The sequence below is a fragment of the Lissotriton helveticus genome, chromosome 7 (genome assembly GCF_964261635.1).
Source record: "Lissotriton helveticus chromosome 7, aLisHel1.1, whole genome shotgun sequence".
Classification (NCBI taxonomy): Eukaryota; Metazoa; Chordata; class Amphibia; order Caudata; family Salamandridae; genus Lissotriton; species Lissotriton helveticus.
The window spans coordinates 964,854,967-964,927,055 of NC_136068.1; positions in this window are offsets into that span (position 1 = coordinate 964,854,967).

Consider the following 72,089-nt stretch of genomic DNA (forward strand, 5'->3'; position numbering starts at 1 on the left):
TAGATTGGTGGCTTGTTGCTGGGGTAGAGGACGATCTCTGAATTATAAGCACTGGATCAACACGCTAATATATTGCAATGAACAATTAAGTTTGTACGCTTCAATGCTTTCCTAGTAGTCGAAGCCTAAGAATATTTGGGAACATCTAAAAGCTTTCCTATTGACTGCATCTGACTAACATACTGGGATCCAGAGGCGAGGTTCTGAGATGAACTAATGTTCGCTGGGCTGTTTGGGCCTCGTGGTGGGTCGAGACTGGATGAATGCAGCTGGCTGGCTGCCCAGAAGGACTAAGTAGTGAAGAGTCTTGGTAGGCTCTCAACTCATTTTCTTGATGTAGAAGGATGTCAACTCTTGGTTATTGCTGATCATGTGCAGCGGCCCTCACTGTATGCCTTGTTGTAGGTGGTATCGTCAATTTCTGTTTATTACTGATCGTTTGTTTATCAATAACATAATACAATTTAAAAAAAAGGGTTCTCACATGTAGACCATGGTGCCAGGATTTTTGCATGAGTAAGGTGCTTGAAGCATGTCATACACTTATGTAGGACGGGAGGCCAAAATTATTGTGGGCACTTATTGGTTTCCCACCCGAATTGTATAATGAATTAAACAAGTACACTCATGAAAGTGGAAACATAGTATTTGGTGCCACCTAATGATGGTGCAGCTTTATCTGCATCACAATGTCAATAGGTGTAAAACATGAACGCCCCACCCCCATTGGAAGTAGATGAAGAAGGGTGCGATGAAGTCTGTGATGTTGCTGGTGAAATTAGTGCGTGGTGGTGAAGGTCTGTATAAAAGGGTTCCATGAAGGTTGAAGTTTGTTGGGATTTGTGGTTTGAAAATTAAGTGTTCCATGTAACTTGTGGACGTGTCCGTGACAATGGTGCAGTTGATGGTGTCCTCGAATATGATGGTGACTCTGAGCTCGTGCTGGCAGTCCTGCTTGGCAGTCTTGTATCTGGCAGGGATGACTGTAGCGATATCTGTTCCTGAGGTTGGTTTTAGCCATGTTTCCATGAGGAAGAGCATATCTGGGTCATGGTCGTGTAGCAGGTCTCAGATTTCCATGGTGTGTTTGGTGAGTGACCGGGTGTGCAGGAGAACACGGAGAGCTGTGTGGGTGATGATTTGTCTCTGTGGTGGGTGATGTGGGAGCAGGAGGGCGGAGTGGCTTGTGGGGAAGAGATCTTACAAGAGGCTCGAGTGACTGCTCCATCAGTGCTGTGTTGTACATTGTGGCAACAGCCTGGCGAGCAGCAGCTGGGGTTGAGAGCTAGAAGGCTTGTGGCTGAGTAGCAGAGAGTGGAACATGGGCCAGGGCCAGGGTCTTGGCGCTTGGCACAGCCCAGGTATGGGTGCGTCCAGACAGACTTGCATTGGTGCACTGCTATGCAACCACAGCGCACAGCCACCAATAAATATGCCCTGGGAGGGGGCAGTGGTCAGGACTGACAGGGCGCAGGAAGCAGAGAGCAGTAGAGCGTTAACAAAGTAAAGAGCGCTGAGGGTAGGAAAAAACAGGAAAGCAAAAGCACAAGATCACAGACAAAGCAGGGAAAAGAGGTACAAAAGCAGACCAAAGAGGCACAAAAAATGGAAACATTGAAAAAACAAAGCAGAAAAGAGGCACTAAACAGGGTAAAACAGCAAAAGAAGCACAAAACAAGTGTAAAACTGAACAGGAAAAAGGCATAAACAAGTGTGAAGCAGAGCAGAGTACAGAACAGAAGAGACACAATTTAGAGCATAGAACAGAGCACAGAGGGACAAAACACGCATGAAACAGACCAGAGAATGCAGCAAAGTAGGCATAAATAACAGCAAAGAACAGAACAGAAAAGGCACAAAACAAGGGTAAAAAAAAGTGTAAAGAAATGGAAGACACAGAGAGAGAGAAATCGAGAGAGAAGGAGAAAGAGCAAAAGGGAAAAGAGTAAGACAGGAGCCTCAAGCGCAGGAGCTGGGTCCGAAATAGTCTTGAAACACACAGTAATAGTGGCGTGCTTCATCATAGGGCTACTACTTCACCCCCTGTGTCACCAACACCAGGGATAGATTTTCGTAGCGTGCACTGCATCGCATTTTGCGATGCAGGGTGCGCTACGAAATTCGTTTTATTTATTAAATGGTTTACTTACCTCCAATTATCCATATTCCGGTTTTTAGCAACCCCCACCCCGCCTTCCTGCCCCACCGTAACTCCCTCCACGGGCCGCGGCTGTCATTCTCTGCCGCAGCAGTGGAACCACCGGCACCCTTCGAGTCCTGTGTAAGAAGTGCACAGGAGCGGTAGCTGGGGACGGCGGCTGGAATGAGTGAGCACACGGGCTGAGATCCGACTCCTTCTAGCTGGGGCGTGCTGGCTAGGTGTGCGGCTGGTTCTCCCGGGGTGACCTCTGGGGCCTCTCTGCCTTGGGATCCTTTCTACTAGAGGTCTCTAGCCAGATAGCTATGTGAAAAGCACACCAGCGCTCTAGGGGCACAACAATAAGCCCGATCGCCCCCTGGTTTCCCTTTGCCTGCACCTTCCCGCTTTGCACCAGGGGCCCACGCGGATTGCTGAGCTGTAACCAAAAAGTGAATCGGAGCATCCCGAACGTATGAGCACGCCTTCCGGACCCCGCGGCTGGTACAAGAAGCCGGAGTGATATTCAACAGCTCGCGCACTGGGAGTTAACGGAGAAGAGGGCTGTGGGCCCCATCCCTCCCCCCTCCCACGTGCTAAGCAGAGACTCACCTGACCTTAATATGGCAGCCGGCGTGACCAAAATGGAGGCCTTTTCAAAGTGAACCAAGTACACTGGGGAGAGGGGCGGAGCAGCAGCCAGAGATGAACAGACAAAGCACACCAGCCCGACCCCCCCACTCCAGGCAAAATTGTGAACAACATCAGCACTGCAACAAAAGACTGCTGCTGGGAATGTGGAAGATCTTCGGACTTTGGAACTGTCCCTTCCACCTCTCCTCTCTCCACTCATGACCTGGGGGCGAGCTGGATGATGAGGCGGACAGCGTTTACCAGCAACACCGTGACTGGTGCTCTTGATGCAGTGCTTAATTTGTAAAAAATGAAGTGCAGGTGCTCAAATGTTTGTCAGAGGCCACACCTACTTTCTCTGGCTCCGCCCACTTCATCCACTGGCTCCACCCACTTACTATATTGGCTCCACCCACATTTTCAACTGGCTCTGCTAAAAGTTAGAGGTAATATATATATCTGGCTGATCCGAAATTTCAGCAAGGGAGCCTTCCTCATAGTAAGGTTTTGATAGGAGGGTCCCTTGCCTTGTGAACATTTTGAAAAAGATTAACTCAAAAGTGCATTTAAAGCACAATGTTGTAATAAATTAGCTAAAATCACTAATGCATTGAAAAGGGACCATTTCAGTGCTGTATGTGCTGATTTGGTGAGAAAGGAGTACAATACTGGGGTAGGGTATGCCATTTTTAACAGTCTATGAATTCTAAGGTACAACTTTTACATAGCTTATGTGCCAAAATGAACCAAAATGTTGTTAAAACACTCTAAACGGAGAAAGTGAATAACATCATGCAATGTACTTGAATTAGTCAGTCATCATGGCACTTCCAGTGGCCGAAGGGGTATGTGATTATTCAGTACACTAGAGTATTTTGTTAGAGAAACAATTGAAAAAAGAGGATTACCAAGTGGGCTTGTTACTATAGCTTAGGCCTCACCTGCGCAGATTTATTATCCATTGCTATTTGCTTCAAAAAAAAAAAAAAAAAACAGCCCTTAATGTAGTAGTGTAACTTAAGTCAGTCAGAACATTTGCGCATGTTGCAGCTTGCCTGGCACAGCCCCAGGCCGAACCCCCACAGATTTTATGATATTTGAAAAGGAAGCCGAATCCTGCCCTGGGCCTGTAACCTGTACTGATTTCACCCAGGCAGCCCGCAACTGCGCAACAAATAGCCAGTGAGTGCACACACAACAAACCTGATCGTGCATCGAATCGATTCGTGATGATTAAACAACTAGCCTATGCCAGGCAGGGCATTAGAAACAACAACATTTAAGCAGTGTGTGACGTGACGTCCGAACATAAAAAACTTAATCTGCAGGCCTCACCTGCGCAGATTTATTATCCAGATTGCTTAAAACCAGCCCTTTAATGTAGTGTAACTGACTGCAACAACTAACAAGTAAGAGGTAGAAGATTTGCGCACCACACGCTGCAGCTTGCCTGGCACAGCCAAGCCCCAACCCGAACCCCCACAATTTTATGAGCGTGCCCGGCCTGAAAACGAAACCGAATCCTGCCCTGGGCCTGCATCTCATCCTCTACTGCTTACAGGCAGCCCACGGCACAACTGCGTAACAAATAGCCAGGCAGACTTGACTGAGTGCACAGTTGCACACTAAACATGATCGTGGTGGTAAGTGGTCCGTGGGCTACAGAGGTGATGCGCTGGAGTTAGGGTGGGGACGTGGTATCTATGTCGGGTGAGATAGGAGGATGCGCAGACTTGGGCAGGGTGGGTGAGGTTTCACCTGGAGGATGGCGTTTGAAGGCAGAGCCTTTGAGGTGATGGTCAGTGGACAGGGTGGGGTGGGTGGGGTGTAGATGGTGAATGTTGAGACAGCCTTTGACATGCTGGACTGTGAGTAGGGTGGGTGTGGTGGGGAGTGGCTCTGCTGGGTGTGTGGGAATGCCGCCTTCGAGATGCTGGACTGACTGTGAGATTGGCTAAAGAGCTGGGGGGGGGTCTGTGCGCCTCTGAGGTGCTGGTCTGTGGTCAAGGTGGCGTAGATGATGGTCTATGTAGTGGGGTGGGCTGTGGTGCTGAGGGCACAGTCCTTAAGATGGTGGTCTGTAGACTGGGTGGGTTCAGAAAACGTGCACACTGACTGGAGGCGTGGGACCGCACCTTTGAGAAGTTGATCTGTGGGCAGGGTGGCTGCGGGGAATGGTCTGTGGGGAAGGTGAGCTATGAAGCTCTGAACTGCGGGGCGATCTGATAGGGTGTGCATGGCCTCTGTGTGAGACATCATGCATTCGGTCAGCCTTAGGTGCAAAGGGTGTCTGTGAGAGGGGGGGCGGTCTTCAAGATTCGGGGGTGTGTAGCTGCGCTGTGCTGCCAGGGTGGACTCCCGTTTGGTGCCGGTGTGATGGCTTGAGTGCCCTGCTCTGACGCGGGTTTGCTGGGGGTGGTGGGGGGAGGATGGGGTGGGGCTGTTCGGGGCACTGATGTACAATGTGTGCTGGTAACGCGCCTCGTGATGGAGGGGGCACTGCCTTAGGGTTGGGTTGGTTGGCTGACCTCCTTCGGGGGCATTCGCGGACATTCACTCATTGAGAGTGGCACACGGACGGAACATCTTTGTGTGCGTGCGTTGGGAATTAGAAGGTGTGTGTGGGGATGTGCAGAAGGAGGGACGTGCAGGGGGGGTCTATGACTCAGACAGGAAGGCATGGGGAGGGCCGTGGAGCCAGGGTCTGAGGCGTTGTGCCAGCCCATGCCAGCACACCCGGTTCACCGCTGCCCACCTTCCTCCTTCTCTGCCACTTCAGGCAGTATCTGTCTATCCTCACCCCACCCCTGTGGGTTCGGTAATCAGAGCCTGGTGATACCACCTCAGAATGGAAGGGTGGGGTGTTGGAATCTGCGACCAACTCTTCCCGCCACCGGGCAGTGCCCGCGCCCTCCACACCCCCAGAAGGCACAGCAGGCACAAAGTGTTGCCAGGACAGGAGCCAAAGTATTGTGCCAAGCAACGAGTACAAAAGATGGGGCACTCCCCCCGCCCAACCCCGTTTGGTAACCAGTGCCCGCCGCCCGGTCAGACTCTAGGCAGAGCAGGCCAATCATCTACTTCTTCATGTGATAATGTTGTGTAATCAATCATGTAATGATAACATGTTACATAACGGTAACCCTACCCTCCCAATCCCAACCACAATGATAATTAAAAAAAAACGTAATCCTTCCTGCGCGCCTGCGGCCCCCGGCCCCGCCGCCCCAGCCCAGGCCCTGCCCAGCCCTGCCTCGCCTCGCCTCACCTCACCTGCCTGAGCTGCCTGCTGCCTTATTTCGGAAATTCGGCCGGCGCCGCCGGCCTACCCCCAGCCAGGCCATCTTGTCCCTGCCTGAGGCGCTGCTGTAGCAGTGGTACTAGGTAGACGGTTGGGTCGAACAATAAGTATTAAAACCCTGGCTGACTCACTGGTCTGGCCACCACCAGTAAATTAATGATAATTTAAAAAAAAAAACGTAATCCTGCGCCTGCGGCCCCCGCCGCCCCCAGGCCCTGCCTCGCCTCGCCTCACCTCACCTCACTCACCTGCAGTGCCGCCTCAGCTGCTGCCCTGCCTGCCTTATTTCAAATTCGGCCGGCGCCGGCCTACCCCCAGGGCCAGGCCCCACCGCCCCAGGCCATCTTGTCCCTGCCTCCAGGGCAGCGCTGCTGTAGCAGCAGTGGTAGGTAGAGTCGGTCGGTCGGTCGGGTCGACCAATCACCAATCACACACAGTGTTAAAAAACCCGACTCAAGTCACTGGTCTTCTGGCCACCACCACCAGTAAATTAATCACGCTCACTCACTTCACGCCACGGTTCATTGTTCATTCAATCAAAATTTATTTCTCACCCCACTGCCAGCAGGCCTCTGGCCCCCGCCCTGCCCTGCCTCGCTCGCCTCGCACCCAGGTCCGGTCGCCCTCACCTGCTTAGCAGTGACGGTGAGCACTCGCAGTCGCCGGCCGCTCCCAACTCCGAGTCGAGTCTCAGTCCCCCGACTGACTCCCCCACCAGCAACTTTGGAGTTTGGGCGGGCGAGGGTCGGGAAGAGGTGCGGAGTGCGGACGTGCGGTTATGCAGGGGCGGGCAGAGAGAAAATGCGCGTGCAATGCATTTGCATGCAATCATCTGCGCACGCGTCACTTCCTCTGGCGCGCACAGCCCCAACCCCCGCAGCAAAGCCCTGCCCAGTGCCTGCCCCTGGCCCCTGCAAGGCTGCAAAAAGTAACAAAGTTACAATTTCCAACGGCAAGTCCCGGACTCTCCCGCCCAGGTGGCGCCGACTGGGGCCCTGATCCGCGCCGCGCCTGGGGAAGTGGAATTCATTTGAGTTGACTTCTTCTGTCTTCTTTAAACTAAGTAACTCCAGTCAGTGCCACTGCCTGCCTGACAGTAATAGTAATACACAGCAGCGCCACACTCTCTGTGCCTGCCAGAGAGTCATCACCACGCACCAGTCAGTGCGCACGCAAACAGAGACACGCACGAGTCTAAAAAATGAAAATGAGGCAGAGAACAGGTGCACTTTAATGCCGAGTGATAGACCCGGCCCCCATAATTAAGTGCCGGTGCTGAGCACCGGCAAGCTCCGGCTCAAATTAAGCCCTGTCTTGATGGAACTTTAACGATGCCCCCTGGATGGAAACCAAAACTGTCTGTATTTACAGCGGTGCACAAGCAACTTTGGCTGATGCCAGGTGGAGCTGTCATATGCAGTTATAGAGGAGTTTGGCTCTGGTTCACCCCTCGGCTAGCACCTACCCAGCCTGACATCGGGCATTGTTTTCCTCGCCTCCGCGCTGTTTTCCTACCTGCATTCCCTACCCCCGTTTACCATTCCCCCTCTCCCTCTTCACTCACCATAAAACGTGTGTATGCGCTAATAATCTCACATTATTGTGTAATCTCATGGTTTTTTTCTTTTCTCTTATGTCTATACTTGTCTAAGTAATTATGGAAACTGTAACTCACTGATCCTCATGTAAAGCACTCTGATACCTCAGGGTCTAGCCAGCTCTATATAAAACTTTACAAATAAATAAAATAAATAAATAAATAGTTTTAGCTCTAAAAGACGAGCAGTATGTTAGACTCTATAATTTCACTGACGTTTGTCTTGCTCCAAGTGCCTGATGGCTTTTTGTCATGCATAATAGTGCTGCTGCTATTGAGGCCACCAGTCCTCCACCCTGGATTCAGTTTGCTATACTTGCGCTGCTCCGACAAATCAAGATAAGGGTACAGCTTAATTTCTAGCTTCCAGTTTCAAATTCCTTAAATTTACCTAGTGTTTTAAAACTTTCAATTTTCAGTAGGCGCTGCGGGTCCCCAAGGGTCTGCGGGCCACAGGTTAAAATCACTGGAATAATGTGCATATTGTGCAAGAGTATATTTATCCAGATTGCCCTTTAAAATTGTTGTGTTCAGATCTGCCCTGAACATAGTATCCAGTGCTGGCCAGGGTAGTTTCTCCACCCGGCCCTGATAGTTCCTGCCAGCAAGCACCTCCAGTCTAGGGCTTCAGACTAGATGTGGTATAGAGGCCGCACCAATATTTTCCTCAAATTAAGGGGAGGCACCTCCAAGTTCCTGCCAGCAAGCACCTCCAGTCTAGGGCTTCAGACTAGATGTGGTATAGAGGCCGCACCAATATTTTCCTCAAATTAAGGGGAGGCACCTCCAGTCTGGGGCTTCAGAGATGTGGTATAGAGGCAGCACAAATATTTTACAACAAATTAAGCGGAGGCCCCTCCAGTCAGCCGCGTAACTGTCAGCGGCGTCAGAGGTGTGGAGTAAATAGAGGCCACACAAATATTTTGCATCAAATTGAGGGGAACTCCATCGATCCAAATGGGTCTAAGTGAGTGATATTTACAAGCTGCTGACTCCACCAATTGGATGTGGTAAATTTCAGATCTGTGGGATTACCGATGGCAGAACGACTGCCATAGGATTGTACTATGGCAGTATTCCTTCCACCCGAAGTCAGGATCGTCACTTCCGCCAGGGAGTTGCTTGTGTTATTATGCCTAGTACGCACACGCGTCAGTTTAAAGGTCACTGAGCTAAAACGGTGTGCATGCTTCACCTCCCCGTGGCTTTTAGGCTCGACTCCAGGTAGGAAAGGACGAATGGACTTCATCAAAAGAGACCCTCTCCACCCCCCTCTCCCGCCCACGCGGCCCCCACCCGGCCCGTGCGTGCTGCCGCACGCTGCAGGAAGAGGACGCATCGGTGTTTGTTTGTTTTTAGCTAGTCTGTTATTTTCCTGCAGAGACACAGCCTATTGTCTTCCCCCCAGGCCCAGATGTCAACAGGATGTCCGCTCCGGAGCGAGGCATAAAGGTAGGTAAGAATGCAGCAATGACACGTGCTGCAAACTGGGTTCTCGGAGCGGACAGAGGCCTTGTACCCTCGGACGAAACCCCTTGTACCAGACCAATGCTCCCCTGCAGTCCATGTTTTTTTTTTATAGCGCACAATCACCCGTTAGGGTCTCTAGGCGCTGGGGGCCGTCGGGAAGATTAAGCAAGCTATTGCCCAGAGTCGCATGGTGCTGGGCTAACCTGCCGCCGGCACCGGGGATCGAACCGTGATCCCCAGATTCCAGCGTCAGTCGCCCTGGCCGCGGGGTGAGATGGCATTCCAAAGACTGGGGGGGGGGGGCGGAGGGGGGGGGAGGCTGTTGCATGACACGTTTACCGCATTGCAGCACACATGCATGAACGGTTGCAGCCGGAAATGACCACCACATGCCAGCTGACCCGATTCAAACGGGACACTCCCGATTCCTGAAGCTAAAAAATATGCTTCCTTTTGTCTGTCTCCCTCCTGAAATTGTCTCTGCCTTAAACTGAGTCGATGGGGGAACACTCTCCCCCTTTCTTTTTTAAACACCTGCTTTCTGCTTCTAAAATGTTAGCATGTGCACTAAATTCCCGTTAACCCAAAGGCTGTTACACAACACAAAGCTCTCCCACGCCCCCTGCCTTTCAACATCACCACTGGTGTCCACTCGGTTTTAAAATGTTCCAAAATGTCCCCACCACTCCTCTTAGTATGTGGGTGCCCGTGATGGGTCCCTGCATTTTCCTTTTTTTTTTTTTTTTTTTTATTATTTTTATTTATTTTCACCTGGTATAAAGTTACAAGAACATTCGATATTATTTCAAATTAAGCAGATTCATAATATACATACATAGTCTGTTCTCATCTCATAAAATAACAGTACCCAACATAAATCGAAACTAAATGCCAGTACAGTTCAATTCTAATTTCCCCCAGATTTTCTCATATTTCTGCAATGATTTGACCCCTCTGAGTTCTGCTAACGCACATTCCATAGTTTTGATTTCGTTAACCAGATACCACCATTCCAAAGCGTTGGGTGGGTTTGGGCTGACCCAGGCTCTAGCTAGAGTCAATTTAGCACAGGAAAGTAAAATAGATAGCAATACAGAGTGTGGTTGGTTAGTAGTATGTAGGCCTAATATAACCATAGGGGCTGTTATTGGAGTGCTGGAAACCTTTTTTATAACTAATATTTTCCCCACTTCTTCCCAGAACTTCTCAAGTTTTGGGCATGTGAACAGCATATGTATAAGATCTGCTGCATACTCATCGCATTTTGGGCACTTGGTTTTCTCTCCCAAATTGTTATTGGGGGCCCATTTAGAAATCCTTTCTGGTGTATAGTATAGCATATATATGGTTCTATATTGCTGTAAACGTAAACTAGAAGATCTTACATGATAATGAATGTTAGTGTACGAGTTGCTTATTTGTTTTCCTGTTACGTTGATTCCCAGTTTTACATTCCATTTATTAGCTATTATTTCATTATCGTCCGTTCTTAAGTCTGTAAAGATCTTGTATGTCAAACTAATTATTGATTTCTCCTTTTTTGAATTTAAGATATCCCAGATGCCCCCGCTCGATAAGGCTTTAATGCAGTTCTTCCGCACTAAAAAATCGTATATTTGCCTATATTTAAACTCGTGTATGTCGGACAGTCCATATATTTGTTTTAAAGTACGGAAATCCATTATACCTTGAGAAGTATATAAGTCGCCTAGTACCTTGATACCTTTCGATTGCCACCTTCGGGATTCCCCATCACTAAATATGTTAGGTAGTCCAGGATTATCCCATAAAGTTAATTGGGTATGATATATGTTGCTTTTACAGTAGATAAGTATCTCTTTCCAGATCTTTGCTAAATCCCGTGCGGTCTTAAATTTAACCCTTTTATAGAAGTTGGGGTCGGTGATACGAAGTAAAAATTGTTTGGAATCTCCTTTTAAGAGTAAATGGTGGTAGAAAAGCAGATTCTCTGAGTCTAATACAGATCTGATACGTCTTATAAATGAGGCCCAAAAGTAAAGTTTCAGATCAGGGAAATTGAGACCGCCTGATCCGATTTGATTTTTTAACATCTTTAGTGATCTCCTGGCTTTCTTATATCCCCAAATAAAGTTACAAAAAGCGCTATCTAGTTGTTTGAAAAAAAGCTTATTTTGTGCCAACGGGATTGATCTGAATAAATATAAATATTTGGGTATGATTTTCATTTTTATTAAATTTATTCTGCCAATTAAATTTAATGGAAGTCGGTGCCATTTTTTTAAATTCACAATGGTGGTTTTCATAAGTTTATTGTAGTTGATCTTGTTTAGCTCTTTAATATTTGAGGTGATTTGTACTCCTAAATAAGTCGCAGTCTTACAAATTTCAGGCATTGGTTGGAGAGGGACAAAATTAGCTATTATTTGGGTTTTGTGAGTGTTTAATTTATAACCAGATACATTGCCAAATTTGGATGCCTCTAAAATAATTACTTTCAGGGAGTCGGTAGCCTCAGTCGCATAAATGGCAATGTCATCCGCGTATGCGGTTATTTTTAGGCTCTGCCCGCTGGTTTTAAAGGGAGTTATTTCTGGTTGATTATCCAATGCCTTTAAAAACGGTTCTAATGATAAGGCGAATAATAAAGGGGATAAGGGGCACCCTTGACGTGTGCCTCTCCTGATTGCAAAATAGTTTGACATAAGACCGCAATAACTAATGCATGCGGTTGGATTGTCATAAAGGGCGCGGATCCCATTTAGAAAGTTTCCGCTGAACCCCATATGTCCCATTATGTGCCATAGATAGTCCCATCCCACCCGATCGAATGCTTTTTCAGCATCAAGCATTATCATTGCTAAGGGAGTAGACTCTACCTCAGCTATGTCGAAAGCTGTTATTGCTGTGTTTACATGGGCAGATGTGTCCCTCCCCACCACAAACCTGTGTTGTGTGTACTTACTATTTTAGGCAATAACGGTGCGAGTCTTCTGGCTAAGCATTTTGCAAATATCTTAGCGTCGGCATTGATTAAGGAGATAGGTCTATATGAGCCCATCTCCTCTTTGGGTTTACCCTTTTTGTGAAAGAATACAATTTTCGCCTTATTCCAAGAGTGCGGAGCGGACCCTGTTCTACTTATATGGTTTACTACTTCTAGAAGAAGGGGTGTTAATTCTTCCATACATGATTTATACAGTTCCAAAGGGATGGTGTCTTCCCCAGCCGCTTTACCTAGTGGTAACGTTTTTATAGCTTCGTTCAATTCTTCTCTAGTTATTTCTAAAGCCAAGGTTTCTGCTTCAGAGATGGTTATTTTGTTCGTAGGATTCTCTTTTAGGTAGTTATCAATTGTATTGCCATTAGGAGTGTTTTCCGGCGTATATAAAGTTTCATAGTATTTGGCAAATTGTTGTATTATATTGTCTGTCTGGTTATATCTCTTATTGTCAACTCCTATGATTTGTGAGACCGTAGATTCTGCTCTATCTTCTGCTACTTTAAATGCTAAAATTTTGCCAATTTTGTCACCTCCTTCATATTGTGTGAATTTATATTTGTGGATCTGTGCACTCCTTTTTCTTAACAAGTTTTCTTTGGTCTTGCATTTTAGCCGACTAAGGTTTGTATTAATAGCCAAAGTTGGCTGATTTCCTCTTAGCGCCTCTACTAGTTTAACCTCTTCTGCAGCGATATCCGAAGTCAGGGTTAAATTGCGCTTGCATTTTTCTTGATTTTGTTTTAGGATATACGTCTGTACAAACCCTCTAATACTAGCTTTGCATGTGTCCCAAACTGTTAGGCAAGAAGCAGTATTTCTATTAAAGATCAAAAATTCTATAATGTGTTGTTTCAGTTGTGTAATGAAAATCATATTCGACATTAAATTCCTTGGAAACGTAAAGGCTCTAGGGGGATTGCGTTTTTGAGAAGTAATTAGTTCAACCATAATAGGGTTATGATCAGATGTGATGCGTGGGTATATAACCATTGTTGAGATAGAGCTCATCAACGAATCTGATATTAAAGCCATATCTAAGCGTGAACATAGTTTGTGAGGAGCGGAATAGTATGTATAACCGGGAATATTCGGATATAATGAGCTCCAAACATCTCTAACATTATGCAGCTTACATAAATTAAAAATAGACGTTCTAGTTCTAGGCATTCGGACATGATTACCAGGGCGTGTTGTATCTGTCTGACAATTCATAATGCAATTAAAATCACCCATAATTATGACTTCTCCTTCCCATCCTAATAAGGCTATACTTAGTTGTTCATATATTCTTGGATCTTCTCTATTTGGTCCATATACAACACATGCCACGAGCTTCACATTGTTATGACATAGTTGAGTAATTGCCCACCTCCCCCATTTGTCAGATTGCGTCCTAGTTATTTCTACATTGAATCTTTTGTCTTTTAATATAGCCACACCCTGACATGAGAAGCAGCTGCTGAGTAGGTTATCATCTCAAAACCCAGTTGGTTCAGTAGCTTCTTATCACTATCTATGATATGAGTTTCTGACAGAAAAACTAGATGGGGATTATACAAGTTTAATTCTTCAGTGACTAAATGTCTCTTACGCTTATTGTTTAGCCCAGAGACGTTCCATGCTATACATCTAATCCTTTGCATCTTTAAAGTAGTAAATATAGTCAGTGGTGCCTATTAACAGCATAGTTTGATGTTCTTCAACATGTGAGAAAAAGTGCTTTACAAACATAAATCTCTCCTCGAGTCTTTCTACCAGATTGAAAATATTTTTTTCTTCCCCCCTTTTCGCCCCGCCCTCCAACCACCCTTCCACCCTACACACCCCCCCCCCGAACTGCGAAGACCTACCCTCCCCCTCCCCCCCCTGCATTTTCCATCTCTTCTGGAAGTTTACTTCCTTATGTTACGAGTGAGCCCTGCCCCTTAAAATCATGACTGCTTGTTTAGATAGAAACGCACCCCTCTTAGGGGCCGATTCACAGAACTAATCTGAAAAAAAATCCTAAATGTATTACCTTTGCTATTCACAGAAGGCATATAGTAGTAGCAAAGCTAGGAGTCCTAACTTTACTACTACTAAATCCCTTCTGTGAATACCAGAAGTAGTAAGTTTAGGATTTTATCTCGGATTAGTTCTGCGAATCGGCCCCTTAGTGTATATATATTTGCTCACCTGTGTTTATGCCACTTAAGTGTTTAGATGCCTCTATGATATCTTCCCTCTTCCATTGCTGAGCCTGACATTTGACTGATTGGACCCCAGCCCGATAAGCTTTTCAAATGCACACGTCTGTAGGGGATTATCAAGGCTGCTTCTGCATTTGCTTGTTATTTTATGTGGGCAATTCTACAAGTACAAGGGACAAAATGTGAATGTTTGTCCACGAACTACTACAATTCTGGACCACACTACTTTTCCACCTGCCCAAGTCAACCAGGACATTACCACTTTTTAGACGCTCAAGTGATAATGTTTTGAATACAAAGCCTGTATCCTGTGCTTCATTGAGGGGCGTGGTCTACGAAGAATGACTGAGAACCTTCCACAAGAAGCATGGTTTATGTTGTAGCATTCTGTGCTTGATAAATTCATAGTCTTACTCTCGACAAAGAATTAGCAAAATCTGTGCGCAACAGTTTATAAAGTGCCAGTATCCTGGACCGTAATTAATAAAAGACTTGACAAAGCAAAGCATCCTTTACTTTGTGGCATCAAATGATAACTTGGTTATTCATTTGGAATGAAATAGTATCTTATACTTGAAGAGTAACCAGCAGGCGTAAGACTGACGCAAGCCCTTTCACATGGGGCTTTCCCCATGTGAAAGGGCGCATTGCTGGATTTGCGTCACTTTTGTGACACACCCCAGCAATGCGTGACTTTTGCGCTTACAGATACGTCAGAAATACTGACGGATCTGTAACTCCTTGCGACATGATGCGTCATACTGTAAATATGACGCATCATTGGTGTCGCAAGGAGGACGCAGTGAAAAGTGACGCATCGCTGTTTTCACACAGCGATGCGTCACTTTTCATAAATGAGGCCCATGGTGATTTCAAATCCAACAGCAGATTCGCCATAGACGATTCTTCGTAAGCTCGCTACTTGAACGCATGATGTGAACATTTGGAAATTTGGCAGTGTGAGAAGCTCGATTCCCTCATGACATGCGGATGCACTTGGACGGGAATCGCTAATGATACGCCTCAATTATACCATAAAAAACTCTGTTTCCCAGTACCTTTCATTAGTTGTTAACCAGTGTCCCGGGGTTTATTAGCTTTCCGTAACAAGTGAAGGTTTCCTCTGTTTACCCCAGTCCTGAAGAGGCCCTAATTATTCGGGCTGAAACGCATTGGCATACATTTTGGAGAAGCCCCAAAAATTAGAATTATATGTTAAAAAGAATTGTTCAGCACAACCTAAAAAGTGAAGAGGGGCCAGGAACTTCCCCATCTGTTGTGTGTATGTAGATGGGCTATCTTCACCAATTTGGATTGCAAGAGTTAATTATTGTGTTTCAAAAATGGTATTTTACATTCACAATAACAGTTAGGGCAAATAGGAACTGTAAATATCTATGTACAGATGCACTTGTGATTGTTTTTTGTCTTTTGTTTTGTATATTGAATTGTGTGTATATATATATATGTCGTATATTGACTCTTCTTAAAAAATATTTGGATATAAATAGAACTTTGGACAACATACTGGTATATGGTTTTTTGAATGTATAAATAAATCTTGTTGGATATATACTCTAGGTAAAGGATTAATTTAATTGTCCTTCTGACAAATAAGATTATCAGATCTATTCCGCTGGATCATTTTTTCTATATTCTAGTGATACATAGGAATGTGTGATGAAAGTCAGAAGAGAGGTGAATTGTAAGAGTCATGTGGCTATCCCAGTACTGGGTTTGCTAGGTTGCACTGTGAATCAGAGTAAAGGTGCACTGTGAGGGCTCTGAACGACTCAGGATGGTTTTGCAAATGCACACAACAGGTACTGGTAGCTATAAATCTGACAAGAACACAGAGTCCACTGAAACACACACTCCTGCCTGAATGGACAGCAACATCTCTTGGATGGAAGGACAATTATGGGACTCTTAGAATAAACATCTGTAACTTTTGCAGATTTGTTGGATTTCCTCATGGATTTTCAGTTTCCACACAGAGGAAGAACTTCACTCCCATTTAAAACTGGTCTGGATACTTTGAACCTCTGCGAGTGTTAGAGGAAAGCTATGTCTACTGTGCAGTGTTACCAGCTAACCCAGCAATATTCACATTCAATTACAATGTCCCCTTCCTAGGCAGGTCCAGCTCATGTGCATAACTGTGAGATGGTTGCGTTTCATGACTTTGATAGAGTTATCGGTCAACAGTGGCTGCTCTAGACAAAGCATTCAGAAGAAATTACTACAGTGTTCTTAGTGGGAACAATTGCACACAACCCTATTGTAGGTAATTCTTCAAGGCTATGTATGCTTCCTTTCTGCATACATCCACACCTTCCCTTTAATTAGTTTTCTTTTCACTTGCAGTGCTTTGAAGCACTGTTAAGGCAACCTGACCAAAGCCAACATGACATTTGAATCAGAAAGAAAATCAACTTTATTTGTTTACCTTTATAAGGCAGGATCCTCAGAAAGTCTGTAGAGGGTCCTTGTTGACTGCCTGAAAAAAGGACGACTCCACCCAGTAGCCACAGTGTTAACCTGCATTTAATAGTACACCTGAAGAGTGTCAAGTATCTCCTTAAGAAGACTTGAGTTAGGAGGAAAAAAACACAAAGGGTAAAAAAAACTCATTGGCAATATTGTAGTTCTTGATTGAAGATGAAGATTAATACAGAAGTTAATAGCATGACGCTATACTTCCCCATGCATCAGGTAAGGGGATAGAAAGGACATCCAGCAATAGATCCAGTAGAAGTTCCAAATTCAAGAAGATACAATTAGAGACAATAATAGTGCACTAAAAAATAATGGAACAAATGCTCTGCAATCCATCCAGTACTTGGAAATGCCCCATCCTGAAACTCATAGCATCTGTTCCGCACACAAACAAGACCCATTTTGATGTTTGACTCCTCAAGACCTGGCTCTTCGATCAGTAGCAGCACCCCCTCCACTCAGCGCCTTGAGACCCTCACGGGTATGTAGCGCGCGCTACAAGTACTATGATTGATTGATTGATTGATTGATTGACATATTTTGCCCAGTGCTGAACACTGCTGTCCCAACACTGCCCTTCTTGTCCCATATTTCAATGACTCCACTGAGTGATACTTGAAAACGCTAGTGCAAGGACACTTAACCACTTGCTGCTGAGTGTGACATTCATAAACATGATGCCTGTTTGCATGATGAACACACTATCTTCTTCTGAACACTTTCAACATATGTCACTAGTATTATTATATTATATATCAGTCAGTATATATGTAAGAATATATACCAAAAGCAAGCAGTGGTTTGCCATGGGCAGCATAAAAGTCACTTGATCCTCATTTTTGACCCTCATTGTGTATTGGTTCTTGAGTAACAAGCAACCAATTTTCAGCCTAGTCCCTTCAATATGTGCAGTGGTAATTTAAGGCATTGGCCCTCACTTCACCACAGTGTGGCTCTCACCACTACTTTAAAACATGTCCATAGGGATGCATTTTTAAGATGGCGACTAAGTAGGAATGTTCCAGTGCAGCTCATCTGCCTGACTGCCCTGCAATGCAGTCTTAACTAATCACCACGAGTGCCCCCACTGAAAACCAGCAGGGGCAGAGCCTGGTGCGGTATGGAACTCATCTGCATCCCCCAATGGACGCGGACTGTGGCAGATTGGAATCTTCTGCTTTGTGGGTGTACAGGACCACCACATGGCGTCCACTGCAAACCCCTGAAAGTTGTGACTCGGCCTGATGCCACGTTGCGCTATAACTTTAGCCGCCCAGCCTGCACTCTAGGGCAGCCGACTGGAAGGCTGCAATAGCCACGCTTCCAGACCATAGCTCCATGACCCAGATACAGCCTGCACCCAAGACTGGCTCCTCAACTGGCAGACAGCGTGGCCTTCCAATGCACAACCGCTAAGTGTGGGAAATAAACCCCGCTTCACCAGTAGAATAAGCAGTTTGCCCACTCTGCGCTCTGCTTGGAGCACAGAGTTTGGCAAAAACTCTGCAGCGTGGCAGAGTTTGTTGGCTCAGCAGCGCCCATTGTGTTTCATTATTGCCCATCTTAAAGCATTTTCATGAGTTAGTGTTGGACATGTTTTAGTAGAACGTGGACATGTTTTGGGCTTCTTTTAAAGGGGGATTGTGCTTGTTTTGGATCCGAGACTTGGTAACTCTTGCGCTGGTAGGGGTTACTTGTCGCGTTCCATCTCACGTTGTTGTCAATGGTGGCTGGAACGCGCAGGCCAGCGGAAGAGAACCATCTAAGGGAAACAGCGGTCAAGTAAGAGCATTCATTTGTCTTTCGGGATCCAGTAACTGCTTTCAGTTTTCAGGCTCATGTAACTGCCACACGATCCAGGGAAATGGTGGGATAGCAAGTTCCCTTTTGATCTAATCTCCCTGTCCGATTAGGGGGTTGTGGGCTCTATTGCTCACCCTCTGTATGTGCTGCGAGTAGTTGGACCTGTAGTGGTTGCTTCAGGCCGTTACACTTTCATTCCGCCATGTCAGGCTAAAGCAATTGGCTTGGGTCAGGAGTTTATATTTCCCTTTAGTTTACATTGGATGCAGAAAGAGGGCATAGAAGGCTCCAGCGCCTAATAGTTCTGCACATGGAAAAAATAAGCCTTCTTCTTTCACTGGGCACGATAAAAATGAGAATACTGAAGCAGCATGTTCTTACTTTAAACACACAAAGCCTACTCCTGTGTATCGGAGTATAGGCCTTTGAGGCCCAGCAGGTGGTGACTCACAAGAGTGCGGCTCCGTCATCGTGTGGCAACTGCATGTTCATCAAATCTTCCGCTCACTAAATGGCACGCGTGACTCTCTAGACCTCGTGTTTCACGTCTGCAAATGTTTTTAGTGACAGTGTTAGTAACTCCTGTTGTGTTAATGCTTGTGCGCTTGCATGTGTGTTAGTGTGTGCCGTCTGCCGGGGGCTGTGTGTGTGTGCGTGTGTAAGGGAGATGGAGAAACAGAGCGGTTATGTTTCTTCACTTCATCCGACATTACCGTAACTCACAAGAAGGCCCTGGCCACTGCAGGATTTTGGGAGTCCCAGTGTGTGTGAGTGTCAAAGTGGGGGTCGTGTTTGTTAATGAGGTGCACTTCCACCATCCTGGAAACAAGTGCTGACTCTGAGCTTGCCCTGCTTTGATGCCCAAAGACATTTTATGAAGTTTTCATAATATTTTTCTGACATCAAAGGCAGCGTTGTTAGGGAAGGGCAGAACTGTGCGGGTGGAATCTCACAGAGTTTTTATATAACTGCAGAATTCCACCCACCCCTAACGACCTATGACCTGCGAATGGTCTGGCTCACCACCTGGAATGAAAGGGACACACCACAATGGTGGAGGAGACCACACCACCTAAATGACCTCAGCGAACCTTCCTTCAGTCAAACCCTAGCCTTGGTGCAGCCTAGCGGCACCCGCATGGTGCAACCCAACCTATGACCCTGACAGCCCGAGCGCCCATCTACAGCCAGTGAGAGGCCAACATTGGCCTACGCATCCTGCACTGAACACACATACCCGCACCATGGGAGCTGATCAACAGGATCATTCTGGGGGGAGGGCTTTGGATAAATGCAGACCACACTGTGGGGGAGCGAAGGGCTGAGGAGGCCACGGACACCGTGCCATGAATGGCGAGCACCTCTGGATAGCTAGGGGCACCATCAGCCCCCCTGTGGCTGGTAGAGGTGCACACCAACTGCCCATCTGATGCACAGGCCCTCCCAGTGCAACACAGACTCAACAGCCTACTCGGCCTGTCTAGGAGCAAATAGAGCAGCACAAGTAACCCCTGATAGACCATGGACTCCCGGGATGCGGGACCACCTCCGCCCACCCACTTATGGACATTCCAAGAGCCGCCAACTTGTCCCTGCAATGTTGGTGCTCAGATCCATAAAAGACCCCTTACTGAAAGGCATGCTCCTTAAAGCTTCCTCCAAAAAACCAGACCAGCATGGAGAAACACCGTTCTGAGAGTCATCAAAGGCGGGTACCGGATGCATGGCCATTGACCAGACTGAAGCTCCCATTACCCGCTCATACATTAAAGTACTGTTTGGTGGGCTCAAAGAAGACATTGCAGCGCTACAGACTGACATCGCCACAAAATTGAAGGAGGTGAAATGCGAGGTGGTGGAACTAGGCCAACGGGTGCATACCGTGGAATAAAGCAATGATGCCAAGAAGGAATAACTAGATACTATCTGCCACGAACTGCTGGAGAGGCAAACATACAACACAGATCTGCAGTTCCATGTCAAATACCTGGAAAACACCCATCACTCGAATATTAAGATTAGGTGTGTTCCCCTGTTGGTGGATCCTGGAGACCTAGAAGGGTAAGTCATCCGCCTCTTTCATCACATACTGCCTGCTCCGGCTGACAAAGACATTACACTGGATCATACTTATTGAGTTGGCTGACCATCCAGTACCACCGCAGCTGTACAAGACATATTTATTTGCATTCAGCACTTTTGGCAGAAGGAAGCAATCATGGCAGCGGTCTGCGACTAAGGCCCCATCCTCTTTGAAGGTGCAATGGTGTGGCTTTACCAAGACTTTTTGCCTCTTACCCTCCAGAGACACAGTGCACTTAAACCAGCAACCACCTTCTTTCTGCAATAAGGGAGTTTAATACAAATTAGGCCACCCATTCCGCCTCACCTTTGCATAGTACCCGAAGCCCACGTAGTGTGCACTATGGAGAAAAATCGTTCAGACCTAAGGCTTGGGGAACTCTCGGGAGAATGTCCGGTGGCGCAGCCTCGACAGTAGCATGTGCCGCAGTTTACCAGCAGGAGATACCACAGGGCCTCAAAACGGAATACCCACCAACCATCAGCAGACGAGAGTGCCGGAGTGTGCAACAACACACAGAACTGTTCTGACATGCAACACAACAGAACTACCTAGTACCAAGCCCTATCTTGCTATCAACTCAGGAAGACCGGCACTGGAGGATGCCTACAGAGACAATAACATCCGAACATGGCTCCCACAGCTGCAATCCCCTACGTCTGGGGCCGCAGGTACATGCTATCTTTGGTTAGCATCGGGATGGCAGAAGGCGCATATCCCCCCGATATTTGACTCACTATGATGCTCGCCACTCCCACACAAGTAGTGTTTAGAGCTCCCATGGAGTCAGCAGTTATACCCCCACTTGGTACCCCGCCCGCCCCACCCATGCCCCTTGCCTCGGTCAACAGCTCCATCAGGGAGCCCGAGACCTCCAACACGGCATCCACACGTAATTCCACTCCACACCCAAATATGGCCACCCCTACCCAATACACATGGTTAAGGCCCTGAGCTTCAATATTCACAGTCTGAAAGAACCCACGAGACGGTTAGCACTCCTGTCTCTGCTCAGAGACTCAGACTGAGATAATTGCCTTTTGCAGGAGACACATCTCCTGAAGGACTGGAGGAGGATGAGATCCCGCTTATTTGACAGGCAATTTTTCTAATCCTGGCGCACAAAATGAGCATGTGTGGCAATCCAGTTGGCCACTAATTTCCAATGACATATTCTGCAGACCCAGGTGGAGCTTCCCGGGAGACTACTTTCCCTACAGATTTCGGTACACAGCTTCATATTCACTTTTGCCACCTTATATGCATGAATGAAGACCAGTAGCAGTATACCCTATCGCTTTCTCATCTGACACAGATATCGTAATAAGAGGGACAGATCTCTTCAGGGAGTGGGACAAACGAGTGCCCTCATGCCAATACACATATCAGGGGCATCACTATCGGCAGGAAGGAACACAAGATAGCGCTGTACGTATATGACATCATGGTCGCTCTGTCGCAACCCCTCTAATCCTTGCCCGCAATACTTCAGGAGTGTGGGAGTTTTTGGCAGTGTTGTCAGCTTTAAAGTGAATTTACAGAAATCACAGGCGCTTAGCCTTACAATACCTTTGATAAGCTACTCCTAGATCAACAGTTTCCCTTCCCATGGGCGGATTACTGGGTTCCCTACCTGAGACTTACAACCTGCTCCAAACTCGGGAAAACACTGGAGTGTAAGTACACAGACATTTTAACCAAAGCACTCTCAGATCTACAATCCTGGTCTGGCAAGGGCCTGTCTTGGTTGGTGCGCAATGCTGCTGTAAAAATGAACTTCCAAGATATTGTATGCTACACAGACACTCCCCCTGCGACCACCTCCACAAGCCCTTCACAAATTACAGCAATTGATGGGGGCTTTTTTCTAGGGGTTTTTTTAAAAAACCTGGTATGGCCTGAAAGCAGACATAATCATCATTAGCAGAGGGCATGCCCAGTCTCAACCACTATTACCTTGCAGCCCAACTGCGTTACATGGTAGTAGAGTGGAACAGATCACTCATGGAAAAACACTGGGGCTTCAAGGATCAATGTAGAGCTGGGATGCATGTCTGGAAATCACCTGTCTCTAAACGAAACACCACTCCCCAGGGAACTATATCTCACTTGTCACCCGCACTACAGTAAAAACATGGGACAGAGTTATGACACTTAAGGGCCTGTCAACACACATCTCTTCCCTCACTCCAATTATAGGCAACCCTAAATTCACCCCGCTGTGATGGGGAAGGCATACCAATCCTGGCAAACAGCTAACTGTAAGCAAAGAGGCGACCTGTTTAATCACACAAGCCTCATGTATAACCCTAAAATCCAAACTGGTTTGGAGGTCCCCGCCGAGGAAATCTGGCACTCCACAGTTATTAAACATTGGGTCTCCCAGCCCTTGACTCGCCCCCTAGTAGGTAGACCCCTCAAGAAATTTGAGAAATAGCTGATTAATGGACATGACGACAAGGGCCTTCTCTCAGACATCTACGCATTTCTTAATAAATCTACAGCTTTCACCAAAGCCCCTGCACATGTGGAGTAAACACTCCCGCCTAGAGAGTGGACTGATAAACTGCACAGAGTCTGCACTTCATCCCATAGCACACCGGGACAGAAAGCAAGGCTTAAGGTTACCTGTTGTTGGTACTACACCCCTACAGGAGTGGACAAGTGGAATGTCGGCAGCTCGGATGCCAGCTGGTGCCACTATGGACACTCCGTCACAACAAGGACAAGGAGACCCTACTCACTAAAGAACCAGGGTATACACAAAATATCAAAAACAATGGTTCTTGTGGCACATAAGTTTTATGATTCATAAGTATATTAACCGTTAGTCAATAACATATATGGAAAGGGTATTTAAAAGGATGTCCAAAAGCGAAAAAGAACTCTACACAGTAAGATTTTGCATCATCATTTATATTTCATTTTTCATTTTTTTGTTTTTAAACCATCATTTGAATTGCTGGGGGTGCATGGCCGTTCTTAGTTGGTGGAGCGATTTGTCTGGTTAATTCCGATAACGAACGAGACTCCTCCATGCTAACTAGTTACGCGACCCCCAGCAATTCAAATGATGGTTTAAAAACAAAAAAATGAAATATAAATGATGATGCAAAATCTTACTGTGTAGAGTTCTTTTTCGCTTTTGGACATCCTTTTAAATACCCTTTCCATATATGTTATTGACTAACGGTTAATATACTTATGAATCATAAAACTTATGTGCCACAAGAACCATTGTTTTTGATATACTATGGACACTCCGGCAAGCTATTTCATCTTCTTTAGCAATGCACTAGATTTTAAAGATACTGGGGAAGCGTGCTCAAAGACATCAATAAGATTTTTAGTATAGACATCCCCAACCTGCCCAGCTATGTGCTACAGGGTTGTAGAATGCACCGACCTACGCACTATACTCAAGAAAAGGGAAAGTTGTCACGACTGCGCTCTGCAGCAATCACAGGCCATCACCTCTAAATGGGGCACCGATTCAACACCCGACCATATGGACTGGCTGCATAAACTGTGGGACATCATAGGCATGGAAAATATCAAGGCCTCACTGGCAGCCACATTGCCGCAATTTCACAAAATGTGGGGCTCCTGCATCCAATTCTTTGCACAAGAATTCCGGGGAACTCACCAGCCTACATTACCTCAGGATTCTGCGGCTTACGCAGAGCAAGCATACCGGAGTCCCCTGCAATAGAAAAGACTAAATATGTTCCGGATGTCTTGTGGACTCTTACTCAGAGACACTGAACTATATAGGGAAGAAGCAACAAGGCAAAGGAACCAACCCTCCTACCTGGTTGCTCCCTCCAAGTTCTTTCCCTTTTCCCACTCCAGTACCCCTCCCAATACCATCCTCTTATTCCCCTTTCTTGATTTCAGTCTTGTTGTTTCTTGCTACTGCACCTCACCTGCCACTGGATGTAGGTAAGTATATGTATGTACCGGTGAAATAAAAAATTCGAACCATAAACATGTCCATAGAGCACCAGAACGTGTTTAGTGCTCTGTCGGCCTCATGTCCAGAGGGTTTGGGTGAGTCTCTAATTCAATGGCCAATTTTGGCAGTCTGGAGCAGGAGAAGCTCTGATCATTTGAGGGGGTGAGATATGGACTCCGAGACGCAGGTTCTTCTTCGAGTCTGACCATGGACTATGGAACGACAGGCTAGACCCTGATTTCAGAGAATGGCAACACCGACCCTCACTGGAAGTTAGAGGCCAAGATGGCATCAAAGGGAACTGCAAAGGCTTTAGCAGGGCTGCAGTAGGACCCTGGTCTGTGCCCCATGAGGATGATGGTAAGGAGTTTAGCCCGCCTGGATTCAGTACCATGACCCCTGCAGTAAGTCGGGCAGCCTAACAGATTTGGATTGCTGAACCAGTGTGGCACAGGAATGCTTTGGGAAAGATCATGTGATCATAAGGGCTAATACACAACTGGGCTCTAAAGTGTTTTGAAAGGCTGCATGATGTCAGTCCGATTTGCTGGTTGGTAGCACTTCTGATTTATGCCAGAGTGTACTTTGTCTAATATGTCACCTTCACACGGACGACGGTATTGAAAAGATCTCCATGTTCTCACGTTCTTTTCTTCATGCCCCTTGCGGCGGATTTTTTTCATCTAGTGAACTGATCCGGCTCTATCCGGCCTTAAATTCATCTTGCTCACTATTGCTATGTCCTGAAGATGATCTCGATTAGCTGAGATCGAAACGCCGTTGACCCCCTACAACAAGAGCTCCTTACACTCTGTAAAAAATTCTTGAGGAGTTCTCCTATATGTTGTCAATGCGATGTTTATGTTTTAAAGCCACCATACCTTTTTCACATCACGCCTTTTGTCACTTACCTATGCAAGCACTTGACTTTTTAAAAAATAAATAACATACGTTATTTTGACTTACATGTCCCTGTGCATATTACTCTTCGCTCCCTGAGATATTGATCATCAATCATGACTTTGGTACCCTGTCCCCCTAGCGGAGACTACCTACCATGGACCTTTTTGGCCTTTTCTGAGCCATTGTTTTCTAAAATATGCCTAATGAGAGTAAGCACAAAGGGGTGAGGAACATGAAAGATTTTGTTGAGCCCATTTCAACACCACACCTGAGCAACAGCGAAAAAACACATTATAAAGAAGACCTTTGATTGATTAATTTAACGAAGGGAGACCCTCGACTACTGGAACATCTGAATGCCATTAGGCGTGCTTCATAAGGTGTCCTGAATAGAGAGCTTCCTGGAGGAGATGAAAGGGATACTATGCTAAACTGAGGGAGGTTTTTTCATTGACCAACGAGTGGATGAAGTATCAATGAAAATCCAAGGTCACGAGTCAACATTGGAGGACCAGATGAAGTTATGAACTGTGCAGTGCTTACCCTGGTATGCTTGGCACTCCTGGAAAATACAACTGAGCTATTAGCCTGAACGTCTCAGATACCCCACTTATGCCCCCTAAAAAACATACTAAGAAGTTGTTGACACAGGCAATGAGGCGTGACAATTCAGTTGCACTGTACATCTGCAAAGCTATCAGGTTAGCTATGAGAATCCATCAAATGAGAACCGCTGGTGTGAGTGCTGTCTCGCTTGAGATGGCAGCCGATCTCAGAGAGAGAAGCAGTAAATAAAAGGCTGCAAAAAATAAATCTCCATGAGGAAGAAAATTCTTATTGTTCCCTGACTTGAATCACACAACCAAAGAAAGGAGAAAGGATCTACAAGCAATAAGGAAGGAATTGCTGTATAGTGTGTGAACTGAGATGTATCAGTACGTTTATCAAAACACATAAAGGTATGGTGGCTTCTGTAATACTATTTTTATCAGTGTTATGGTACAAATCACTAATTCCTAATTTGCCAAGATTCTGGTGTTGATAGGGGTAAGCCCAAGGGGAGAAGAAAGACCAATCTTATTGGAAAAGGAAGCCTCACTCACATAATGTGACAAGCTTCATCGTAGGCAACCTCGCCCCACCCTGGTAGGGCGATAGCACCAGGGCAGGCTCAGCCTTCTAGTAAACCCAACAGAGGGAGTTCTTAAATAAGATCAATTCCTGTACAAAACAGGAGATCCAGATTAATTTAAAAGTACCTTGAGGTAACCAGGTTTTAACCTTTATCTTTATTAGTGGTGACCTCTGGTGCATCTAAAACCAACTACACAATGGAATGAATAGCACAACGGATGAGGCCATCGTCTTATTGCCAACATGTTTCTGTCCTATTCTAAGCCGCCTATATAGGCCAGGCAATTGGCTGGGGTAAGGATCCCTAAAGACCTACACTAACAAATAGTGATTAGTAAAAAGATAAAACCGTGCACTAGAAGGACCAGAGTGAATCCTACCTGGTCTTAGTGCTAGTAAACCCTCACTAAGGGGATACCCGCCATTCTGTCTGAGGAGGGACGATGTCCTCTGTAGTCACATAGTCCTCAAGAGGTAGACTGTGCAGGAGCACCTTTCACTCATCCTCACCCAGCCGCAGGTTCCCCACACAGCTTAAGGTGTCTTTTGAGGACAAGTTATATGCTTTCAGACAACCAAGCTGGCTAGAACCGTTCTAGAGACGAAAGCGATGTGGCAGAGATACCAGAAGTTTGAATTTAATTAGAATGATAATGGGCTGCTGATTTGTCCTTTCCTATGAACAGTAGAAGTTGATGAGCAGATTAGAAAACGTGTTGATTATTATCTTTGAAGTTAATGATGTTTACTCTCTTCCTTTAGCCCCCCCCACTTACATTGTTCTGTGGTACCTTTTGAAGATTGGGGACCAGTGAGACTTTTCGATGTGAGAGGAATTTTAAAGTAATATTAAATATTGAATGTATGCACTGATGTCTTTGATGTTTACTGCTTATTGAGGATTCAACCAACTCAATAAAAAGATTTGAACCAGGAACCCTGTCCCTAAAGATAGTGTACTGTGCTAAGAGGGATTTTGTTGTCCATATCGCCTTTTTACTCGCAAAGAGACAAGTTGTCTGTGTTAAATCTAAATGATAAACAATATTATGTCACACATAACTGCCTGCCACAGCGTACTGTCTCATGGCATTTGTAAGTATCTATTAAACAGTCAGACTTGCTACATGTATTCCTTTCTGATTTGTCTGCAGGCTGAGGTTCGTTTCTAAGCCATGCAGGGGTCAGTCTGTGTAATGTTTAGTACTAAACATTTCTTATTTAATGGGAGAAGAAATATGCATAACATGAGCACACACTCTAAAATATAGGATGTCCTGCATTTTCAGGAAACTTGTTCAACCACAGAAAAATAGATCCAACACAGGACCATCCGACAAGGCTGAATTGAAAGAAGCGTATTGCAGTCATGAAATTGATTTTTTCACAGTGGGAACAGTTAAAGTCCGATTTGCCACATACAGTGCCCATCAATGTTTGTAACTTGGTGTTGGATTAGTACCTACAATAGTGGCCATGACGTGGATTATATTGTTGACTGTGGAACCAAATACCTCAATACTTACCCCAACTTTCTCATTGTCTAATTCTTTCCAAATCCCTCTGCCTTGTGCTGCCTTCATTGCCTTGTCAAAATCAGGGTTATTCAGAAACATACGAGTGTCGAGTATTAAAAGATATTTCCATGCCCTTGCTGGGCAGTATAAATTTGCTAGAAAAAGTTGGAGGCGCTTGTAAGGGATTTCTCTGATCTTAAGTGTTATGTTATTCATCTTTTAGGCCTCTCCTGCAATAGCACATCCTCTCTTGCTTGGAGAGATACTGTTTTTTACAAGGGGCTTGGAGCCCACCCACTCCTTCCCATTCGTTGGCTTCATTGTCACTCTTACTTCCTGCCTCGTAAATTAACCAAAGCATGCTGACTTCTCTTCCTCTTCTTTTGTCTGGAGCACAAACCAAGTACTGATTTCTTTACCATGATTCTGCTGAACGCACTGCAATTGAAATGTAATTGCTCTTTTTTCCTATTTTTTGTTGTGTTGCTTCTTTTTTATTTCTTCTTCCGCCGTTCTACTTCTTCCCTTCCACACCTCCTTGTCCCTGCTGCTTCTTCCCTTCCACCCCAAACCCCGTTGTCCGTGTTGCTTCTTAACTCCCATCACTCATTGTCCATTTTGTCTCTTCCCAATCACCCTCCATTGCCTGTGTTGCCTCTTACCTCCCACTACCCACCCTCCCGTTATCCATGTTGCCTCTTCCCTCCCACCCTCCCATTATCTGCGTTGTGCCATAAGAAAAAAAACCTCTATGCCGTGACTAGTGCTGGCTGAGTCATAGTGTTTTTTCCCTTCCCCAGTCACAGTACTTTTTTAAAATAACTTTTATAGCATTTTTGGGGAACTTTTAGCTATGCTGCTCAGCAGCCACGTTGCTCTAGAACATGACTAAAAGATATTGGCAAAACGAATAGCTCTCACATAGGCAAGAGCGATTGGCTTTGCAAATGCTTGTTTAAGATTGAGAGTAAAAGGGAGTTTGTCCTCAGATTCAATTCTATTTTCAATTTATTCTAATGAAACTCCATTGGATAATTGTTCAGATTCCGATAAAGGAATGGAAGCTGATGGTCATTGTGTATTCCTCCAACTAGCTAACGGCGTAAAGAGGGCATTTAGACCCTGGGTGGTACCCTGCCTTCCAACTGGGACGTCAGAGGGACCTGCTTAAGCCCACCCTGCAGCAAAACACCTGCCATATTTAAAGAAGCTCACAGCTCTGGCAGGCTTTTCCCCATGAAAGTGCTTCCACCGACACAGCTGGGGCACTTTCAGGGAGATGGGCGGAGCTCACAGAGTTCTACTCTGTGGACTTCCTTGGAGTACAGTCAAATTCCACGGAGTTAGGCATGTGGCGGAATACAGCCGTTTCCTAGTAATGGCAAGTGAATATTAATGATTCAACATTGTCCTTCAATAAAGTTATACCCATAGCATTCTAGCTGTTTCCTAGCACCATAAATAATAAACGTCTGCATTCAATTCCGGTCTCTGAAGAGCTACTGCATGTAAGGCTCTGTGTGTGTGTGTCTGAACCACAAAGCAAGAAAATGTGCATTCATTAGCATTGTAGCACTATAACCATTTTTTAGGATGGCGGGAAAAACAATATTTAACCAGGAAAAAGAGGGACACTCAGTTTACTGTATACCAAGGCAAGCCAGTGGTGAGCTGTGCTACGATCTGAACATGAGGGACAACCTCTCGTACATATTTGTATGCGCAGACAAGTGCCTATGATTACATTGCGTGGTGTGTTATTTTTTAACAGGGTTAGGTGTAATAAATCGTGCAGATTTCTTTTTGCCTATTGTTTGACTCTGCTTTCAACTAGTGCAGGCATTCCATTCAAAGCTAGGTTATTCCACTTAAGTCGATCTAGCCTCGTGCGGAATCTTAGGGCGTTTGCAGATTTTACGCAACTTCACATCCACTTTGCATATATTAACAGGTGCTTGGTTCCAGGCGAGCCAAAGCATTTTTGTGGAGTGCTGCTTGTGGCGACTTTTCAGCACCACACTAAACTTTTATCTGCAAAAGTTGATCGACACTGCCATTTGCACCACTTTACACCACGTAGTGCCTCGCCCGAGGTTCCGACCCTGGAGTATTGCAAAACTACTCACAGAATAAATAGGCTGTGGGACTCAAACTCAGAAAGGCCGAACAGCAGAAGGTAACCTATTTTACTTAAATGCAGTGTGATTTCAGAGCCTCTCTCCTCTCCGAAAATGTTACCTCTATGAAAGTATGTTGGGGCTGGAGACCGGGAACTGGGGCGGCATTTAGGGGGGAGCTGCGATCTGCTTCTGTCCCATGTAAAGAATGCAGGTCCTGGTTTCTAATAATAAGATGTATCATACCTGCGACTAAAAAAAATGCTCTTTAATTAGTTTGGGACAGGTGTTCACCTGCCTGTCTTATCAAGACCGCATTTGCATTTTACTGCCTGCTCTTTCCTCACACGAAGTCACAACCCAGCGACATCCCCTGCATATCTCTCGTGGGGACATCCCCCTTAGGGCTTGAGCCGTTCCCTAAGACCCCGTAATTAAATGGCTCCTCGAAATCGGCGCATTTCTACAGACTCCAATCAGGCCTTTGTTTAGTTATACTTGATAAGAAAACATTGCTGGGGAGAAAGCTCTGTGGGTTGATACATCTGCAATTGGAACCGGATTTTCGCTCATGTGACAGACAGCAGCATTAGAACGATAGGAATTAATAAATATAGCATATGTTGTTTATAGTGCTATGAAGCAACAACACTGTGCTGACAATTGCAACGTAACAGTTGGTATTATCATAAACTCCTGGATTTGGAAAAAATAATGACCAGACTCCATAGTGCAAGATGAAACGACACAAAAGTAATAAGTACCCGCCAAAATAAATGACTTTTACTGGAATTATATTTACTTTAAAGATGCTGCTCTGTTTTGCTTATAATAGGAAACATGTTGCAGCTAAACACTGCAAAACTATAAAATATCTTGTAAAATTATATATACTGGATATCGAATCACCGCGTTTAATTTTTGTCTTTTGGAAATAAACATTCTGGTTTTAGAACCTCTCTGAGCTCCATTGCAGGGCCCGCTGAACGCAAGGAGCCCTCCGTTGGAAAGGACGTGCTCCTAGTTTGTTACTGCAGTTAAGAAATCTTCTCTCACATACACATGGTAACCTTCAACTAAAGGCACCACTCACGCGGGTCCAACTCTGATAAACTTTGCCTCCGCTTCCTGAGTGGTCAGCTCTCTGTAACCTGCCCATGTGACTGCAGAGTGGTTCTGGCGCACGCGGCACGCCCTCGCTGACAATCTCCCTTGCTGAAATGGTGAACGAAGAGCAAAACTCTGAGGTCATCCTTATCCAATGAGGCATCGCACGTGGCCTGCTACAAACATGATATGTCTCCGAGCTGTGAAATGTCTGTGTCCAAAGACAAGTGCTGGTGCATCCACCACACAGCGCCTGGAAACGACGTTCCACGACAAAGTGGTGTAGGCACTAAGCATGGGAGGATTTTGCGAATTGGCAATCCGCGAACTTGCGTATTTACGGATTTGCAATCAGCAAAATCCGCGAACTCGCGCAAATTTGCGGATTTTTATTTTTTTGTGTTCGCAAGGGTTTCTGCCAGTTCGCGAGGGTTGTGTACCAGTTCGCAATTGCGAACTTACTTGTCGGCTCGCAACAGCCGCGACTATGTTGTTTCTACGTCTGGTTCATCATCACAGGTTCACAGCACCCTCTGTTTCACCACTGCCACCCTCTGGTACACCCATGCCACCCTCTGGTACATCACTGCCAACCTCTGGTTGGTTTATCACTGTAGATTATGGGGGTGAAAAAAAGCAAGCACCCCTGCCCTGCTTCAACTGACATGAATTCATTTGGGGTTGATTAATGTGTCACTGAATTTAAACTTCCAGTCTGGCTGGCACCTGCTTCCTTATCTGTAATTTGCTTTCTGTTGCAGTGCAATTTTCTTTCACAGGACCTTTGTGGCCTACTTGTAGCTATTCTCTGAGCCTGCTGTGAGGGTCAGAGCAGGGTCATAGAATAGTTGCAAGTAGGTAACTGAACTCTGAAGGGGCCCCTCAGGAAGCACTACAGGGAATGGTTACTAATGATAAGATTGAACTTTTGCACCTGCTGAGTGCTTTCAGTTTTGTCTGTAATTGCTTTCTGTTGCAGTGTAATTTTTTTAACAGGACCTTTGTTGTATACTTGTAGCTATTCTCTGAGCCTGCTGTGAGGGTCAGAACAGGCCATATAATAGTTGCAAGTAGGCAAATGAACTCTGAAGGGGCCCCTCAGGAAGCACTACAGGGAATGGTTACTAATGATAAGATTGAACTTTTGCACCTGCTGAGTGCTTTCAGTTTTGCAAAAATCCAAATATCCAGCAGCATCCACAAAAAGTAATCCTTCCAGGTCAAGATCCAAATCAAAGTGACCAGCACATGAAGAAAGCACTGGGAGGAGCCTGCTGGACAGGAACAGGAAGTTGGAGACTGTGGGGCACTTCCTTCCTCCCACCCCCCCCCCTCAAAATGGACTCCTTGCAAAGAAAAAGTGCAGGCAAATGTCAACCTGAGGAGTTATTCTGATAAAAATCATAATTTTCAAGGTTTATGCTGCCTGCAGGTGGATTTCTTGTGCGAAATTGCAGATTTTGCAATCTCGCAATTGCGAGATTGTCGCTGCCCGCCGCATCTACGTGTTCGCAAGTGTTTACTCCCGCGAAATTGTATAGTATTCTAGTTGGCAAGTGCGACCAAGCAAAAAATCCGCTTCGCACGGATTTTACGAATTATTGGCAAGTTCGCGAGAGTTCGCGGATTGCGAATTTGCCGAAAATCCGCAAAATCCGCGAGCGGAACGGATTTTACGCCCATGCTTAGTAGGCACCCTCTCCCACTAATGTTCGCCTTACTATTTGCTTTTCCTGAGATTATGGTTTGACTCTTTGGAGTAGCCATGACAATACTCAATAAACAAACATGACGTTGCAGCTTAATAGTGCTTCATAGTGCTTTGAGGTTGTTGGGAGGGGTGTTGTAGCGCTATGCCAAGAGTCTCGTGCAATGTATCGATTTTACAGCTGCTTCGCAGCACTATAGTAATTCTTGCAGTGGGGCCCATCGTGGCCTTCCTCACTACCTGATGGGAGACCCGTGTTGTGGCAAACTTACAACGAGGTCTTTAGTGGGGTTCTGATCTGGATAGCGCTTTGAGTACCTGCCCAAGGAGGCGAGCAGGTGTAAATGCACCTATTTTGCTGATGTACACACTCTAACGTCTGACGGTGCAACCTAAGAGTGGAGAGCGACCTTTTGTGGTTATAAAAGCTACAATACGCAAATAACACATTGGTGCCCCCAAATATTATAGAACACGAGTTGGCAAATGTAGATGTTGTTAAGTTGTTTTTTTTTTAGGGTAGCTTGTGTGTCAAACAATATGAAGTATACCGGCTATGTGCACCTATTTCAATAAGCTGCTTCCATGAGAGATATTATCTTCGTGTTGCAACAGCCCTGCTGTGTCACCCCACATTCTCGGTCTTAAATTCTGGGCATCAGTTACCGTCCACATATAGGTTTGAATTAATATCAACACTGCATAGCATTTTACTTCGATGCGTGGCAGACAACACCACACTCAGAATTCAACACCTGAAGTATCAAAATTGATTAAATATTCAAACGAATAAATAAAGTTACATGGGAAGTGGACACCAACAGCAACAGTGTAATTTGGGGACCAGGGGGGTCTGGGCTACGCAATGAGATTCCGGAACATTCATGAGCATATGACATAGCAAAGCTGCATGTTTCCTTGCTGGAGCACTCTCAACCACGCACACATTCTCAGCAATTTAAGGCTCTCCCTGAGCAGGTGCAAGCAGCTTGTGCGGGGCTGTGATTTCCTTGGCATTCTCAGACCCGGAGTCGTGGCTGGGACACAACACTACGTGCTCTAGAATGAACCGCAGGATTGGTTTAATTGCACTCCTTGTGAGGCACAGGATGGGTGCTTCGGTGCATATTATACATGTAGAATCTCAGCTGGGAGGGCGCGCGAGCTTCGCCAAACTCCGTGTGAGAAACATAGATAGATACAGAGCGCGTGCCGGGGACCTTCTGGGATTTCGTCCAGGTGGTGCGGCCCTCGTTAGAGACAGTCACACGGCTCCCTCTGTGCTGGGGGCTCCTGCCACCCACTTACCAGCAGCCCCATCAATTATCTCTGTATCTACTCACGCGGCCCAACACCGCTGGCTTCGTGGCTCTGTGGGGAAGGCTGCATATCTGGCTCTTAAAGGGGCCATACGCCTCAGAGCGAGTGAGCGACTGCAGGCTCACACAACCTGCCCCTGAGGGGGTGGAGGTCATTGGGCAGCTACTGCGAGCACTGGTGAGACGCCCACATTGAAAACAAGCAGCGGACGGGAAAATGCTCATTATCTTCTCCCAGCATTTTCCCGGCCGCTGCTTGTGCTGTCTCTGCCTCCCACAGTAAATTGGAACAAGCGTGTGGCAGAAGGGGGAGGTGCGCGGCGGCAGGGGGGATGGGAGGTGCGCTATTCACTCGCGGGAGCGATAATTGCGACCAGATGGGCCGCGCGCACCCGCGAGTGAATCTCCTGACGTGCGTGCACGCGTTGCCATTGAAGGCAATGGAACGCGTGCACGTGCTTGGCAGAAAAGCCAGAGCGATCGCAAGAGGTCTTTTTGCCTTTGCAACGCATGCTCGCTGCGAAGGCCGAGACCTAATAAAAAGTAGGGGAACTGTGGGTGGCGAATCAGGGGGCGGGAAAAACCGAAGATTGGATCAGTGGGCAGAGTCAGGGGTGTGGCTAGAAATCGCAAAACATACCACTTTTTTGTACGTTTAGCATTTCACTGACCAGTTACAGCTTATAACGTTATTTAATTCAAACAATGGATAAACATGTTTATTTGAGGTTTAATTCAGGTAAAAGCAAATACTCATAGGGAATACAGGTTTATGTAAAGCGTACGAAATATAAGCAGGAACAATGGCATGGGCGCAAATTCAGGATGGTGAGTGTAAAAATTCAGGATAAGGGGTCAAAATTGAGGACAAAAATTCAGGACAGGAGGTCAAAATTCAGGACAAAAATTCGGGGCAATAGGTATGCTTTGTAGACACATCAGTGGATGTCATGCAATAGTATATAAATAAATAGGCAAGGAACATAAGTACAAGTCACTTCTCCTACCCCGTCACTGCTCCTTCCCTGTCATTTCCCCTGCCCCGTCACCACTCCTGCCCGTTCACCGCTCCTGCCCGTTCACCGCTCCTTCCCTGTCATTTCTCCTACCTCGTCACTTCTCCTGCCCCGTCACTTTTCCTGCCCTGTCACTTTTCCTGCCCCGTCACTTCTCCTGCCCGTCACCTCTCCTGCCCCGTCACCTCTCCTGCCCATCACCTCTCCTGCTCCATCACCTCTCCTGCCCCGTCAACTCTCCTACCCCATCACCTCTCCATCCCTGTTGCCTCTCCTTCCCTGTCACTTCTACCTGCCCCTTCACCTCTCCTGCCCTGTCACTTCTCCTGCCCTGTCACTTCTCCAGCCCCGTCACTTCTCCAGGCCCGTCACTTCTCCTGCCCGTCACTTCTCCTGCCCTGTCCCCTCTCCTGCCCCGTCACCTCTCCTGCCCCGTCACCACTCCTGCCCCGTCACTGCTCCTGCCCGCTCACTGTTCCTGCCATTCACTGCTCCTATCCGATCACCGCTCCTGCCCCGTTTACTGCTCCTGCCCCGTTCACCGCTCCTGCCCCGTTTACTGCTCCTGCCCCGTTCACTGCTCCTGCCCCGTTCACTACTCCTGCCGGTCACTGCTCCTGTCCGCTCACCACTCCTGCCCGGTCACCACTCCTGCCCGTTCACTGCTCCTGCCGTTCACTGCTCCTGTCTGGTCAGCAGTCCTGCCCGATCACCGCTCCTGCCCCATCACTTCTCCTGTCCCATCACTTCTCCTGCTCCGTTCACTGCTCCTATCCGAACTGATCACCTGGTTGGAGACCATCAGTCCTTCATTAAGGACTTCTTGGAAATCCTCCCTGTTATCCCGGGGAAGGAGTTCCACGAACCGTGTTAGGGACTCCCAGAGGGACCAATCATAACGTCCCAACAAGGCCGAGGCACTCGCGGTCTTCATAGACGTGGAGGCCATCCCGCAGACCTTCCTGCCTGCCGAATCCATCCAGCAGCTCTCCTTGTCAGGAGGCACTGTCGATGACGGGGTGGTGGCGTGTTGCTTCCTCGCCGCCATCATAATTACTGAGTCCAGCGCAGGGTCCAAGCGAAGAAACGCAGGATCCGAGTCAGGGGCCCGATACTTCTTTTGTAGCCTGGAAGGCGCTGATTTCGTAACCGCAGGGATGAGGAAGAGCTCCATGACGGGTTCCACCAGCCCTGGCACCAACGGCAACAAGGGACGAGACAACTGTTTCTTGTGCAGGGTCTTGAAGATGACGGAAGTCAAGGGTGTGGGCACCGTGAGTGTGATGCCCAGCTTAGCTGCTCCTTGCAGCAACACCTCCTGGAAGGAGACAATGTCGTCAATCGGGAACACCCTCGTCCGAGGGGAGTCCGACAGGGTCAGCGAGTAGTCCCTGGCACTGGACGAATCCGTGTGGTGGGATCTAGACCTGTCCCTCCTACGGCGCCGTCTGGACCTCGTAGACAAGCGATGGCGACTCCTGGACCTATCTCTCCGTCTTGAGCGAGACCTCGACCTCCGCGGCCTCGGACGTTCCGCGGGCCGGAAAGGAGGGCGCTGTGGAGGCCGAACCGGGAGCCTAGGTTGCGGAGGCCCCGTAGGCGGCGTCAGCAAATGTGGTAGCGAGGCCGACCTTAGCGGAGCCGGTGGAGGAGGACGGTGAGGAGGAACCAGAGGCGGTGGAGGAGTAGGAGGTTGAGGCAGTGGAGGAGGAGTCGGGATGCGCAGAGGAGGATCCACGGGCAAAGGAGGAGGTGTAGGCAACCTCGGTTTGGAGGGTGAGTAAACTTGAGAGTACTCCGAGCCCGGAGACTGTCCCACTCTCCTTTTCTTCTTTTTCTGACCAGAGGGGGGCGATCTTGAGGCCCTCCCCCTCGTAAACGAGCGATGGTGCGGCCGCGACCGTGTGCTCGCTGAAGCCGAGGACTCCGTCCTAGTCCTAGAACGTCTATGCTTCCTCCTCAACGCAGAGCGTCCTTTCGACGTCGACGAGCGTCTCCTTGATGTCGACGAACGTCGCCTCGACGTCGACAAGCGTCTGCTCAGCGTCGATGGCCATCGCTTCAACGTCGACGGTCGGTGCCTCGACGTCGATCGTCTCCTCGACGAAGGCGATCTCCTCGGCGTCGACCACCTCCGTCTCTATGCTGATCTTCGTCTCGACGTTGCTGACTTACGTGTCGACGTCGACGGTGATCGGCGGTGTCGCCTCGACGGCGAGCGCCGTCATCTTGACCCCTCTCGACGTCGATGATGGGACGACGACGAATCAGTCTTCGACGTCGACCTCGTCGGAGGTCTCGACGTCAGTCCCCTCGACGTCGAACGTCGACGGCGCTTCGACCCAGAGCCCTGGGGAGATGGGGAACGTACTGTGGTCATTTCTTTCGACGCCGACATCGAGGCCATCGACGTCGACGGAGACCGGTGGCGTTTTCTGGCCTTTTCCTTACTGGGGAGCCCCCCAGATGCCGGCGCACGGGCAGAGGAAGGAGCCCCTTCATGCCCAGACCCACCTTGTCCTTGCTGCCTTCTCTGCTCCAAACCTTGGAGCCTGGTCTTCTCCCTGTCCTTCGGGGTCCTTTTAGGGAACTGTAGACTGATTTCACACTCCTCAGGAACATGAGAAGAAGGCAGGCACAGGATGCACACCCTGTGAGGATCCGATTTTGCCTTTTTCCTAGAGCACTCAGGGCATTTATCAAATAAGGCAGGCATAGTTGATAAAAGAGCAGTCAAATCACCAGAGAAACTCCAGCAAAGATGAGAAGAACACACTCTAACACTTTAAAAGTGCAAAAATTGTAGAAAAAAAACAAAAAAGAGAGAGCTCAATGCTCCAGGGTCCTGCTAGCAGGAGCCAGAAAAAAGAACTGAAAGTAAAAGGAAGGGGCTGAGCATGCTGGGATACCAGAGAGTTCCTTAAAGGCACGGTATCCCTTTTCCAGACACATAATGGCAGCCTGTGGAGGCTTGTCTTTCCCTACCTTCCTCTCAATCATTCCAAGGATTTGGTGAGGGGAGGAACGTTTCTCTATGAGTGAAACTTGACAGATTGTGTTAAATGTGTTATTGATGTTATATCCTTGGCATTTCTAGCTGAAGTACTGGACAGTGTAGCCTTGTAGGTACAGGCTGCATTATTGTCTTCAATTTTCTCCTAAGTGTCTATGCAGGACTGCAATGAAGACAGTTTAAGAGATTATTTTTTATTGCTCCCGGGTCCACACACATGGGCGGGACTATTCACTAGATTATGACTATACACAGAGATCCCCTACTACAGAAACAGTATTCATTAATAGTATACCCATTATAAATGCCGCGTCAAGTATTTTCAAGCAGACAGCTCCAGGTAATGCACAAGCTCGGCTCTGCATAAGGAGTTTGCGAAGCAATTGGTGACTATAGGAGAGACTCCCACCCTTCATCTATGATAGGGCCAGAAATACTCGCAGCCCCGCCGCAGTCAGTGTTCGAAGCCAGGGGCGCTGGCAGCCGCGGTCGGTAATGGGTGTACCTGCAGGGCAGTGACATGGGGAGGGGCAGGGTTGGGGGCAGTAATCTATGGATTAGAGAGCTTTACAGGTAAGTAAACATATAAATAAATAAAACGAATTTCGTTGTATGCACTCCATCGCATTTGGGGATGCAGTGCACGCAACGTAATTTGTTTTATTTATTTATATGTTTACTTACCTGTAAAGCTCCGTAATCCATAGATTACTACCCCCCACCCTGCCCTTCCCACGTCACCGCCCTGCAGGTACATCCATTACCGACCGCAGCTGGGCGCTGCATCTTTATCTGTCAAAGTAAATGCAGCAAACACAGAGTACAAGAGCCCCGCACACACCCACGGTGATAGTGCTCGTCCTCCCAGCTACCATCATTGCTGTGACCCAGAGAAGCGCACACAGGCAAAAGCCGGTCTGACCTACAAACATGTCCTTAACCCGCGTCATTGAAAGAGCGACTCTAACGCAGTGTATCACGTGGAGCCACAGAAGTATCCAACTACACATGTCTTCTATGACAAAAGTAAGTGATTGGTAGGCTGGTTGAACATGGTTGGCATCTATGGGGGGGACACCGGTAAACTCCACACTGGAATGACATTAACGCTTGCATCCTAAATCTAGATCGCCCTCTTTTCGAAAAAAGCAAATACATCAAGGACCATTTAGTCAAAAGTAAGTGATTGGTAGGCTGGCTGAACATGGTTGGCATCCATGGGGGGGACACCGGTAAACTCCACACTGGAATGACATTAACGCTTGCATCCTAAATCTAGATCGCCCTCTTTTCGCTTTAAAAAAAAGCAAATACATCAAGGACCATTTAGTCAGGGCCGTGTTACCCAACACTGCAAGTACAAGTACACTGCACGGCCACTGGGGTTTGCCTCCACTAACAGGACATGCCAAATGTAGAAATTGTACAGTTTGTAAATTCACCGCCGACTGTAAAGAATTTGTGTTTGGCAAATGTGAGTTTGAAACCACAAAGCCAAAAGTAAGAAATGGACAGAATGCATTCCCAGGGAATCTTTCCGAATATCCCGAAGATGCCGTTAGCAACCCAAACAGCTAGCCTAAACACGGTGGGCCCTCCAATGCACACACACCCGCGTCCCTGTGGTGAGAAGGTTGCCACCTGGCAGATGTTTTACCGGCCTGCTCTGTACTTTTAAAACTGAGTGGTAAAATATTAGGAAAATCAGTTACCTTCTGTAACCCATATATAATGCAACATGCATGTATAAAAAACTGTTGAAAAGTATGTGAGGGGTGCCTAAATTGTTTCAGAATGATTACTGGCACAAATAGGGGACTAAAGGCCAGATGTATCAACAGGGCCGGCTCTAGGGCGGTGCGATCGGTGCGACCGCACCAGGCGTTGACTTGGGGTGGGGGCGTCATTTTTGAAAATGTGTTTCATCATTTTAAAAGCACGTGCTGCCTTGTTCCTGGCCTCCAGCAACTTTCAGACATCAATTAAAATGTCAAGAGAAGTCCTGTGATTAATCATCTTCCTGGAAAGAGACAGAGGTTTATCTAGTGGAAATTTTGACTCATCCTAAGGTAGCGCAGTGGGTTAAAATGCCTGCTGCTAAGAAAGTGTACCATGCAGATAATGAAGTGCATATAATGTAAATAGGTCAGTAGGTTACTGCTTCTGTAAGAGAGCTCCTTTTGTTACTGGTCGTTTATAAGTCAAAATCCTAATGTAGAACATCGAGCTATTAACTGTCATCAAAGAGCTGTGTGCAAACTGCAAAATATATGTTAGAGCTATATGTTTTTTTGCCTAGTCTTTCATTATCCTAATCTTGAGAAAAGGGTTCATTTGGGTAGAAAACAATTCTTATTAACCCCTAACAATGATGTTGCGCTTTAAATTCTCAGTATGTGCCTTTCCTAAATAAGAACTTTAACTATATTGCCTACCAGTATCGATGACATGTCACTCCTACACTACACCTTGTTGTACTGTCTGATGTAACATTTCCGATAAACTGATTTACACACATATGATTGTCTCTGTGCAATGTGTGTGTGATGTGAAGTGTTCTGACACGTTACACTGGTATCAGTGGTGCTATAAAACTAATTGAATCTGAGAGACAGTGGTTATGGAGACTTTAGGGCACTGTTAAAGGGTGCTAGTGAGGGAATCTGTGGCAGAGGTGGTCAATGGGGGGGCGCCAACAGACATTGGTGAAGAAGTGAAATGCACATTTTTGCATTTTTCTAAGTGCCCTGTGGCGCACACACATGCCCTTTGGCATGTGTGTGTGCCACAGTGCCCCCTATCACCATTGTAATTGCATTAGCAATTTGCGATTACCAATTTCGTAATCGCAAATTGTGGATTTTTTCCCATTCATTCCTCTAGGCCCATAGGAATGAATGGGAAGGCATTCCTTAACCCCTTGCATGCGGGGGTAATTCCCCCCGCTGTGTTGGGGGGTGAGGGGGTTGCCATGACGAGCTCAGCTCATCATGAGGCACAGTGCTCAGGTGCTCATGACGAGCTGAGCTCGTCACGGCCACACCCGTTCCCATGGAACGTTCAGCACAACAGGGGAATTATCCCCGTGTGTGAGCGTTCCACGGGCCATGACGAGCTCAGCTCGTCATGAGCACCTGAGCACTGTGCCTCATGACGAGCTAAGCTCGGCATGAACACAGAACGGGTTAATAGCGAATCACAATTTGCGAGTCGCTAAGAAGGAATATATAGGAATCGCAATTTTTTTTGCAAAACCTACATATATTGCATTTTGCGATTCCATAATGGACTGGCAAAATCTAATGTTGATACATCTCGCCGTAATTGCTATGCCATAATATAACCTTGACGATTTTGCAGGAATTCGTTTTGTCCTACCAGCTCTTTGCTAGTCCAGATACCAAAACATAAACACATGACAGGTATTTTCTTTCAAAGAAACGTGCCAATCCTGGTGGAAGATGGGCAAAAGTTCCAGGAGTGGTGAGGTCGGATGTCCGGTGATTTATACCCGGCATCACACTCTGGCAAACTACAAATAATCCCATTGGACTATTTAAACTGTGAGAAGGAATACCGGAAATTTATATTTTGAGCTGGTGCAATGCCACCAAATGACCACTTGAGAGAAGCCTTCACCAATAAATCCAGCTTCAGCTTTAACACGTTGTAAAAAAAAGTGTGGTACTTACACCAAGCAGAGCCAGAGAACATAATGTTCACCCAAGTTTTAATCACTCCCGTTGAGACCCAGTACATTTGGACACCCTTCCAACGGAAAATGAGTAGGTTTCCACAAAAGGAATGTGAGCGTTAATAGAGTTTGGTTTATGGTGTGTGCCCAAGTCCCACATACTACATATTTGCCACCTTTCCGTAACGAAAAACAGGTTTCAAAAACGGTAATTTGCATAATCATCCGATCCCATTTAATATCACCATTATCTCACTTGATGTATTCAGAACTGTTTGTCCTTGGTGTCTCAGCGCCATCAAATGTGACCGCTTCCAACTTTCTCATTATTTCCAATTGTCACATGACTCCAGCCTAACCCATTCTCTCTGAGTAGTGCAGCTAATTCTATTGTTATTTGCTTGTTCTCTTGGGAGCAAAGTTGAGGGAGGAAAATAAGTGATAGAAGAAAGCATGGACAGAAAAAGAACACGAGGTAAGGAGATACTGGAAGTAGGAGATAAGAGGAAGAAGGAAATATAATAAGTAAAAGAGGGGGAGAAGTGGGTAGTAAGAAGAGAGGATGAGGCAGAGCGAAGGGAAATTGAGAGAGTGATGCAGGAATGGAAATGATGTAAGAAACTGAAGGGTACAAGAAAAAGGAGATGGGGAAAGAAAACGTGTGGTGAAAAAAGAAGATAGAAACGAGCCAGGCAGAATGAAAGGGCAATGATAAGAAAGAAGGAGCAGGAGATGAATGAAAAGAAAAGCAGATGGAAAGTGAAAGGCGCAGGAATGGAGAGTTTGACAAAGGAACTGTGAAAAATGTTGCAAGAGAAGGGGACAGGGAACGGAGCAGAGGAAGGTAAAAACTAACAGTGGTGGAATGAAGATTAAAAGAAGGGTTGGCGAGAGAAGATAGGAGGTAAGGTTGTGGAGAGAGAGCAGAGTAGAGGGAAACATGATTAATTTCTAATATAGCCCCTGCCAGTTCCCTGAGGGTGTGCAGGGGGGTCATATCACATGTATTCCCAAGATGTCTAGAAAATGCGTGGGCTGGTGTAGAACCAGAATATTCATTTCCGAATAGTGTCTGGCAAAATGAGTGTGTCCTATATCGTCCAGTAAAATATCATCCCATTGGAGTTAATAGTAGAAAATGTGCACCCAATGGTATGATATTTTTGTAAATGAGGTTTAGGACATCATTTTTATGTCAGAGGATATTTGTGTGTTCAGTAATTCGACATGGTTCTCCTCACAAGGATAAGTACAGCTCTGCTGCGGCTTAAGAGACAGTGGGGTTCTGTGTTCTGTCAGTGCTTGGAACTGTGGCATGGAACATGGGGGAAAGGCGTGGGGTGGGTTTTCGAGGTTGGCAGTTGGTGAAGAGCAGGGTGGCAATGTACTGGTGGTCGCAGTTTCCGATACTTGGAGCAATATACTTCGTTACCGAAGATTTCCTTTTTGGTCGAGTGTACTTCAGTTCAGAAACTCCCTAGTACTGAGGAGGTTTGTGTCAAGGACATTATCTAAAGAGACAGAGGATGTGTACGAACAGGGAATGGATGAACAGACGTTCTGTGGATACCTTACGGTTGTCGCGTGCGCTTGATGTGAGGAAAGAGGTACAGAAGTATCCAAGGGTTCCCAAAAAATTTGTGTAGGTAACTGGGTAAAACTTAAGAAACCTGATTGTGTTATCACAGGTAAATCCAAATTTTCTGATCCTGTCCAGATTTTTCGAATGTTACCTACGGTGGTGCATACCAGCAATGGCAAGACATCGAATAAAGATAAACTGGTTGTGATCCCCTCTTAAAAACTTGATTTTGTAAGAGCATGTTTGGAATCTATTGGTGCTGGTGTGGTGCACGATAATATTAAAGAAAAGCTCTACTATTCACATCCGGAGGCGGTCAGACGCATGGTTAAACGTCTCACAGATTATTTAGTTTACTGAAGTGGGCTGCAATAACAGTGATTTATTTTGTTTTGTGTCTTAGGAATGTAATAGAAGATTGGTTATGATCCAATTTTTTGGTTCTTTTGCCTCTCCCATTTTGTTATGTAAATGTTGTGTTTATCATTTTAGTAGAACTCACATGTATGTGGTTCTTCCATCTTTGATTGTTTAATGCATACGCTAAATTTATATTGTATTTATTCACTTATTCTTTGTTTGGTAAAGAGGGTGAGATAGGTGAGGTTCTGTGCGATGTCAGTGTTTGGAAATGTGCAAAAAACACAGTTGATGGACAGAATGTAGAACAATGTCATACATTCACCCCAGTACAAGGATCTGGGCCTAAATCCATCGTTTTTTTGCACTCCACACCACCCTGGGTTAGACAATGGCTATATGCAAATCAGCTCTGACCCTGTGCCTCATGGGAACAGTCCAGTCCGAACTACCAAGCCATGTCTTTCCCAGACCGGAATCAAGCATCCAAGGACCGGTTTCTGGCTATCAGCCTTCTTCAGCCTGGATAGCTTGACTCCAGTGGTGTGTAGAGCCTGGGACTCACGTCTGAGCATCCCCAGCACACTCGGGGTGAAATTGCAAAAAACACAGTTGATGGACAGAATGTAGAACAATGTCATACATTCACCCCAGTACAAGGATCTGGGCCTAAATCCATCGTTTTTTTGCACTCCACACCACCCTGGGTTAGACAATGGCTATATGCAAATCAGCTCTGACCCTGTGCCTCATGGGAACAGTCCAGTCCGAACTACCAAGCCATGTCTTTCCCAGACCGGAATCAAGCATCCAAGGACCGGTTTCTGGCTATCAGCCTTCTTCAGCCTGGATAGCTTGACTCCAGTGGTGTGTAGAGCCTGGGACTCACGTCTGAGCATCCCCAGCACACTCAGGGTGAAATTGCAAAAAACACAGTTGATGGACAGAATGTAGAACAATGTCATACATTCACCCCAGTACAAGGATCTGGGCCTAAATCCATCGTTTTTTTGCACTCCACACCACCCTGGGTTAGACAATGGCTATATGCAAATCAGCTCTGACCCTGTGCCTCATGGGAACAGTCCAGTCCGAACTACCAAGCCATGTCTTTCCCAGGCCGGAATCAAGCATCCAAGGACCGGTTTCTGGCTATCAGCCTTCTTCAGCCTGGATAGCTTGACTCCAGTGGTGTGTAGAGCCTGGGACTCACGTCTGAGCATCCCCAGCACACTCGGGGTGAAATTGCAAAAAACACAGTGTTTGGAAATGTGGCATGGAACATTGGGTAAAAGACCGGGGTGGAATGTTGAGGTTGGCAGTTGTTGAGGTGTAGGAAGACGATGTACTTACTAGTGGTCGCAGTTTCCGATACTTTGAGCAATAATCTTCCTTACCGGAGATTTCCTTTTTGGTCGAGTGTATTTCATTTCAGAAACTCCCTTGTTCTGAGAAGTTTTGGCTCAAGGATATTACATAATGAGGCAGAGGATGTGAATGACAAGCTAAGAGTATCACATATAAAGTTCTAGACTAAGGTGCCTTGGACCTAAGTATAAGTATGACTTGATAAATATAGAGCCTACCCAATGTTACACCTGAAGAAGTCAGAACTCAGCAGGGAATGGCTTTGTTTCCATGGAGGTGGCTGTATGGTCATCCACCTTCATCAGCAGACTGGAAGGACGTGCATCTCTCGTGTACTTGGCGTCTCTTAGAAAGGTCTTTGCTCATGGAGGATTCGCTGTCTGTTTCATCGAGGACCACAAGAGAGTGTTGACAGTTATGCAATCACAGGAGACCTGAAGGTATCTCACTGGTAGCTGGCTGCTCCACACATCGGCAAGTACACCCGACTGGGGGGTCAGAAGGACACAGGAGTATGTAGGGTCCTACACATCCAATAGATCAAGGGTAGGATGTTGAACATTCTGTTTCCCTTCTTATACCTGCCATACAAGTTCCACACCATTTTCATGAGAAATGGGCAAGGTGAGGCTTATACCCATTCCTATCCAAGATGGTCGTCATTCCAGTTTGTGATGCCAGAACTTCCCTGTACTGGATAGTGTCAAGCCATTTTCCGGCGATGTGTCTTGCTTCCTAACTCATGTATAGTAATGTTTTGCTCCAAGAAGGAAGGTCGCAATATTTTCAAACTCCATATTTTTTGTCACGTTTATTGCCCTCCTTAGATATCGTTTTCCCTTGAGTTTTGCACTTTTCTGCAGATGCTATTCCTATTGGATTTTCCTGCCTTAAATACTACGCTAGTACTGTTTTGATGTCTTGATTTCCAACTCCTGTAAAACTCTACATCTTCAATCAAGAAGTACCAGTATTGCCAAGGAGGTTTTATTCCTGTCCATTGTGGCGTTTTCATTCTAAGTAGAACCCTCTTAAGGTGACATGATACATTTCACATGTATATTACATGCAGGGTGGCACTGTTACTACTCGGAGTTTTTGCCCTTTCTTCAGGCAACCAAGAATGGAGCTAGAGAGACCTTAACATCCATGACACCCTGCCTGCTGATGTAGTACCTAACTGTATTGATGGACTTGATATGAACAAACAAAATGCATTGCTAAGACACCAGCTATTAGGGCTTATTTACAAGCCCCTTGCGCCGCCGGTACGTCACTTTTTCCCATAGTAAAAGTGATGCACCAGCGGCTCATGGGGCTTGTAAATAAGTCCCGAAGTGTCCAGGAGTGTGTCTGCTAGAGTGCAATGTCTTGTTTAGACGCTATAACTGTGTAACCCATCACTGGCATGGTTTTAATATTTTCTTTCCTATGAATTTTAGGTAGTATTTTTTGCACTATGGCAATGAATAGGTAGGTGTAATTAGAGTAATGCTTTCTGGTTCTAGGTGGATCTAGGAATATAGTGTGACTCAAACTGGGTGGAAAGTTATGGCCATAGTTGATATACCCAAGAGTCCAATATAAAGTATTCATTTCTTTAGACTTTATCATCTGAATGTATCTATATCTAATTTTTCTCATCTTACTAATATTTACACATATTCTGATAGTCATTGAAAAAAATGAAAATGCTACCTGTGCATGTCCTCATTTATTTAACTGACAAACATATACACCAGTTCAATGCTGGTAGGGTATTATTGGTCAGTGTATCATGCATTAAAGAAATACACTCATTTGTAAACATTACGATTGTAACACAGCACAATGCATGCTTGCTTTGGAAATCTCATACCATTATTAGGTCTGACTTGAAAGGACAGCTGTCTGGAGGACATTTACCAATGCTGTCAACATTTACATATAATGGTCTGGCTCTACCCCAGAGGAGGATCACTTTCTTACCTCATGCTATTTGCTCCTTGGTGTCATTCCACTATCCAGGAAGTACTTCCATTGGAATGCATTAGGGACTATTTTACATCTGAAAAGTACACTCAATCATCATGCTGTATTTTACTGTTAATTATTCATCTCCGACATACACTCTATACAGCAAACAATCCTTTTTGTCGACTTTTTCTCCAGCACTGGAAAAGCAGAATGATCAGGCATTAGTGTGATAAAGAGCTTCTGTGCTTGCAGTGCATGTAAATTGCATGGGTGAATGCCTCTATTTACATGTGTTGGAGCTTTAAAGTTAGATATTTTGGTTTTGCCAGTGCTTGTTCATTCCCTCTGCTCTTTCTGTGGGTAGGTACAGACCAAATAGCAACAATGTTAGAAAATATGACTATTTAGTCTTCGTCCACCACAAATAATTAGCTGTGTATGCTGTAGGTTGTTAGTGATGACATGCATATGTAGAGGCTGAGGTTGGGACATTTCTCAACAGAGGCCAGTGTTGAAGGGACCCCAAACAGTACCATAGTTCACATAACTGCCCCGTACGTTATCATGATCTCCTGAAAACTGAGTTGACGGACTGGAGCAAGTTTACAGTAAAGCCTGCTATTAATTGACTGTGATCAGACTGTTTTCACTTTCTTAAATCTGTTTCATGTAGGACTTGTAATTTTGACTTAGTTTACCAGCAGCAGATTTATAAAAAAAATTGATTTGGCGTGGCAATAATTTTAAATGATCCATTTATCTGATTCCCAGTACGATCACATTTTTGGGTTTTCACTAGTCTAGGCACAAACAGTTACTGACATCAGTCTCTCTCTCTTTCTCTCTCTCTCTCTAGAGAGAGAGAGAGAGAAAGAGAGAGAGAGAGAGAGAGAGAGAGAGAGAGAGAGAGAAAGAGAGAGAGAGAGAGAGAGAGAGAGAGAGAGAGAAGGGTGCCAGGATTGGTGTCCCGAGCTTGCTGTGGCCAGGTTCTGACACTGCCCCTCACTTATAAGGCTCAACATGGCCGAAATGCATCTGGGGTGGCGGTCCAAGGATGTGTGGCCCAGCAGTCCATGGTGGGCAGCTTATCTGGGTCAAAATCAAGGCTGTTTGCTCTCGGTTGAAACAAAGACAAACCAAAACATGAAATTTAATGTTTTTTAGATGCCTTCCCAGTGGTTAATAAGGCTGGGCTTAGGTATTTCCATCCCTCACTGTCTTGTCTATGATCACAGAGCAGTACCATATAAATAGTGCGGTGTCTGCAATTTCTGTGCACTGTGCACACAATATAAACAATGCAGTGTTTATAGTCTATACATCTGCATATACTAAACGTGAGGGAAATTATGCAGAGTTTATAGTCTGCACGTTCACTACACTAAGCACACAACACATATCCTGAGAACTACAAAGTACAATAATAAAAAAAAAGTACACAGACAGATTTTCTGTTTTCTGCAGTTGTGATCACAGCCAGATCTATTACCTTTTTTCGTTGCTTCCTTGTATCTCCCACATCTCTTAGGTGTACCTTTTCAGGGCCAAAAGCTTAGAAGCTGCCAGTAGGGGTTTATTGGAACATTATGAAAATACTAATATCAACAAGTAAATGAAACAAATGAAACAACTATTATATGTACCTTTTTTAACCCTTTCAAGATTTGTGATAGGGTTTCTCCATTTAACCAGGCGCAGTAAGACAATATAAATATGTCAGGGCAGACTGCAAACGGCATCAAACTTCAAAGGCTCTTCCCAAAGTCTAGCTTTCCATGTCTTTTGTACCTCTGGCATCCTGTGTGTCGCATGAGTGCTGGCATTTCAGGAAAACCTGAGACGTAGATGATGCAGCTCTGATTGCGGATAAGTGATAGTGTCCAGTGGGCGCAGTCCAGCAGCCTCTCCAGCTGTTGTGTTCTGCTCGTCTTCAGCCAGGATCTGTAGAAAGTGCACCTGAAGACCTGTTTGCCAGTATCCTGGAGACAGCTGGATACATATGTCAAGGTTCATTTGAGGGTCTGCCTAAGACGGATCCAAATTGCTAGTAAGATCCACTAAAAAAAGCCAAGTCAGCCTATGTGTGGCAGAGCTAAAGAGCCTGCCTCCGCCGTGCCACAGAACAGGTGACGCTCTTCCGCCATGCAGATTTCTTTCACGCCCCCCACTGTCCATGGTTCCCCTGGCCCTTCTACTGTGTCACTCCTCTCCCACACACACACACCTGCTTGTTCCACCCTTGCTGCCCCTTCTCTTGGGCTGCTAAAAGTACAGGGGCAGCCAAGTAATCCTGGGACCACCAGAGCAAGACAATGAATAAAGAAAAAAGAATGGTCCTTTCGGTGAAGTGTGAGCCTCAACTTCCTCGGCAACCATACAAAACCATCACTACATTTGTGCACTCTATTAGTTCAAAACGCAACGGAACACGGCACGTTTTGAACTAATGGAGTGCACCTGGAGGTGTGTAGCAGGTCTATGTAAGCCAGTTCACGTAGGGTATTTCACGTACAAGGTCACGCCGTGAGCAACGGTGTTAGTAGAATCAGATCACAAAACCCCCTCCTTGATGGACTGGAACCTGCGAACCCCCCTTCCCACCCCCCAGCACCTTGAGACCCTTAAGGGTGAGTAGTTGCGCTTAACAAGCACCTGATTGATTGACTGATTGAAAATTGGAGCACGGTGAGCACACTGTTCAGTGGGCTGGGGGATTTCATGCACTTGACTGTTTTAGGGAGGGTTAATTTAGCATGGGTATCTGTAATTCAGTTTAGTCTTTGGTATCCGAAGGGTGTGTTAAATATGGGACATGTTTTCATTTCGAACAGTTTTTGTTAAAATAATAAAGTTTAGGTGTAAAGAAACAATCAGAATACTGATACAGAGGAGTTATAGGCACTAGAAGACAGGAATTGTTTTTTAAGGGCGCACTCGTGTTGGTTACCATGTTAAACCTATTTGAATGCTTTTCTTTGTTTTCGGGCGATTGACTGTGGTTACTGATGGGCCTCCTTTATATTACATACCCCTCAGGAAGGGCTTGTTTAATCCCGAAATGTATTGGGTGGACACTCAGGAATAACCTGTATTCTGACGGGCTGCAAAATAAGGCCTGGATGGGCATTTCTGCAGCAGTAAAAGTGTGGAATAACGCAGCCTCTGCGCAAGCGATAACTGTGTTGAACATTGGAATAATGGAATAAAATGGAGTACTATGGACGAATTGGAGTAAATTGTTTTTATTACTGCAAATTCTGGGAGTATGGCTGTTACAGCTTGTGTCTGGTACAAGATGTTGCACCAGCCAGTTCATGGAGTTTTCCGACTGTGCTAAAGGGACGGAGCGCGTCAACAAGTCAGCACGCCAACATTTCACAATCATTCCTCAATTGTGTTAAAATAACTGATGAATTGAAATACAGAATGGAATGCATTTTACCAATTATTAAGATGGCGTGAGGTAATAAACAATATAGTAGTGGTTCGCACACAGCCTTTGTGTTGCCCAATAGTTTGTGAAATTTTAGTGTGCTCTGTGGGTGTGTATGTCGGTCTCATACACTATATAGTATACTCCTTATGCGTATCAGTCAATCGGGTGCGTCCCTGCAGGCACTACTTAGACCCCAATTGGTTTCTTAGTGTTCTCAAAGTTTCAAAAAGAAATTTTTCCAAAGTGAATTTCAATCTGCAATTTAATTTGCAAAACATTTCTTCATGTTTATCGTTCAAATAACTTCTTGTCATCTTCATTACATCATACGTCATCTTGCGCATGCATATTTATATAAATTCTGTGTTCCAATGCATTTCGGGTCACAGACCCTTCTTCAGGGAACTACCAGCTGAAATGTGAAAAAACTCTATGTCCCTACATGAGGGTGCCTATCGTATATCTCATTTGTGTATCATTATTAACAGGGTTGAGTTAAGGGGGTGTTAAGTGCCACAGAAGGATGGATTATCATTCAGGGTGATGTGCAATAAAGTGAGCCTCGTAAATGCTTGTTCGGCGAACACGTACAGTATAAAGTTCTGCTGGTGGGTTACTGTGACCTTCAGCAATACGCAATAACCTAAGTGCCCATGACTCACGTGCAATCAAAGTTATTCATTTAGTGCATTAGACACACCAAAGAATGAAAAAATAAAAAGTAAAAATTAGCGGCTCTAAGGTCTAGGTAATGGTTCTTAGTGCCTGAGTAAAACGAACGTGTACCTGTAGCCAATAAAAATGTGCACGTAAAATAAATTAAACGGTGGAAGTTAAATAGTATCAGTGCTTGTGCATGCGTCCGACGTTTTCTAAGAAAAGTGCCGTGTTGCTTTCCAGTGTACTCGCTCTCGGCGTGTTCCTTGTGTTAGTCTCTAGAATGCATGATGGGTGGGTGGATAGCACCGGCTCTTGAGGGGAGGGTAGCCACATATACTTTCAGGATAGATTGTAGTGTAGTTCCTATATTCCCAATAGGGAATATAGGAACTACATGCCGTATTTGGGAGCATAGGCTCAGTCTAAATATGGTAATGATTTCTATGCCTATATAAGGATCGGGTAATTTTATACCTATATATGGGCATGAATCGGGAAAATTACACTAGGGTCCTAGATTCCTACACAACACCCACTCCACAATATTAAGTTCAATAAAACTAAATGTATAAGCACTGAACATATCTAAGGCAAGTGTTTACAATCCCATCCAAAATACAAATTGCATTTTAAAGGTTTGTTCACATGAAATGAGTATAAACTGTATGAAAAAATAGGTCTCAACCGATATGATGCATAGCATGAGAGCATACATTCTAACATTTATGAAAAACGAAATTACATTCATGAAATGTCTCTGTAAGGTACAGAAAAAAGGTCGAGACTATCCCATAGCATAATATTTAAACTGTTTCGTTTTTTTAGGACAAGGCCAAATATTGTAATTTAGGAGGTTTTCAAAAGAAATCTTGTTCTCTAAGAATAGTTCTACTTAAGCAGATTACTCTGTGCCAACAAGTTCTATTTTAGAAAAAGTTCAAATTTGTTAGGTTTGTTTTGAAAAAACGAAGGCCGAATTTCAGAGTTCAGGGAACGCTGTGTGAATCAGTCAAAAGTTATTCTCGGTGTCAGGAGAAAACATCAGATCGTCTAGGCTGGCAAAGAAACCGTCTACCATAGTAGGCGAAAGTGGAACCAATTCAGTTAGCAGGTCGAATGTGCATAGATGAGGATTATTGCCGTCAGCGTTTGTTGCATTAGCAATGTCCGCAGTAGGGGATGTATGACGTTATAACGCATACTTTTACTCCGCAGACCATTACAACGCGACTTTTACTCCGCATACCGTTACAACGCATAGCGCCTTGGGGCGCTGGATAGTGGTAAGTATAATTTACTATTCTAACTCCAGTCCCCGTGGACCCTAGGGAAGGTGTTGGATAGTAAATTATACTTATTCCCTATCCTAGAGCGCCCCCACGCGCAATGCGTTGTAATGGTATGCGGAGTAATGGTCGCGTTGTAATGGTAGTGCGGAGTAAAAGATCCGTTGTAACGGGTGTATACCGCAGTAGGTGGTACCTGTGTGCCTGTAGTGTCTCGTATCTCACCCTCAGTTAGACTTGCCGGTGAGACCTCAATGAATGCCGTCATCAGAATGGGCAGCCATTGGGGGCAACACGATGCATGAGTTGTTACCGGACCTAGCAAAGCGTCAACATCCGATGGCAGGTCTGATGGTAGTGTAAGACAAATGTCCAACACGCATTCCTCTCCGCAAAGCAGGCATCGCAGAACAGGTAAGATGCAATCTTGCCAGATTGGTCTGAATGAAAGGAACCAAGTTGTGTTCAGATCCCTTAAATGAGCCAAGCCAAGAATCTGTGTAATTCTCTCACGATACCTCATGGCAAGGAGGGCTTGTTCCATTGTAGTCTGGGTATCGCTGGTGACTGGACTTGCCATATCGGAGCAGAAGGAATAAAAATAGAATTCCTGCTACGAGTCCCAAGATGAGAGGCAGGCCGCCGAACACAGAGTGTACGAAATTTGGAAAAATGCAGAGGACTGCTTCAAATGGTGCTAACAGTCCCGAATAAAATCGTCTTAAATACATGTGCGATGCCACTGGTATCAGACATATTTAAGATTTGACTTAGCATTTCTGCGAAATGTACTGGGCAGTTTGTTGATAATAATGCATGTATCTCTGCAGAAGTCCTTGCAACTTGCAGATCATACGTTTCTCTAGACGAGGTCAGTGGCACAGTTTTTTGTAAAAGAATGACTTTCATTCTGCTTAAAGTATCAATTCGCGTTGAAGAGATATTCAGTGAAGGCCATAACGCCATCTCCCTTTCTGTCTTGCTTTTTGGATACAATACTTGCATACAACAAGTGACCCTGGATGACACACTAACTAGATACGCTTTTCCTGGCAACATGCCATAACAGCTGTGGTCATTGAGCATAACGTAGCTGCCATTGGATAGCTGCCTGAAAATTGGTTCTATCACTGTGGAGGGTGAACCGTGCAGGTGGCATGAGAGGTTATTTGCATAACCTTCGCAGGCTCCGTGTAAATTAATACCATGGCACAAAAGTGTACCGCTTAGTGAGTTCTTACAATTTGATGGTGCCATGTATTATCCATTCAATGACAGGCTTCTCAGAAACTTCCAATGGTAATATTTCCAGTTTCTCAATGCTCAGCACCGTATAGTCTGCTCCTTTTTGTGCCAAAGAGATTTGTTTATCTGTAAGGTTAAACACAGTAAACAATGACGTCGTATTGATTAAACGCCATGGCACGTAGCCTGAACGGAGATTTTGTAACGTCCAGCCTAGCAGCATTATAGAACGTAATTAAGACTGGCCATGTTGTAACATTAGCAAGTCCTGCTCTATTATGTCAATTGCAGATGATACGATGCTGTCCAAAGAATAAATTCTGGAGGACAGAGTCGTTAACCCATTGTCCACTACAGAGAGGCTTTTCTCTAAATGAATACAATCAAATTCTCGTATTCTTTCTGCAGTTTCTATTAGCGTTATTTTCCATGCTTCGTTGTAAGCAGCGTATATGAAACATTTTTGAAGTGGTTTGCAAGGCCCCATTAAGAAATCTCGCAAATCATTGCCTTCTTTAAGTAAAGATAAGTGTTGTTTGATTTCTGGAAGTGTATATTTCTGTAGCCACTCAAGGCATATCTTTCCTACACTGTAAGTAGTTACTTTCCCTGGATGTTGTCTCTGGGAGTATCTTGGATCAGGCCTATTCACTGTGAACCCTTGCGTTTTGTTCAGGAATCTAGCTTGACAGTTATTCGTGTCTTTGGGCCAGATTAACCATTTTTTCCAATCAGGATTAGTTCTGCTTTGAATAAAAATCTGTTTTACGTCTACCTCCTCATCCGCAGAGTTATTGCAGTCAGGTGAGGGCTTTGGTATGGACGGTTTGTTTAAATCTTTTATCTTAGCCAGGCCAAGCCAAGAAGTTTGTTGAACAGTGTCCTTTAAAAACATTATTTGTTCTGGTATAATGCAGGCTCTGAACAAGGCTTCTAAACCTTGCACCTGCCAATCTTTTGTGCCCCAGACAGTTTTTGTCTCAATGTTGTCTTTCCAAAAGTCAAAACCTAATGTAGACAGCTGAGCATAAAAGTTTGCAGAATAAATGTGTTTAGTATTGGTCAGCATTGTTTTCATTCCTGTCTTATTCTCATTTTTAAAATAAAACATTTCTGGATTTTTAACATTAAACCCTGAGAAGTACGAAAACTTTTCATAAAATGTTTTTGAGCTGCCCTTTGGCGTCGTTGGACAATGTTCCCATTGATTGTAAGTAAAAACATTTCTAGGGCTTGCAGATTTATGCAAATAATGGTGACCATAATGATTAAAACAATACATTTGTTCATAATCTGATGAACCTTCTAGGTATTCCTGTTCTGTAAATTTAGCTGACATTTCTAAATCTGTCATCATTTTATTAACAGTTTCAAAGTCCCAATCATCAGAAAATGTGCTGGGTGAGACAAAGTCACTTAAAGAAACCTTAAACTGGTGTGGAATCTTCAACAGTTCCACCGGGCCATAGATGTCATAATCAGTTCTATCCCATGCTATACCCCCAGGCATAGGGACAGCTGTAATGTTTACTGATGACAGGTCTCTTCTTTCACAATGAGATGATTTGTGAGGTTTCAGGAGCAAGTTGATTTTCTTACTTGCTGTGTCCATGGTACTGTATTTTCCATCTATCATCCTTCCCAAACTTAACACAAATATGAGCCAAAGCAGGAGAAAAAGTACACCTAACACAATCCAAAATTCAACCCATGGTGAAACCAGATATGTTTTTTCAAGTTGATGAAAGAGTTCTGTTATTTTTTCTTTGAAAGTTTTATTTGCTGGCATTGCTTCAGGTTCACTGGGATCCTCAGAGAAGGTATCAAAGTTGATGAAATAGCCAGAGGCAGTTCTGTCAATTGTTAGAATAGCATCAGGATTGTTCGGAAACATTGGAGCTGCTTCTTCCTTTGTCATATTTGTATAGTCAGAGGCTACATCATTGTAGACAGGTGTTTCTTGACGAACTGTTATTTGGGTATCCAGAGGCACAAGTTCCATGGCTTTGTTGCATAGTTCTTCTTGAATCTATGACATATTATCGAAAGACACAATATCGTTGTACAAAATTATCGGCACAAATATATCGACATCAAAAATATCGACATCCGTGGTCTTGCGTTCATGGGGTGGGCGATGACTGGTGCGAACTGTGATTGCTTATTCCTTCATTCCGATATGTGTACTGTAGCACCGACAAGTCGACAACGGTTACTAGCTCTGCTGACATCCTGATGTGTGCATTGCCCACCCTATGCCCTTAGCTTGATTGTATGCCATATGATCCTTCTCATTATATAATTTAAAATGAACCTTCACTGATCCTTTACCTCGGTGGGCGCGTCCAGCTGAAGTGCTTTTTGTATTGTATGCAATATGATGTGAGGTGGAATACTGAGGTAATTCTTGATGGCCGTAATTGCTACAAACAGATTTCGAGGCCGGCCAGGTTGGTTGTAGGCCCGTAATTGTATTTACATGCTGCATAACAAAGGTTTAATAAAAAAAATATTTAAAAAATATATATATCGACATCCTATACTTATTTAAAAACATACACAAATATCGGAAAATAAATTTCGCAGTACATAAACATCGATATCAAGAATATCGACAACATATATATCGCAATATTTATTTATCGATTATTAAAAAATATAAACACAACGTTAAAAATATCGAGTGTAAAAATATTGGCAACAATAATATCGTATTTTGAGAAATATCGAACATATTTATTAATATTCTATAACACTTTTTAACATTAAAAACATACTATAAACACTAAAATAAACATTTCACAAGAAATTATAAATATAATTATTTTCACATTTAAAATAAAATGATTTAGAAATGTATAAAATATTTATTTAACATATTATATAAAATTATGTATGCAATACATTAATTAGCGTTAACCTTATATGGTAAATATTTACACAAACAGTTTTTCAAAAATACAAACGAACCAATAAAAACACTCCTAACATAAATTAACAAATAGCTAACTAATTACTAACTCCAAAACACTATATAAACAATTAAATCCGACAAACAAACTACCTGACAAAAATAGAAGACAAGAGAGAATACTGTGGATACATTCGACAAGACCTACAAGAACATCAACATTCAACCTACAAATCAGAGGATTAAAAGTAAGTAACTAAAATTAACTTAAGTAAAGTAACTGCTAAAATAAAACAATTACTAAAAAGGACAATTAACTTATACATATGTATTGTATATTATCTCCTACCACTACAGAAAACTTAACTACTAAAGAACAGAAAAAACAACGAAGAAAACTAAAAAACAACTAACAAAGTAAGCATGTTCATATATTTCTCGAACTACATTAAATAAGTTAAGCATAAAACCAAAAGCATAAAACATAACTGCAACCTAAAATATTTTTCTAAACATTGAACATAATTAATGTTTTTTTTTACAGAGAAAGAAACCAAAGAAAATACAGGCCACAACTGAAAATTGGACAGATTGGACTACACCTACAAGAACATTAAAACTCAACATAAAAACAACTAATAAAAAGTAAGTCAATAAAAGGATGTGACTAAAACTAACTGCTACACACATAAAAATTACAAACATAATTTAATAATTAATGCATGTCCTTTTTATTTTGTAGCTTCACTACAACATACTCTACCAACAAATATCAAAGAACTGATTTCAACAAACGAAGATACAACTAACAAAGTAAGTATATCCAAAGACTTTTCAAAAAGCTAAAATAAGTAAAAGCTAAAACCTATAGCAAAACCTGTAAAAGCAACCCAAAAAAATAGAACTGAACAATTAACATAAATAAATGTTTTTTTTCCAGATAATGAAAACCCAGAAAATACAGACCACAACTAAAAGAGTAAAGAACATCAAAATTACAGACTAATCTTCTACCAAAGGTAAGCATGCACTTTATAAATGTTTAGAATTCCAACGTAAAATACATATAACTATAATTAAAATAACTATAACATATATTTCTTATAGATTAAAAAAGAACAAAATGACAGAAGGAGCAGAATTTGTTACCAGCCAAAAAGGAAAACTATTACTCTGCTACATGGGTTACACTTATACCCAAGAGAAACAATTTGGGATGAAAGTAAATTGAAAATGTTGCAAATATTACTCCAACAAATGTTATGGAAGAGCAACAACTAGAGAAGCAACTGTCCTTTACACCAGGGAACACAACCACCCACCAAATGTAACAGAAATAGAAGTCAGAACAGCATTAGAAAACATTAAAGAAGCAAGTACAGGTTCCCAAAAACCAACAAGCCTAATCTTAAAAGAACAAATTCCACAAATCCCTAAAACAGCCACTACCCAAATGCCTAATATAATTTCTCTCAAAAGAACAATATCACGTACCAAAAAACAACTACTACTACCACTCCACCTCCTAAAACATATAGCAATATAAATTTAACTCCTGACCAAACTATAACTTTAAACAAAATACCTTTTATAATTTACGACAATGAAAACAACGAGAAAAGACTAATAATCTTTGGTACAGCCATAAACCTAATAAAACTCCAACAATGCCAATATTGGATGATGGACGGCACTTTTAACATCTGTCCCAGACCTTTCTACCAACTTTACACAATACACGGCTTATATCAAAACTGTAATATACCTCTACTGTATGCACTGCTTCCAAATAAAACTAATTCAACATATATGGAATTATTAAACATTATCAAACAAAAAACAAATGACTATTCCCCTGAAAAAATAATACTGGATTTTGAACAAGCAATGCTCCCTGCTATTTTAAAAAATACACCCCCATACCTGTATCCAAGGCTGCTATTATCATTTTAATCAGTGTATTTGGAGGCATTTACAAAAAACAACCATAAGCATAGAATATGCAACAAGCTCATCTTTTGCATATCAAATCAAAAAACTGATAGCACTAGCTTACGTTCCTGAAACAGATGTGGCCGAACACTACAACCTTTTAATAGACAGCGCATTTTACAAACAAAATGAAGCAAAATTAAGTCCTCTCTTAGACTACTTTGAGGACACTTGGATAGGTAGACTCCATAGATCTGGCCACAGGAGAAATCCAACATTCTTAATACCCTGGTGGAATGTTTACAGAAGCACCTTAATTGGAGAATCTAAAACCAACAACGCAACATAATGATAATTTTATCTTTAATTTAATTATTTTTTGTAAATTATTTGAAAAATGTATCAAAATAAATTTAAAATTTAAATTTGTTTGCAAATTTTTAATTTAAATATAATTATTATAAATATATGTAAATATTCTAACAATTTTTTAACATTATTTTATTATATTTTCTATTTTAAAATACATTTTTAAAATTAAATTTGTTTTTATTTTGTAAACCAAAATATAATTTATAATTAGAAAGAAATAATTTTTTTAATATATTTTTATACAATTAAATCTTAAATTCAATTTTAATTTACATATATACTAATAAAATGTTTAAATTATTTTTAAAATTTTCAAATGTAATTTTAAATTTTAATTTTTTGTAAATTTTATTTTAAAAATTTTTAATTCAGTATATTATGAAAATTTGGAAACAATTTAAATTTTTTAAAATTTTTAAATTTCAAATCTAAATATTTTTATTTAAAATGTACTTTAAATTAAATATATTTTTTAAAACACTCCCCACCCTTATCCCCTATAAACCCAACATCCCACTCCTAAAAATATATATGATTTTAAAAAAAATATATAAATACATTTTAATATAGATACACGTTACTATTACAACATTAGAAAAAATATAACAACTATAAAACAAAAATAACACATATTACAAAAATTTAATTTATCGATATTTTAACACATAATCGATATTTAACCACAACGATATTTTTACTTCGATATTTTTAATTCCGATATTTAAACACACATACTAATAACGATATTTTTGTTGTCGATATATATATACTTCCGATATTTTTTACCATCGATATTTATACATTGATATTATGTCACATCGATATTAAAATTTCGATATTATGTCTACGTACCGTTCTTCTTTTCTCACTGCAGGTTTATCAAAGGTGATAAGTCTTTCAGTTTGAACCTCTTGGATTGTAGCTAGATTTGGTTGTCTGCTACATCTTGGGAGTCCACTGGGCCTACTACTTATTATCGGCCACATGATGTGGTTTGACCAGGTCGATAGACACAACTCTGTTCTCCCTTTTACCAGCAAGGGGCAGTAGTAACACTGATCTTGTTCCGTGGATAGCTAAGACAGGTACTGCTCTTCTGTAAGAAGGCCCAAATTCCTTCTTCACCGCGATCTTTTCCCTGACTAGATCCCCAATCTTTGGAATACAGACATGTCTTGCTGGGACAGGTGGTTCTTCTTCAGTGGTCGTTTGCTTCTGTATTGTGTTACTCACACTTCTTCTTGTTTCATTTAAGTCCTGTAAAACAGCCAAACGATCTTTGACATCAAAGGGTTTTTGTTGCACCACTGAAGTTTGACAATCAAGGTCTTCAATTATCATTCTAGTACCAAATAGTAATTCATATGGAGTGATTCCCCCCAGAGAATTTCTTGTCAGATTGTTAAGATTACGTTGGACACTTATTAGATGTTTGACCCACCCATCACCCGAACCTAATACCTTAGCTGTTATGGATTGCTTTATGTCACGGTTTTTTCTTTCCACTACCACATTACCCTCAGGATGGAAGGGACTAGAATACCGCAATGCAACGCCCAAGCTAGCCATGACCTCCTTGTAAGCTCGAGAGCTCAACGCAGGACCCTGGTCAGAATGTAGCGTGCCGATTGCGTATGTGCCGATAAAGACTCGCAAATCCTTTATAGCAGTTCTGGCGTCAGCCGAGCGCTGGGGCCACATCCAAATAAATCTTGTCTTAATATTTGTGGGACATCCTACGTCTATGGCGACGTCTGCGTGTAGAAAGCCTGATGCTGTCTAACAATGGTGTCTGGACTGGGCTGGCTATACTGTAGTCAGGTACCTGGTGGTTGTCGAAGCTAAGATCTTTGCAAACAGGTGTCACAGTTAATTCCGAAATTGTAAACATCGACGCTCATTCCTGGCCACCAGTACATCTCTTCTAATTCTATTCGAGATTCTAAGATCCCTTGATGTCTCGGACCCTCACCCATATGTGCTTCGTGAACCAAAGCGCCTCTCTCCTTCCTGTTTGGAATTACTCTGTCCCCCACTCCAGGGATTCGAGCAAAAGGAACGGAGTTTGCATCAATTATGTATGTATTACCGAGTGGATAGTTTACAGGTAACACTGCATAGCTACCTTCCATTGAGGCTTTGACTGCTCGCATTGTTTCACCGTCTATTACTCTTTTCAAGCGAGTGATTGTAGCTACGGAAACCATTTCCACAGCTCCCTTCGCGGCTTCATCAGCCAATGAATTCCCTGCAACGTGAACGCCATCACGCTGATGACTCAGTGTATGAATCACATGAGTCTTTTGTAGTTCTTTCTATAATAGAACTTCTTGTTCCCAAAGCATTTTATGCTTGATTGTGCCACCTTTTGCATTTTTGAAACCGTTTCGAACCCAGTTCTGCAAGTGCTTGTTGTAAGATTCGACGCAGAAATACGAATCGCACACTATGAGTGTGGGGAATTCGCGATCGGTATTTTCAAGCGCCATCTTGAAAGCCTGTAGTTCAGCTCGCTGAGCTGTACAGTCTACGAGTGATTAAGTTTTAGTGACCTTAGGTCTAAATTTACCTTTGCGCCAGCGACCTTTAACAATCGAGCATGCAGCACTATAGGCTTGTTTACTCCCAATTGTGGTCTGAGCTGATCAGTCTGTATAGATTATACATCCGTAATGTTCTAGAGGCAGAATCTCGGTCGGCAGAGGACATTCGTATTCGTATTGTAGGAATTCTTGTGTCTTCAAGTAGGGGTCAAAGACGTATTCAACGTCTGTTGCAGCAAGAGAATTAACCCATTGTATCCATCTCGGATGTAAAGCTTTAGCATTGGGAATGCTTGCTTTCGTCACTGCCTCTAAGGCAGGTTCAGGTGTAACGATCATTATGCGTTTACCCTGTGCGAGAGCTCTCTCTTTTGCTACTGCAGTTTGAACCGCCGTCAGAATTTTTTCTGTGAAAGTGAATTTTATTTCAGCTTGTGTGTACAAGTGTGATTTTTATGCTATTGGTACCTTTTCACCTCCACTAAAGGTCAGGTATGTGAATCCGCATCTCCCTATGGATGATTCGGATCACAAGATTGCTTGCATTATCGCATGTTCCTAACTGTGTTTTTGCTAACATGTCTGTTTGCACTGAACGCAAAATTTCTTTATGGTTTTGAGTCCAATTTGTTGGTTTGAAATCAGGTTTGATTAGTTCGTAGAGAGGTTTAACCCTTTCTGCGTAATTCAGAACATAAGTTCTTCCGAAAATCAGGAAACCTAGAATTGACTGTAAGTTCTTCAGCGTCTTTGGAGGTTGGAGCAGCGCACATTTCTCTAGGACGTTGGCTGCCAGGCTTTTGCCTTCACTTGATAATTCGTATCCTAAGAATAGGACGTTGAGATGGGCAATTTGTGATTTCTTAAAATTGAATTTGTACCCTTCAGAAGCGAACCCAAGTATTATGGTGTTCACTCTTTTCAAGTGCACGTCCAAATCATCGTCTGTAAGTTAGATGTCATCGACATAAGATAATGCCTCATCATCGTACATTTGTAGTAACTCTGTTACTCTGGCTGAAAATAACCCTGGACTATTCTTGAATCCCTGGGGAGACGGCAAAATTGTCGCTGTGTCCCCATAATTGAGAAAGCGGTCAAGTGCCTGCTTTCAGGTGCAATGTTTTGACAGAAATATCTAATGTGGTTTTATATTTTTTACGCACAATGTTATTCACCAGTGCTGCACTGTGTGCATTTTGTACTGCAAATGTTTTGCAACAGGAGTTTAAGTGTCTGTTATCCAAAACTAGACGATATGAATTGTCTGGTTTGGAGACAGGAAACAAAGGATTGTTCATTGATGAGGTGCATGTTTCAATCACCCCTTGGTATTCAAGTTGATTTAAAATCTCCCTGACTTGTTTTTTAGCTTCTTGATTAACTGGATACTGCCTCTGAGCAGTAGGTTGAGTTTTTAACTGGATTTTATGGTGAGGAGAGTCCTCATCCCATCCTGCGTGATTTTTGTATAATGCTGGAGCCTGGGCTACTGCCCATTTCCTGGCATAGGTGTATTTTCTATGAATGGAATGTGATTTGAGAAGGCTGGCATAATTATCTCTTCGCCATGTGGGCACTCCCTGACAAATTCAGGTGGCCAGTCTTATTCGGCTAGAAGAATGTCATAACCCTTGGAAAGCTTATCCCAAAAGAGAGCTTTTATTTTCCTAGTTATGTCCCCCTCCATCCGGAGTCTTACTTCATAAAACTTGTGGGGTACACTAACCCTGGTGTCGGCAGTTTCAACTTGAATGCATTCATTCAAGTCCACTGTCTCCAGATGATCCTTCAGGATACAGGATAGGTTACTTCTGATGCGCTGTCTAGCATTGTCTGGGCCCACTCCCCGTTCTTGAGTTGTGTCCTCAAGATCCTCGGCATGTCTGATCTTTAGTCTTGCTACCTTCTTCTTGGTAAATTGAGTTTTCTTATTTTTAGGAACGTGCTGTTCGTCTTTGGACTTCACGCGTTCTTCTTTTTGTTCTGATTGTCCTCTCCTCTTGATTTCTGCGAGGAAGTCTGAAAGGTACGAGAGGAACGTGTATCAGTATCTAGATATCTATCAGGTTTTCTTAAGTCATCCCTATTTCTGAGGTTGTACCTCTTTTCAGAGGGCTCCCGTTGGGAAGACCTACCTCCCCGTTGGGGAGATCTTCCTCTAGATTGGGAATGCTTCTCTTTAGGAAGTGTTTGTTTAGTGTTTTCCCAATTCTTTTTAGGAGTAGTGAGATTGTTTTTAATAAAAACGTTTTCAGGAATTTATGTTAGTTGGGGTTTTAATGGTTTCCCACCCAAACTATCTCTACCTAGTTCTTCATAAGATTTTTAAATCATTCTTGCAAGCTCATATGGTTGCTCAGTAATATCTGTTTCTTTTAGCTTTTGGAACATTGCCACAGATGCTGCTTCACCTTTGATGTTGGCTAATAGTATAGCCGAGACCTGTTTGAAATCTTTCAGTAATTTCATACATCAAGATTCAAGGCCGGTTCTGGACCGTATTCATTTTGAATCTGTCTAAGAACGTCTGGTATTACCGCCATAGACGGGACACCATGTGTTTTTGTGTAGATTGAAGCAAAGACTATACCCCAAGTGTCGCAGTCCTCTACGTGTGGTGCAATCCCCATTGGTAAACAGATTGTCAGGATTCTGTGTTTCTCATGAGGTGTACTATCAGGGAATACTGCCTCAATTTGAGTAATTTTTTGAGCTAACCAGAACGGAATTTGTTCCCTTTTTGCTGGTAGCTTACCAATGACTGATTGTATAGTCTGTGGTGTGATTTTGTTTGTGTTCCCCTGGTGAGGGGTGTGCTGTGGCATCCTCACAGTAGGTTGGACTGTAAAGGTTCGCATGACATATTGAACCAATTGTCTATGTATTTTAATTAATTGTTTTAGCTGTACTAACAGTTCTGGACCTGTCATGTTTTCAATGTCAGGATGTGGTGTATAGCTGGCTAGTACCGGCCATGTTGCCCCTGGTCTACCTAGTGGACCAAGCCTGGTTATATGATTTTCATGTTGTAGGGCGCCTTTAAACCAGAGCTGATGCTCTTGGTAAGTTAATGGAATTTCAACGTCCTCGTAAGGAACGTATTCCGTTGGAGGTTCCTCTACTTTGTAGTAGTGAAACTCGTGTGTCCCTCCATCTGCTGGAGGAAAGGGAATCCATGAATAGAACACTTCTGTCTGTCGATATTCATGTGCCTCTATAACAAATATTACTTTACCACCTCTCGATAATACTCCATTATTTATGAGTTTGTAAGTTATAGTTTTTCTTACATTTACCGGGATGATTATAAAATCCGGGTCATTCTCTAGGAGATTTCTGTCATCTAAAACTGCTTGAGCTGCAGCTGCAGTTAATTCTTTGTCACTAATCATTATTTTACTGACTGAAGAGTTTGCAGAACAAGTTTCAAGGAAACAAAGATTAGGAGCACAATATTTTGGAACACTGTATCCTTCAACGTTGAACAAACCAAAAACTAATATATAGGATTTTTCTTCTACTCAGTTTTGGCGGATATTATCCTTTCACCCACTCCACCAGACGTCTATTGGAGTATTTTACAGGAAAAAGGGTCTGTGTGAAAAGCACGACTGAGTTACTCTAGTATCTAGCGTTAAATTATCGCCTTACCAAACGTTGGGCGCCATGTAGTGTAGTTCCTATATTCCCAATAGGCTCTGCGCATTGGAATAATATATCCTGTAGTTTAGACGTAGGACTGAAGTCGACTAGGTCTCTACCGAGTATATTAAACTTAATTGTGAGTGCCAGCTAGCTCAGAGGTCACTAGAAACTTTCTCAAATTCACAAGAAGGGATTAGTTTTCGACAACCGCATAAACATGACAACTTTGTTTCCCAAGAATAAGAAATCAATCTCTAGAGTCGCGGAAACAATAGATAGCTATTTTACTCAGTCAATCGTGCATGCTTCGTTTCACCAGAGGTGCTGAGAAAATAGAGAGACAGGCGTTTTCAATAAAAAAGTATTTATTGAACAGTCTTCTTTCTCGAGCATAAGAAATGTACCGCTACAATTGTAATATTGGTTATAAAGTACAAGGCATATAATATGATAAGTATTATAAAGTAGTACTGTAAAAGCATGATATGGTTTCTAAGCCATAAAATACATCAAATTCATACAGTGATAAAATAATGACTAAAAGTACTCAACTGGTGCTTCTAAAATACGCCTACCCCGGTGTACCTAACCTAAGGCTAGTACAAGGGAAGAAGTAAGTGAGGTGTAGCCTAAGTTTAGTATTCTTTGCCAAGAATCTATTCCAAGAATTCTCTAGAGGGTCTAATCAGCTCCGTACCTTGGTCTTAGAATGAAGGAGGTCTTGAATCTCTCTCTCAGGACTCGATTTCCCACCAACCCGCAAGTGTAGCCTGGAAGCACTAGAGCTGGATTTGTCGGCAGGAGAAAAGACAGCGTCTCTCAGTGCGTCAGCTGGAGGGTCGGCTTCCTTTGGCACTTGGTGCTGCAGGGCGTCGGGTAAGTAGTTAGTCGATCTGCTCCCAACCACCGTGTGTTTGTCTGGGCAAATGTAGGCATATTTATACCTTGAAGGTGCCGAGTTTGACGTATGATTGGACATAATAAAGTCACTCAAAGACTCAGTTCTTTGAAAACTCCATGATCTCCTAGATAAATTAATATTCAGGCGAGGGGAAGTCCCTAGCTGCTGAAGGCGGGTTTTTCTAAGAAATCGTTGTTGATTCTCGTAACTTAGTGGAAGTAGCCATGCCGTATTTGGGCTGCATAGGCTCAGTCTAAATATGGTAATGATTTCTATGCCTATATAAGGATCGGGTAATTTCATACCTATATATGGGCATGAATCGGGAAAATTACACTAGGGTCCTAGATTGCTACACAACAAGATAATGCCCGCTGTCCGGGCATGTGCACAAGACAGCCTGACAGGCTATTAAAAGGCAGAAGGACTCCAAGCATCAGTGAATCCTCCACCGCCCAGATGGAAAATGTGGGTTTCACTGCAGTTCTAGTCACTGGTGGCAAAGACAACTGGAAGCGCCAATGTAACTCCTTCCCTCCGAAGCCAGCCACACAATCAGCCTCACCTTTCCTCCTCACGTCACGAGAGCCCACCCGTCTAGGCCCGCAGGGCAGATACAAAGGCCCCAGGCAGGCAGACATCAGCTGCACCATGGTCCCGCCATCTCACCCAGGTGCACTGCTGTACCAGCAGTCAACATCCCCCTCAAGCACGGCCCAGTCACTCCAGGATTGGGCATGCCGCCTCCTCAAGCCACCGCTTCTCTCTCATAGACCAGCATATGTCGCGGTCTGGGCACAGCCTCAGGATCAGCTGAACCGCTCCATTGAAGCATGAGAAACACTCCCCCCGTGTATCTCAGTGCACTTCATATGCCCCCATGGAATGTACGTTTTGTAAGCAGGTAAACCCTCCTGCTAGTGGGTGATGCTCGGAATATTTCTGGGGCTGGCAGAGCCATGTTACAATGCAGCTATATTGAGACTTTGCTATATGGCACACCCTGGACCAAATTTAATTGTTGTGCTGCGCCATCAATTGTTTGCCTTGAGAGTTCCATAATTGTGCTCAGAAAACGTTCTTACCTAAGCAGAAGGAATAGTATTCTTTGTGGTAATTTCTGGTACAAATTTTACAATTAACCATTTAGATGTCAAATCAACCATAACCAAAACCAAACGTTCAATCCAAACTTAAAGAAGCAAAGGGGCCTATAAAATCAAAACAAACAGTGTGCCATTGTAAACCTGGACCAATAAGTTTACTCATTTCCAACTGACTAACAACCTTCAATCTCTTCTCACTCTCAACACAATCAACACACCTTTCCACCTATTCAGACACTTGTTGGTCCATGGCAGGCCACCAGAAATGCTCTCCTAACCTTTTCTTTGTGAGCAATTCACCCATATGACCTTCATGAGCTAATTTAAATAAAACAAATCTCAAATCCTGTGGAGGAACAAACTTATCATCTTTCATTATGACATTTCCCTCCTTGTCAGATATAGACAAATCTTCCAAAATGTTTCCAAAAGGTCTCACAGCAATGGGAAGTGTCCTTTCACGCCTGCCACCTTTAACAGTTAAATCTTTGACCATTTGTAAAGCTATACATTTTGGACATACATTCTAGCCACATACTTTTGTCAATCACTCCATTGCATGCTTATTCCAATTCCTCAATTACAGCGACTGCACCCTCACTTTCAAAAGATTCCACTTGTATTTTATCAACCTTATACCAAGGTTGGGGTAATCTTGACAATCCATCACCTTGACAATTTTTCAAACCTGCAATATATTCAACCCTGTATAAATATTATTGCAAACGAGCAGCCAACCCAGCAAGTCTTAATGACCATTTTACCACACCACCAGGAGAATGAATCTTGATCAGGGGCGTATGATCAGTTCGTAGAGTAAATTGAAAACCCCACAAATACATGATAAAATATTCTGCTGCCCATGCTGCAGCTAAAGCTTCCCTATCAATCACCGAGTAATTCCTTTCAGAATTGGTGAGAGATCTGGAAGCAAACGCTTATGTCTTTATACCCGACGTGTGTATCTGGGCTAAAACAGCCCCTAAACCTACCGCACTAGCATCAACTGTGAGAATAGGCTTTAAGTTAGTATCGAACTGTGTCAACACCTTTGCTTCACATATCTCATTTTTGATTTTATCACAGGCATTCTGTTGATCATCAGACCACATAAATTTGTACCCTTTCCTCAGCAATTTCTAAATATATTCTGTTTTTTTCTGCAAAGTTACACACAAATTTAGCATAATACTCTATAAGCCCGAGGAAAGACCTGAGTTGGTCTTTGTCTACAGGTGCAGGGGCCTTTCCTATCACCTCTAGAAGATCATTTTTTGGTTTAATTCCTCCAACAGACAACGTGTAACCAAGGTATTCTACTTCCTCTACACAAAATTCGCATTTTTCTTTTTTCAGAGTTAGTCCAGCATCATTCATTTTATTCAAAACTTCTTTTAAAGCTAAGTTATGTTGTTCTTTTGTGTCTCTAAATACTAATGATATCTAAAAAGAGGGAATACTAGATGGGCTTTTGTTAGGTCCAGCGTACTTGCCCTAAATGCAGTTAAACAAAGAAGGTACGCAGTTCCTAGGTGTAAAATTATTCACCCACTAGGGCCAAGACTGGGATGTCTGGCTAGGTAAATAAATTGTGGCAAAACAGGGGTCAAGATTTAAGTAGAGGAGGAGGGGAATTCCTCCTCTCGGAACTAGGGCTCTCACACACCCTGCTCTCCACTCTCTCTGTCGTCTCAACTCTTCTTTTCTTGTCCCCTCCACATCTTCTTCTTTCCACCCTCTCTCTTCTCCTCTTTCCACCCCCTCCATTCATATCCCCCAACCCTTCTCTCCCCACCCCACCCCACCTTCCCTTCTCTCCATTCCTCTTTGTCCCTCTCCCCTCACTTCTCACAAACCCTCTACCCTCCCAGTGGTTCTGGAACAATATTCACACTTGGGTGTGCTGCCTCCCATGTTACATCACTGATATCTCAGGGATTGTGAAAAATCCAAGCTTTGCACAAGGAACAAGTGCCACAAATGAGCCATGCCCAGAAATTGGGTTTTATTTTTTTATTTTTTTAAAAAAAATGTATTTGCATCAAAGGGGACAAACAAGAGAAAACCATAATAAACAAGATTTGTCTACAGAAGATTCAGCAAGAACAGTAAATTAACATTTGCAATAGAAAGATGCATAAATCATAAGCCATATAGAGGTCATACAGAAAAAAAGAAAGAAAGAAAAGTATACTGTTATTGAGACATGATTAACCCCCAGATTCTGACCATTTTTCGTTTAGCCTGCAGGCCCCTTGTAACAGCAAGGGCACGCTCCATATTATATGTTTCCTTAACCAGGCTCCACCATTCCATAACCGTTGGTGGATTTTTTAGAATCCAAGCTCTAGCAATAACAAGCCTTGCACAAGTAACTAAGATATTCAACAAATCACAAAATACACTCGTACCCCCGCATATACCCACCAGCACATCAATTGATGAGAATGAAATAGGATGAGCAAGTCTATCAGAAACCACCTTAGTTATTCCATCCCATAATTCACAAAGATGGGGGCAAGAAAAAAACATGTGGACAATATCAGCACCACTTAGATCACATTTTGGGCATTTCGTACGCTCACTGAAATTATTATTCGTTGCCCATTTAAGAATTCTCTCGGGGGTATGATATAATTGACATACCGTTTTAAACAGCTGTAATTTAAGACTAGAAGATTGAACTGATACATTTAGGCTTTTGAGAGATTGAACAATTAAATCAGATGGTACATTCATTGCCAGTTTTCTATTCCATTTCTCTGTCAATTTTGTAATGTCGCTGGTGTTAAAGCCTGAAAAGATCTTATATCCAATACTAATCATGGCTTTATCTGCTTCTCTATAAATGCAATCCCAGACCTCAGAATCTAATACCGAGGTAAGCTCTAATTTCCTCACTAGATAGCCTTTGATCTGATAGCATTTGAACCTGGCCAGTTCCGGTAAATTGTAGCACATCTTCAGTTGTTCATATGCCATGAATCCCTTGTGATCGTATAAATCACCCAAAAATCTAATACCGGAATCTAAAAATAAAAGGCAAGCTTAGTCATGAAAAATTACAGGTAAACCCGGATTACCCCACAAAGGTGTTTTACAATGTAGAAGAGAGACATTACACTTAACCATAATAGAGCGCCAGATATTAAGTGTATCTCGTACCGTCTTAAATTTAACCCTTTTAAAATAATTAGGGTCGTTTAGCCTGTAAAGGAACATATTAACATCCTGTCCAAGTAAAAATCTATGGAAGTACAATTATTTATCGGAGACCATTAGGCTACGAAAACGAGTCAAAAAAGCCGACCAATAATAAAGTTTAAAATCCGGGAGGGCCATTCCGCCTTGATTAAAAGGAAGTTTAAGTAAGGAGACAGCCCGCCGGGCTTTTTTATATCCCCATATAAAGCTACTAATAGTTCCCTGTAATCTGAGAAAGTAAGAATTATTTACCTGTAAGGGAATTGCTCGAAATAAATATAGGTATTTGGGTAGAATTTTCATCTTACCTAAGTTTATTCGGCCAATAATACTAAGCGGCAATTTATGCCATTTCTTAAATTGCATAGCAGTCTCTTTTAGTAATGATTCATAATTTAATGCCACAATTAAATCAATATCCGAGGAGATTTTAACCCCCAAATAAGTTGCTACACCGCAAATTCCTGGAACAGGGGCTGGCGATTGGTAATTCATAATAATTTGAGTTTTAGTGGTGTTGAGTCTATAGCCAGAAGCTGAGCCATATATACCCACTTCTATTATAATACCCTTCAGGGCTTGGGGCACATCAGAAGAAAAAACTGCAACGTCATCCACATACACGGTGATATCAAGTTTATTTGAGCCATTAAAAAAAGGACAAATTAAAGCCTGACGTTGAAGTGCAACTAAGAAAGGGTCCATACCTAAAGCAAAAAGCAGGGGTGATAAAGGACACCCCTGCCTTGTCCCTCTCTTATTTGGGAACATAGAAGAGCATTTTCCCATATAAGATACCTTACCCATAGGGTTATCATAAAGCGATTGGATCCATCTCAAGAATTGGCCTTTAACACCAAATGCCTGTAGTGCCGCCCATAAAAAGCCCCACCCCACTCGGTCAAATGCCTTTTCTGCATCTAATAAAATCATACCGAGTGGGGTGGACTGAGTCCGAGCAGCATCAAAAGCGGAGATAGCCATATTAATATGCGCTGTAGTGTCTCGCTTTGGAATAAATCCATGTTGCTGAGAAGAAACGAGCTGGGACATTACTGGCGCTAGCCTAGTAGCCAATATTTTTGCAAAAATGTTGGCATCGCTATTGATAAGCGAAATTGGTCTGTACGAACCTCTCTCGAGGTATTTTGCCCTTTTTAAAAAAAAAAAAAAATTGGGTTAGGTTCCAGGATTTTGGTGCTTGTTGCCCATTGCCTATAGCGCGGATCACATCAATTAGTAATGGTATCAATTCCTCTGAGCAGCATTTAAATAATTCCAAAGGAATAGAATCCTCACCTACAGCTTTGCCCATTGCTAAGGAATTGATGGCACCCCTAATTTCTGTTGCTGTAATATCTACCGCTAGTTGTGCAGATTGTTCCGGCTCTAAAGTTTTGA